The sequence below is a fragment of the Heterodontus francisci genome, chromosome 23 (genome assembly GCF_036365525.1).
Source record: "Heterodontus francisci isolate sHetFra1 chromosome 23, sHetFra1.hap1, whole genome shotgun sequence".
NCBI classification, from domain to species: domain Eukaryota; kingdom Metazoa; phylum Chordata; class Chondrichthyes; order Heterodontiformes; family Heterodontidae; genus Heterodontus; species Heterodontus francisci.
Window position 1 is genome coordinate 82,040,600 of NC_090393.1, and position 68,014 is coordinate 82,108,613.

Genomic DNA, 68,014 nt, shown 5'->3' on the forward strand with positions numbered 1-68,014 from the left:
TCAGAGAGTGATATAGAGTGTCAGAGAGTGTCAGAGAGTGATACGGAGTGTGATTGAGAGTGTCTGAGAGTGTCAGAGTATGTCAGAGAGTGTCAGAGTGTGATGGAGAGTGATAGAGAGTGTCATTGAGTGATAGAGAGTGTCAGAGAGTGTCAGAGAGTGTCAGAGAGTGATAGAGAGTGATAGAGAGTGTCAGAGTGTGTCAGAGAGTGATAGAGAGTGATTGAGTGTGTCAGAGAGTGATAGAGAGTGATGGAGAGTGATAGAGAGTGTAAGAGAGTGATAGAGAGTGATAGAGAGTGTCAGAGATTGATAGAGAGTGTCAGAGAGAGATAGAGAGTGATGGAGAGTGTCAGAGAGTGATAGAGAGTGTTAGAGAGTGATAGAGAGTGTCAGAGAGTGATCGTGAGTGATAGAGAGCTTCAGAGAGTGTCAGAGAGTGATAGAGAGTGATATGGAGTGTCAGAGAGTGTCAGAGAGTGATAGAGAGTGGTAGAGAGTGTCAGGGAGTGTCAGAGAGTGATAGAGAGTGATACAGAGTGTCAGAGAGTGATAGAGAGTGTCAGAGAGTGTCAGATAGCGATAAAGAGTGATAGAGCGTGTCTGAGAGTGTCAGAGAGTGTCAGAGAGTGTCAGAGAGTGATAGAGAGTGATAGATAGCGTCAGAGAGTGTCATCGAGTGATAGAGAGGGATAGAGAGTGTCACAGAGTGTCATTGAGTAATAGAGAGTGTCAGAAAGTGTCAGAGAGTGATAGAGAGTGTCAGAGAGTGTCAGAGAGTGTCAGAGAGTGATACGGAGTGTAATTGAGAGTGTCTGAGAGTGTCAGAGAGTGTCAGAGTGTGTCAGAGAGTGATAGAGAGTGATAGAGAGTGTCAGAGAGTGTCAGAGAGTGATAGAGAGTGTCAGAGTGTGTCAGAGAGAGATTGAGAGTGATTGAGTGTGTCAGAGAGTGTCAGAGAGTGTCAGAGAGTGATTGAGACTGTCAGAGAGAGATGGACAGTGTCAGAGAGTGATAGAGAGTGTCTGATTGTGTCTGAGAGTGTCTGAGAGTGACAGAGAGTGAAAGAGTGTGTCTGAGAGTGTCAGTGAGTGTCAGAGAGTGATAGAGAGTGTCTGAGAGTGTCAGTGAGTGATTGAGAGTGATAGAGAGCCTCTGAGAGTGTCAGAGAGTGTCAGAGAGTGATAGAGAGTGTCAGAGAGTGGTAGAGAGTGACAGAGAGTGTCTGAGAGTGATAGAGAGTGTCAGAGAGTGATAGAGAATGTCAGAGAGTGATAGAGAGTGACAGAGAGGGTCTGAGAGTGTCAGAGAGTGTCAGAGTGTGTCAGAGAGTGACAGAGAGTGATAGAGAGTGTCAGAGAGTGTCATAGAGTGATAGAGAGAGTCAGAGTGTGTCAGAGAGTGATAGAGTGTGATTGAATGTGTCAGAGAGTGTCAGAGAGCTATAGACAGTTTCAGAGAGTGATAGAGTGTGTCTGAGATTGTCTGAGAGTGACAGGGAGTGAAAGAGAGTGTCTGAGAGTGTCAGTGAGTGTCAGAGAGTGATAGAGAGTGTCTGAGAATGTCAGTGAGTGTCAGAGAGTGATAGAGAGTGTCAGAGAGTGTAAGAGAGTGATAGAGATTGTCAGAGAGTGATAGAGAGTGATAGAGAGTGTCAGAGAGTGTCATAGAGTGATGGAGAGTGTCAGAGAGTATCAGAGAGTGATAGAGAGTGATAGGGAGCGTCAGAGTGTGTCAGAGAGTTTCAGAGAGTCATAGAGAGTGTCACAGAGTGTCATTGATTAATAGAGAGTGTCAGAGAGTGTCAGAGAGTGATAGAGAGTGTCAGAGATTGATAGAGAGTGACAGAGAGTGACAGAGAGTGTCTGAGAGTGTCAGAGAGTGTCAGAGTGTGTCAGAGAGTGATAGAGAGTGATAGAGAGTGTCAGAGAGTGTCATAGAGTGATAGAGAGTGTCAGAGTGTTTCAGAGAGTGACAGAGAGTGATTGAGTGTGTCAGAGAGGGATAGAGAGTGTCAGAGAGTGATAGAGCGTGTCAGAGAGTGATAGTGAGTGTCTGAGAGTGTCTGAGAGTGTCAGAGATTGATATAGAGTGTCTGAGAGTGTCTGAGAGTGTCAGAGTGTGTCAGAGAGTGTCAGAGAGTGATGGAGAGTGATAGAGAGTGTCATTGAGTGATAGAGAGTGTCAGAGAGTGTCAGAGAGTGATAGAGAGTGATGGAGAGTGTCAGAGAGTGTCAGAGAGTGATAGAGAGTGTCAGAGAGTGATAGAGAGTGTCAGAGAGTGATCGAGAGTGATAGAGAGCTTCAGAGAGTGTCAGAGAGTGATAGAGAGTGATAGGGAGTGTCAGAGAGTGATATAGAGTGGTAGAGAGTGTCAGGGAGTGTCAGAGAGTGATAGAGAGTGATACAGAGTGTCAGAGAGTGATAGAGAGTGTCAGAGAGTGTCAGATAGCGATAAAGAGTGATAGAGCGTGTCTGAGAGTGTCAGAGAGTGTCTGAGAGTGTCTGAGAGTGTCTGAGTGTGTCTGAGTGTGTCAGAGAGTGTCAGAGAGTGTCAGAGAGTGATGGAGAGTGTCAGAGAGTGATACCGAGTGTCTGAGCGTGTCTGAGAGTGACAGAGAGTGACAGAGAGTGACAGAGAGTGTCTCAGAGTGTCAGTGAGTGTCAGAGAGTGATAGAGAGTGTCTGAGAGTGTCAGAGAGTGATAGAGAGTGATAGAGAGTGCCTGAGAGTGCCTGAGAGTGTCAGAGAGTGTCAGAGAGTGATAGAGAGTGATAGAGAGTGTGAGAGAGTGTCAGAGAGTGTCAGAGAGTGTCAGTGAGTGGAAGAGAGTGATAGAGCGTGTCAGAGAGTGTCATAGAGTGATAGAGAGTGACAGAGAGTGTCAGAGTGTGTCAGTGAGTGCCATAGAGTGATAGAGAGTGTCAGAGTGTGTCACAGAAAGTCTGAATGTGTCAGAGAGTGTCAGAGAGTGTCACAGAGTGATCGAGAGTGTCAGAGAGTGATAGAGAGAGATAGAGAGTGTCACAGAGTGATTAAGAGTGTCAGAGAGTGTTGGAGAGTGATACAGAGTGATAGAGAGTATCTGAGAGTGTCTGTGAGTGTCAGAGAGCGTCAGAGAGCGTCAGAGAGTGTCCGAGAGTGTCAGAGAGCGATAGAGAGTGTCAGAGAGAGATAGACAGTGTCAGAGAGTGATCGAGAGTTTCTGAGAGTGACAGAGAGTGAAAGAGAGTGTCTGAGAGTGTCAGTGAGTGTCAGAGAGTGATAGAGAGTGTCTGAGAGTGTCAGTGAGTGATTGAGAGTGATAGAGAGCCTCTGGGAGTGTCAGAGAGTGTCAGAGAGTGATAGAGAGTGTCAGAGAGTGGTAGAGAGTGGTAGAGAGTGACAGAGAGTGTCTGAGAGTGATAGAGAGTGTCAGAGTGTTTCAGAGAGTGATAGAGAGTGATTGAGTGTGTCAGAGAGTGCCAGAGAGCGATAGAGAGTGTCTGAGTGTGTCTGAGAGTGACAGAGAGTGAAATAGAGTGTCTGAGAGTAATAGAGAGTGTCAGAGTGTGTCAGAGAGTTTCAGAGAGTGATAGAGAGTGTCACAGAGTGTCATTGATTAATAGAGAGTGTCAGAGAGTGATAGAGAGTGACAGAGAGTGATAGAGAGTGATAGAGAGTGTCAGAGTGTGTCAGAGAGTTTCAGAGAGTGATAGAGAGTGTCACAGAGTGTCATTGATTAATAGAGAGTGTCAGAGAGTGTCAGAGATTGATAGAGAGTGATAGAGAGTGTCAGAGTGTGTCAGAGAGTGAAAGAGAGTGATAGAGAGTGTCAGAGTGTGTCAGAGAGTGATAGAGAGTGATAGAGAGTGTCAGAGAGTGATAGAGAGTTACAGAGAGGGACAGAGAGTGATAGAGAGTGTCAGAGAGTGTCAGAGAGTGATACGGAGTGTGATAGAGAGTGTCTGAGAGTGTCAGAGTGTGTCAGAGAGTGTCGGAGAGTGATGGAAAGTGATAGAGAGTGTCACAGAGGGTCATCGAGTGATAGAAGGTGTCAGAGAGTGTCAGAGAGTGATAGAGAGTTTCAGAGAGTGTCAGAGAGTGATAGGGCGTGTCAGAGAGTGACAGAGCGAGTCTGAGAATGTCAGAGAGTGAGAGAGAATGTCAGAGAGTGATAGAGAGTCTCTGAGAGTGTCAGAGAGTGTCAGAGAGTGAAAGAGAGTGTCAGTGAGTGACAGAGTGTGTCAGAGAGTGATAGAGATTGTCAGAGAGTGTCAGAGAGTGTCTGAGAGTGTCAGAGAGTGTCAGAGTGTGTCAGAGAGTGATAGAGAGTGATAGAGAGTGATAGAGAGTGTCAGAGAGTGTCAGAGAGTGATAGAGAGTGTCACAGTGTGTCAAAGAGTGATTGAGAGTGATTGAGTGTGTCAGAGAGTGTCAGAGAGTGATAGAGAGTGTCAGAGAGAGATAGACAGTGTCAGAGAGTGATAGAGAGTGTCTGATTGTGTCTGAGAGTGTCTGAGAGTGACAGAGAGTGAAAGAGAGTGTCTGAGAGTGTCAGTGAGTGTCAGAGAGTGATAGAGAGTGTCTGAGAGTGTCAGTGAGTGATTGAGAGTGATAGAGAGCCTCTGAGAGTGTCAGAGAGTGTCAGAGAGTGATAGAGAGTGTCAGAGAGTGGTAGAGAGTGACAGAGAGTGTCTGAGAGTGATAGAGAGTGTCAGAGAGTGATAGAGAATGTCAGAGAGTGATAGAGAGTGACAGAGAGGGTCTGAGAGTGTCAGAGTGTGTCAGAGAGTGACAGAGAGTGATAGAGCGTGTCAGAGAGTGTCATAGAGTGATAGAGAGAGTCAGAGTGTGTCAGAGAGTGATAGAGTGTGATTGAATGTGTCAGAGAGTGTCAGAGAGCTATAGACAGTTTCAGAGAGTGATAGAGTGTGTCTGAGATTGTCTGAGAGTGACAGGGAGTGAAAGAGAGTGTCTGAGAGTATCAGTGAGTGTCAGAGAGTGATAGAGAGTGTCTGAGAGTGTCAGTGAGAGATAGAGAGTGATAGAGAGCCTCTGAGAGTGTCAGAGAGATTCAGAGAGTGATAGAGAGAGTCAGAGAGTGATAGTGAGTGGCATAGAGTGTCTGAGAGTGTCAGTGAGTGTCAGAGAGTGATAGAGAGTGTCAGAGAGTGTAAGAGAGTGATAGAGATTGTCAGAGAGTGATAGAGAGTGATAGAGAGTGTCAGAGAGTGTCATAGAGTGATGGAGAGTGTCAGAGAGTGATAGAGAGTGTCACAGTGTGTCAAAGAGTGATTGAGAGTGATTGAGTGTGTCAGAGAGTGTCAGAGAGTGATAGAGAGTGTCAGAGAGAGATAGAAGGTGTCAGAGAGTGATAGAGAGTGTCTGATTGTGTCTGAGAGTGTCTGAGAGTGACAGAGAGTGACAGAGAGTGAAAGAGAGTGTCTGAGAGTGTCAGTGAGTGTCAGAGAGTGATAGAGAGTGTCTGAGAGTGTCAGTGAGTGATTGAGAGTGATAGAGAGCCTCTGAGAGTGTCAGAGAGTGTCAGAGAGTGATAGAGAGTGTCAGAGAGTGGTAGAGAGTGACAGAGAGTGTCTGAGAGTGATAGAGAGTGTCAGAGAGTGATAGAGAATGTCAGAGAGTGATAGAGAGTGACAGAGAGGGTCTGAGAGTGTCAGAGAGTGTCAGAGTGTGTCAGAGAGTGACAGAGAGTGATAGAGAGTGTCAGAGAGTGTCATAGAGTGATAGAGAGAGTCAGAGTGTGTCAGAGAGTGATAGAGTGTGATTGAATGTGTCAGAGAGTGTCCGAGAGCTATAGACAGTTTCAGAGAGTGATAGAGTGTGTCTGAGATTGTCTGAGAGTGACAGGGAGTGAAAGAGAGTGTCTGAGAGTGTCAGTGAGTGTCAGAGAGTGATAGAGAGTGTCTGAGAATGTCAGTGAGAGATAGAGAGTGATAGAGAGCCTCTGAGAGTGTCAGAGAGATTCAGAGAGTGATAGAGAGAGTCAGAGAGTGATAGTGAGTGGCAGAGAGTGTCTGAGAGTGTCAGTGAGTGTCAGAGAGTGATAGAGAGTGTCAGAGAGTGTAAGAGAGTGATAGAGATTGTCAGAGAGTGATAGAGAGTGATAGAGAGTGTCAGAGAGTGTCAGAGAGTGATGGAGAGTGTCAGAGAGTGTCAGAGAGTGTCAGAGAGTGATAGAGAGTGATAGAGAGCATCAGAGTGTGTCAGAGAGTTTCAGAGAGTCATAGAGAGTGTCACAGAGTGTCATTGATTAATAGAGAGTGTCAGAGAGTGTCAGAGATTGATAGAGAGTGATAGAGAGTGTCAGAGAGTGAAAGAGAGTGATCGAGAGTGTCAGAGTGTGTCAGAGAGTGATAGAGAGTGATAGAGAGTGTCAGAGAGTGATAGAGAGTTACAGAGAGTGTCAGAGACTGATAGAGAGTGTCAGAGAGTGTCAGAGAGTGATACGGAGTATGATAGAGAGTGTCTGAGAGTGTCAGAGTGTGTCAGAGAGTTTCAGAGAGTGATGGAGAGTGACAGAGAGTGTCACAGAGGGTCATTGAGTGATAGAGAGTGTCAAGAGTGTCAGAGAGTGATAGAGAGTGTCAGAGAGTGATAGAGAGTGATAGAGAGTCTCTGAGAGTGTCAGAGAGTTTCAGAGAGTGAGAGAGAGATTCTGAGAGTGTCAGAGTGTGTCAGAGAGTGATAGAGAGTCTCTGAGAGTCTCTGAGTGTGTCAGAGAGTGTCAGAGAGCGAAAGAGAGTGTCAGTGAGTGACAGAGAGTGTCAGAGAGTGTAAGAGCGTGATAGAGATTGTCAGAGAGTGATAGAGAGTGATAGAGAGTGTCAGAGAGTGTCATAGAGTGATGGAGAGTCTCAGAGAGTGTCAGAGAGTGATACGGAGTGTGATTGAGAGTGTCTGAGAGTGTCTGAGAGTGTCAGAGAGTGTCAGAGAGTGTCAGAGAGTGATGTAAAGTGTCAGACCGTGTCAGAGTGTGATAGAGAGTGTCTGAGAGTGTCAGAGAGTGTCAGAGAGTGTCAGAGTGTGTCAGAGAGTGATAGAGAGTGATAGAGAGTGATAGAGAGAGTCAGAGAGTGTCAGAGAGTGATAGAGAGTGTCTGAGAGTGTCAGTGAGTGATTGAGAGTGATATAGAGCCTCTGAGAGTGTCAGAGAGTGTCAGAGAGTGTCAGAGAGTGGTAGAGAGTGACAGAGAGTGTCTGAGAGTGATAGAGAGTGTCAGAGAGTGATAGAGAAAGTCAGAGAGTGATAGAGAGTGACAGAGAGGGTCTGAGAGTGTCAGAGAGTGTCAGAGTGTGTCAGAGAGTGACAGAGAGTGATAGAGAGTGTCAGAGAGTGTCATAGAGTGTCATAGAGTCATAGAGTGATAGAGAGAGTCAAAGTGTGTCAGAGAGTGATAGAGTGTGATTGAATGTGTCTGAGATTGTCTGAGAGTGACAGGGAGTGAAAGAGAGTGTCTGAGAGTGTCAGTGAGTGTCAGAGAGTGATAGAGAGTGTCTGAGAGTGTCAGTGAGTGATAGAGAGTGATAGAGAGCCTCTGAGAGTGTCAGAGAGATTCAGAGAGTGATAGAGAGAGTCAGAGATTGATAGTGAGTGGCAGAGAGTGTCTGAGAGTGTCTGAGAGTGTCAGTGAGTGATAGAGATTGTCAGAGAGTGTAAGAGCGTGATAGAGATTGTCAGAGAGTGATAGAGAGTGATAGAGAGTGTCAGAGAGTGTCATAGAGTGATGGAGAGTCTCAGAGAGTGACAGAGAGTGTCATTGATTAATAGAGAGTGTCAGAGAGTGTCAGAGATTGATAGAGAGTGATAGAGAGTGTCAGAGAGTGTCAGAGAGAGAAAGAGAGTGATAGAGAGTGATAGAGAGTGTCAGAGAGTGATAGAGAGTTACAGAGAGTGTCATAGAGTGATAGAGGGTGTCAGAGAGTGTCAGAGAGTGATACGGAGTATGATAGAGAGTGTCTGAGAGTGTCAGAGTGTGTCAGAGAGTGTCAGAGAGTGATGGAGAGTGGTAGAGAGTGTCACAGAGGGTCATTGAGTGATAGAGAGTGTCAGAGAGTGTCAGAGAGTGATAGAGAGTGTCAGAGAGTGTCAGAGAGTGATAGGGAGTGTCAGAGAGTGACAGAGAGAGTCTGAGAATGTCAGAGAGTGATAGAGAATGTCAGAGAGTGATAGAGAGTCTCTGAGAGAGTCAGAGAGTTTCAGAGAGTGAGAGAGAGATTCTGAGAGTGTCAGAGTGTGTCAGAGAGTGACAGAGAGTGATAGAGAGTCTCTGAGAGTGTCAGAGAGTGTCAGAGTGCGAAAGAGAGTGCCAGTGAGTGACAGAGAGTGTCAGAGAGTGATAGAGAGTGTCAGAGAGTGTCAGAGAGTGTCAGAGAGTGTCTGAGAGTGATAGAGAGTGTCAGAGAGTGTCAGAGAGTGATAGGGAGTGTCAGAGAGTGACAGAGAGTGATAGGGAGTGTCAGAGAGTGTCATTGAGTGATAGAGAGTGTCAGAGAGTGTCAGAGTGTGATAGAGAGTCTCTGAGAGTGTCAGAGAGTGTCAGAGAGTGATAGAGAGTGTCAGAGAGAGATAGACAGTGTCAGAGAGTGATAGAGAGTGTCTGATTGTGTCTGAGAGTGTCTGAGAGTGACAGAGAGTGACAGAGAGTGAAAGAGAGTGTCTGAGAGTGTCAGTGAGTGTCAGAGAGTGATAGAGAGTGTCTGAGAGTGTCAGTGAGTGATTGAGAGTGATAGAGAGCCTCTGAGAGTGTCAGAGAGTGTCAGAGAGTGATAGAGAGTGTCAGAGAGTGGTAGAGAGTGACAGAGAGTGTCTGAGAGTGGTAGAGAGTGTCAGAGAGTGATAGAGAATGTCAGAGAGTGATAGAGAGTGACAGAGAGGGTCTGAGAGTGTCAGAGAGTGTCAGAGTGTGTCAGAGAGTGACAGAGAGTGATAGAGAGTGTCAGAGAGTGTCATAGAGTGATAGAGAGAGTCAGAGTGTGTCAGAGAGTGATAGAGTGTGGTTGAATGTGTCAGAGAGTGTCAGAGAGCTATAGACAGTTTCAGAGAGTGATAGAGTGTGTCTGAGATTGTCTGAGAGTGACAGGGAGTGAAAGAGAGTGTCTGAGAGTGTCAGTGAGTGTCAGAGAGTGATAGAGAGTGTCTGAGAATGTCAGTGAGAGATAGAGAGTGATAGAGAGCCTCTGAGAGTGTCAGAGAGATTCAGAGAGTGATAGAGAGAGTCAGAGAGTGATAGTGAGTGGCAGAGAGTGTCTGAGAGTGTCAGTGAGTGTCAGAGAGTGATAGAGAGTGTCAGAGAGTGTAAGAGAGTGATAGAGATTGTCAGAGAGTGATAGAGAGTGATAGAGAGTGTCAGAGAGTGTCAGAGAGTGATGGAGAGTGTCAGAGAGTGTCAGAGAGTGTCAGAGAGTGATAGAGAGTGATAGAGAGCATCAGAGTGTGTCAGAGAGTTTCAGAGAGTCATAGAGAGTGTCACAGAGTGTCATTGATTAATAGAGAGTGTCAGAGAGTGTCAGAGATTGATAGAGAGTGATAGAGAGTGTCAGAGAGTGAAAGAGAGTGATCGAGAGTGTCAGAGTGTGTCAGAGAGTGATAGAGAGTGATAGAGAGTGTCAGAGAGTGATAGAGAGTTACAGAGAGTGTCAGAGAGTGATAGAGAGTGTCAGAGAGTGTCAGAGAGTGATACGGAGTATGATAGAGAGTGTCTGAGAGTGTCAGAGTGTGTCAGAGAGTTTCAGAGAGTGATGGAGAGTGATAGAGAGTGTCACAGAGGGTCATTGAGTGATAGAGAGTGTCAAGAGTGTCAGAGAGTGATAGAGAGTGTCAGAGAGTGTTAGGGAGTGTCAGAGAGTGACAGAGAGAGTCTGAGAATGTCAGAGAGTGATAGAGAGTGTCAGAGAGTGATAGAGAGTGATAGAGAGTCTCTGAGAGTGTCAGAGAGTTTCAGAGAGTGAGAGAGAGATTCTGAGAGTGTCAGAGTGTGTCAGAGAGTGATAGAGATTCTCTGAGAGTCTCTGAGTGTGTCAGAGAGTGTCAGAGAGCGAAAGAGAGTGTCAGTGAGTGACAGAGATTGTCAGAGAGTGATAGAGAGTGATAGAGAGTGTCAGAGAGTGTCATAGAGTGATGGAGAGTCTCAGAGAGTGTCAGAGAGTGATACGGAGTGTGATTGAGAGTGTCTGAGAGTGTCTGAGAGTGTCAGAGAGTGTCAGAGAGTGTCAGAGAGTGATGGAAAGTGTCAGACCGTGTCAGAGTGTGATAGAGAGTGTCTGAGAGTGTCAGAGAGTGTCAGAGTGTGTCAGAGAGTGATAGAGAGTGATAGAGAGTGATAGAGAGAGTCAGAGAGTGTCAGAGAGTGATAGAGAGTGTCTGAGAGTGTCAGTGAGTGATTGAGAGTGATAGAGAGCCTCTGAGAGTGTCAGAGAGTGTCAGAGAGTGATAGAGAGTGTCAGAGAGTGGTAGAGAGTGACAGAGAGTGTCTGAGAGTGATAGAGAGTGTCAGAGAGTGATAGAGAATGTCAGAGAGTGATAGAGAGTGACAGAGAGGGTCTGAGAGTGTCAGAGAGTGTCAGAGTGTGTCAGAGAGTGACAGAGAGTGATAGAGAGTGTCAGAGAGTGTCATAGAGTGTCATAGAGTGATAGAGAGAGTCAGAGTGTGTCAGAGAGTGATAGAGTGTGATTGAATGTGTCAGAGAGTGTCAGAGAGTGATAGAGTGTGTCTGAGATTGTCTGAGAGTGACAGGGAGTGAAAGAGAGTGTCTGAGAGTGTCAGTGAGTGTCAGAGAGTGATAGAGAGTGTCTGAGAGTGTCAGTGAGTGATAGAGAGTGATAGAGAGCCTCTGAGAGTGTCAGAGAGATTCAGAGAGTGATAGAGAGAGTCAGAGAGTGATAGTGAGTGGCAGAGAGTGTCTGAGAGTGTCTGAGAGTGTCAGTGAGTGATAGAGATTGTCAGAGAGTGTAAGAGCGTGATAGAGATTGTCAGAGAGTGATAGAGAGTGATAGAGAGTGTCAGAGAGTGTCATAGAGTGATGGAGAGTCTCAGAGAGTGACAGAGAGTGTCATTGATTAATAGAGAGTGTCAGAGAGTGTCAGAGATTGATAGAGAGTGATAGAGAGTGTCAGAGAGTGTCAGAGAGAGAAAGAGAGTGATAGAGAGTGATAGAGAGTGTCAGAGAGTGATAGAGAGTTACAGAGAGTGTCATAGAGTGATAGAGAGTGTCAGAGAGTGTCAGAGAGTGATACGGAGTATGATAGAGAGTGTCTGAGAGTGTCAGAGAGTGTCAGAGAGTGTCAGAGAGTGATGGAGAGTGGTAGAGAGTGTCACAGAGGGTCATTGAGTGATAGAGAGTGTCAGAGAGTGTCAGAGAGTGATAGAGAGTGTCAGAGAGTGTCAGAGAGTGATAGGGAGTGTCAGAGAGTGACAGAGAGAGTCTGAGAATGTCAGAGAGTGATAGAGAATGTCAGAGAGTGATAGAGAGTCTCTGAGAGTGTCAGAGAGTTTCAGAGAGTGAGAGAGAGATTCTGAGAGTGTCAGAGTGTGTCAGAGAGTGACAGAGAGTGATAGAGAGTCTCTGAGAGTGTCAGAGAGTGTCAGAGATCGAAAGAGAGTGTCAGTGAGTGACAGAGAGTGTCAGAGAGTGATAGAGAGTGTCAGAGAGTGTCAGAGAGTGTCAGAGATTGTCTGAGAGTGACAGCGAGTGTCTGAGAGTGTCAGTGAGTGTCAGAGAGCGATAGAGAGTGATAGGGAGTGATAGACAGTTTCAGAGTGTGTCATTGAGTGATAGAGAGTGTCAGAGAGAGTCAGAGTGTGATAGAGAGTGTCAGAGAGTGTCAGAGAGTGTCAGAGAGTGATAGAGAGTGTAAGAGAGTGATAGAGAGTGTCAGAGAGTGATAGAGAGTGTCTGAGAGTGTCTGAGAGTGACAGAGGGTGAAATAGAGTGTCTGAGAGTGTCAATGAGTGTCAGAGACTGATAGAGAGTGTCTGAGAGTGTCAGTGAGTGATAGAGAGTGATAGAGACTCTCTGAGAGTGTCAGAGAGTAATAGAGAGTGTCAGAGAGTGTCAGAGAGTGTCAGAGAGTGATAGAGAGTGACAGAGAGTGATGGAGAGTGACAGAGAGCCTATGAGAGTGTCAGAGAGTGTCAGAGAGTGATAGAGAGTGATAGAGAGTTTCAGAGAGTGTCAGAGAGTGATGGAGAGTGTCAGAGAGTGTCACAGGGTGCCAGAGAGTGATAGAGAGTGATAGAGAGTGTCAGAGTGTGTCAGAGAGTGTCAGAGAGTGATAGAGAGTGATAGATAGCGTCAGAGAGTGTCATCGAGTGATAGAGAGGGATAGAGAGTGTCACAGAGTGTCATTGAGTAATAGAGAGTGTCAGAAAGTGTCAGAGAGTGATAGAGAGTGTCAGAGAGTGTCAGAGAGTGTCAGAGAGTGATACGGAGTGTGATTGAGAGTGTCTGAGAGTGTCAGAGTGTGTCAGAGAGTGTCAGAGAGTGATGGAGAGTGATAGAGAGTGTCATTGAGTGATAGAGAGTGTCAGAGAGTGTCAGAGAGTGTCAGAGAGTGATAGAGAGTGATAGAGAGTGTCAGAGAGTGTCAGAGAGTGAGAGAGAGTGTCAGAGAGTGATAGAGAGTGTCAGAGAGTGATCGAGAGTGATAGAGAGCTTCAGAGAGTGTCAGAGAGTGATAGAGAGTGATAGGGAGTGTCAGAGAGTGTCAGAGAGTGATAGAGAGTGGTAGAGAGTGTCAGGGAGTGTCAGAGAGCGATAGAGAGTGATACAGAGTTTCAGAGAGTGATAGAGAGTTTCAGAGAGTGTCAGAGAGCGATAAAGAGTGATAGAGCGTGTCTGAGAGTGTCAGAGAGTGTCTGAGAGTGATACGGAGTGTGATTGAGAGTGTCTGAGAGTGTCTGAGAGTGTCAGAGAGTGTCAGAGTGTGTCAGAGAGTGATAGAGAGTGATAGAGAGTGATAGAGAGTGTCAGAGAGTGTCAGAGAGTGATAGAGAGTGTGACAGTGTGTCAAAGAGTGATTGAGAGTGATTGAGTGTGTCAGAGAGTGTCAGAGAGTGATAGAGAGTGTCAGAGAGAGATAGACAGTGTCAGAGAGTGATAGAGAGTGTCTGATAGTGTCTGAGAGTGACAGAGAGTGAAAGAGAGTGTCTGAGAGTGTCAGTGAGTGTCAGAGAGTGATAGAGAGTGTCTGAGAGTGTCAGTGAGTGATTGAGCGTGATAGAGAGCCTCTGAGAGTGTCAGAGAGTGTCAGAGAGTGATAGAGAGTGTCAGAGAGTGGTAGAGAGTGACAGAGAGTGTCTGAGAGTGATAGAGAGTGTCAGAGAGTGATAGAGAATGTCAGAGAGTGATAGAGAGTGACAGAGAGGGTCTGAGAGTGTCAGAGAGTGTCAGAGTGTGTCAGAGAGTGACAGAGAGTGATAGAGAGCGTCAGAGAGTGTCATAGAGTGATGGAGAGTGTCAGAGAGTGTCAGAGAGTGTCAGAGAGTGATAGAGAGTGATAGAGAGCATCAGAGTGTGTCAGAGAGTTTCAGAGAGTCATAGAGAGTGTCACAGAGTGTCATTGAATAATAGAGAGTGTCAGAGAGTGTCAGAGATTGATAGAGAGTGATAGAGAGTGTCAGAGACTGAAAGAGAGTGATCGAGAGTGTCAGAGTGTGTCAGAGAGTGATAGAGAGTGATAGAGAGTGTCAGAGAGTGATAGAGAGTTACAGAGAGTGTCAGAGAGTGATAGAGAGTGTCAGAGAGTGTCAGAGAGTGATACGGAGTATGATAGAGAGTGTCTGAGAGTGTCAGAGTGTGTCAGAGAGTGTCAGAGAGTGATGGAGAGTGATAGAGAGTGTCACAGAGGGTCATTGAGTGATAGAGAGTGTCAGAGAGTGTCAGAGAGTGATAGAGAGTGTCAGAGAGTGTCAGAGAGTGATAGGGAGTGTCAGAGAGTGTCAGAGAGAGTCTGAGAATGTCAGAAAGTGATAGAGTGTCAGAGAGTGATGGAGAGTGATAGAGAGTCTCTGAGATTGTCAGAGTGTTTCAGAGAGTGAGAGAGAGATTCTGAGAGTGTCAGAGTGTGTCAGAGAGTGATAGAGAGTCTCTGAGATTCTCTGAGAGTGTCAGAGAGTGTCAGAGAGCGAAAGAGAGTGTCAGTGAGTGACAGAGAGTGTCAGAGTGTGATAGAGAGTGTCAGAGAGTGTCACAGAGGGTCATTGAGTGATAGACAGTTTCAGAGTGTGACATTGAGTGATCGAGAGTGTCAGAGTGTGATAGAGAGTGTCAGAGAGTGTCAGAGAGTGTCAGAGAGTGATAGAGAGTGATAGAGAGTGTAAGAGAGTGATAGAGAGTGATAGAGAGTGTATGAGAGTGTCAGAGAGTGTCAGAGTGTGTCAGAGAGTGATAGAGAGTGATAGAGAGTGTCACAGAGGGTCATTGAGTGATAGAGAGTGTCAGAGAGTGTCAGAGAGTGATAGAGAGTGTCAGAGAGTGTCAGAGAGTGTCAGAGAGTGATAGGGAGTGTCAGAGAGTGACAGAGAGTGTCTGAGAATGTCAGAGAGTGATAGAGAGTGTCAGAGATTGATAGAGAGTGATAGAGAGTCTCTGAGAGTGTCAGAGAGTTTCAGAGAGTGAGAGAGAGATTCTGAGAGTGTCAGAGTGTGTCAGAGAGTGATAGAGAGTGATAGAGAGTCTCTGAGAGTGTCAGAGAGTGTCAGAGAGCGAAAGAGAGTGTCGGTGAGTGACAGAGAGTGTCAGAGAGTGATAGAGAGTGTCAGAGAGTGTCACAGAGGGTCATTGAGTGATAGACAGTTTCAGAGTGTGTCATTGAGTGATCGAGAGTGTCAGAGAGTGTCAGAGTGTGATAGAGAGTGTCAGAGAGTGTCAGAGAGTGATAGAGAGTGTTAGAGATTGATAGAGAGTGACAGAGAGTGATAGAGAGTGTCTGAGAGTGTCAGAGAGTGTCAGAGTGTGTCAGAGAGTGATAGAGAGTGTCAGAGTGTGTCAGAGAGTGATAGAGAGTGATTGAGTGTGTCAGAGAGTGATAGTGAGTGTCTGAGAGTGTCTGAGAGTGTCAGAGAGTGATATAGAGTGTCAGAGAGTGATAGTGAGCGTCTGAGAGTGTCTGAGAGTGTCAGAGAGTGATATAGAGTGTCAGAGAGTGATACGGAGTGTGATTGAGAGTGTCTGAGAGTGTCAGAGAGTGTCAGAGAGTGTCAGAGAGTGATAGAGAGTGATAGAGAATGTCAGAGTGTGTCAGAGAGTGATAGAGAGTGATTGAGTGTGTCAGAGAGTGATAGAGAGTGATGGAGAGTGATAGAGAGTGTAAGAGAGTGATAGAGAGTGATAGAGAGTGTCAGAGATTGATAGAGAGTGTCAGAGAGAGATAGAGAGTGATGGAGAGTGTCAGAGAGTGATAGAGAGTGTCAGAGAGTGATAGAGAGTGTCAGAGAGTGATCGTGAGTGATAGAGAGCTTCAGAGAGTGTCAGAGAGTGATAGAGAGTGATATGGAGTGTCAGAGAGTGTCAGAGAGTGATAGAGAGTGGTAGAGAGTGTCAGGGAGTGTCAGAGAGTGATAGAGAGTGATACAGAGTGTCAGAGAGTGATGGAGAGTGATAGAGAGTGTCAGAGAGTGTCAGATAGCGATAAAGAGTGATATAGCGTGTCTGAGAGTGTCAGAGAGTGTCAGAGAGTGTCAGAGAGTGATAGAGAGTGATAGATAGCGTCAGAGAGTGTCATCGAGTGATAGAGAGGGATAGAGAGTGTCACAGAGTGTCATTGAGTAATAGAGAGTGTCAGAAAGTGTCAGAGAGTGATAGAGAGTGTCAGAGAGTATCAGAGAGTGTCAGAGAGTGATACGGAGTGTGATTGAGAGTGTCTGAGAGTGTCAGAGTGTGTCAGAGAGTGTCAGAGAGTGATGGAGAGTGATAGAGAGCTTCATTGAGTGATAGAGAGATTCAGAGAGTGTCAGAGAGTGTCAGAGAGTGATAGAGAGTGATAGAGAGTGTCAGAGAGTGTCAGAGAGTGATAGAGAGTGTCAGAGAGTGATCGAGAGTGATAGAGAGCTTCAGAGAGTGTCAGAGAGTGATAGAGAGTGATAGGGAGTGTCAGAGAGTGTCAGAGAGTGCTAGAGAGTGGTAGAGAGTGTCAGGGAGTGTCAGAGAGCGATAGAGAGTGATACAGAGTGTCAGAGAGTGATAGAGAGTGTCAGAGAGTGTCAGAGAGCGATAAAGAGTGATAGCGCGTGTCTGAGAGTGTCTGAGAGAGTCTGAGAGTGATACGGAGTGTGATTGAGAGTGTCTGAGAGTGTCAGAGAGTGACAGAGAGTGTCTGAGAGTGTCAGAGAGTGTCAGAGTGTGTCAGAGAGTGATAGAGAGTGTCAGAGTGTGTCAGAGAGTGATAGAGAGTGATTGAGTGTGTCAGAGAGTGATAGTGAGTGTCTGAGAGTGTCTGAGAGTGTCAGAGAGTGATATAGAGTGTCAGAGAGTGATAGTGAGCGTCTGAGAGTGTCTGAGAGTGTCAGAGAGTGATATAGAGTGTCAGAGAGTGTCAGAGAGTGTCAGAGAGTGATACGGAGTGTGATTGAGAGTGTCTGAGAGTGTCAGAGTATGTCAGAGAGTGTCAGAGTGTGATGGAGAGTGATAGAGAGTGTCATTGAGTGATAGAGAGTGTCAGAGAGTGTCAGAGAGTGTCAGAGAGTGATAGAGAGTGATAGAGAGTGTCAGAGTGTGTCAGAGAGTGATAGAGAGTGATTGAGTGTGTCAGAGAGTGATAGAGAGTGATGGAGAGTGATGGAGAGTGTAAGAGAGTGATAGAGAGTGATAGAGAGTGTCAGAGATTGATAGAGAGTGTCAGAGAGAGATAGAGAGTGATGGAGAGTGTCAGAGAGTGATGGAGAGTGTCAGAGAGTGATAGAGAGTGTCAGAGAGTGATAGAGAGCGTCAGAGAGTGATCGTGAGTGATAGAGAGCTTCAGAGAGTGTCAGAGAGTGATAGAGAGTGATATGGATTGTCAGAGAGTGTCAGAGAGTGATAGAGAGTGGTAGAGAGTGTCAGGGAGTGTCAGAGAGTGATAGAGAGTGATACAGAGTGTCAGAGAGTGATACAGAGTGTCAGAGAGTGTCAGATAGCGATAAAGAGTGATAGAGCGTGTCTGAGAGTGTCAGAGAGTGTCAGAGAGTGATAGAGAGTCTCTGAGAGTCTCTGAGTGTGTCAGAGAGTGTCAGAGAGCGAAAGAGAGTGTCAGTGAGTGACAGAGAGTGTCAGAGAGTGTAAGAGCGTGATAGAGATTGTCAGAGAGTGATAGAGAGTGATAGAGAGTGTCAGAGAGTGTCATAGAGTGATGGAGAGTCTCAGAGAGTGTCAGAGAGTGATACGGAGTGTGATTGAGAGTGTCTGAGAGTGTCTGAGAGTGTCAGAGAGTGTCAGAGAGTGTCAGAGAGTGATGGAAAGTGTAAGACCGTGTCAGAGAGTGTCAGAGAGTGTCAGAGTGTGTCAGAGAGTGATAGAGAGTGATAGAGAGTGATAGAGAGAGTCAGAGAGTGTCAGAGAGTGATAGAGAGTGTCTGAGAGTGTCAGTGAGTGATTGAGAGTGATAGAGAGCCTCTGAGAGTGTCAGAGAGTGTCAGAGAGTGATAGAGAGTGTCAGAGAGTGGTAGAGAGTGACAGAGAGTGTCTGAGAGTGATAGAGAGTGTCAGAGAGTGATAGAGAATGTCAGAGAGTGATAGAGAGTGACAGAGAGGGTCTGAGAGTGTCAGAGAGTGTCAGAGTGTGTCAGAGAGTGACAGAGAGTGATAGAGAGTGTCAGAGAGTGTCATAGAGTGTCATAGAGTCATAGAGTGATAGAGAGAGTCAGAGAGTGATAGTGAGTGGCAGAGAGTGTCTGAGAGTGTCTGAGAGTGTCAGTGAGTGATAGAGATTGTCAGAGAGTGTAAGAGCGTGATAGAGATTGTCAGAGAGTGATAGAGAGTGATAGAGAGTGTCAGAGAGTGTCATAGAGTGATGGAGAGTCTCAGAGAGTGACAGAGAGTGTCATTGATTAATAGAGAGTGTCAGAGAGTGTCAGAGATTGATAGAGAGTGATAGAGAGTGTCAGAGAGTGTCAGAGAGAGAAAGAGAGTGATAGAGAGTGATAGAGAGTGTCAGAGAGTGATAGAGAGTTACAGAGAGTGTCATAGAGTGATAGAGAGTGTCAGAGAGTGTCAGAGAGTGATACGGAGTATGATAGAGAGTGTCAGAGAGTGTCAGAGAGTGATAGAGAGTGACAGAGAGTGATGGAGAGTGACAGAGAGCCTATGAGAGTGTCAGAGAGTGTCAGAGAGTGATAGAGAGTGATAGAGAGTTTCAGAGAGTGTCAGAGAGTGATGGAGAGTGTCAGAGAGTGTCACAGGGTGCCAGAGAGTGATAGAGAGTGATAGAGAGTGTCAGAGTGTGTCAGAGAGTGTCAGAGAGTGATAGAGAGTGATAGATAGCGTCAGAGAGTGTCATCGAGTGATAGAGAGGGATAGAGAGTGTCACAGAGTGTCATTGAGTAATAGAGAGTGTCAGAAAGTGTCAGAGAGTGATAGAGAGTGTCAGAGAGTGTCAGAGAGTGTCAGAGAGTGATACGGAGTGTGATTGAGAGTGTCTGAGAGTGTCAGAGTGTGTCAGAGTGTGTCAGAGAGTGTCAGAGAGTGATGGAGAGTGATAGAGAGTGTCATTGAGTGATAGAGAGTGTCAGAGAGTGTCAGAGAGTGTCAGAGAGTGATAGAGAGTGATAGAGAGTGTCAGAGAGTGTCAGAGAGTGAGAGAGAGTGTCAGAGAGTGATAGAGAGTGTCAGAGAGTGATCGAGAGTGATAGAGAGCTTCAGAGAGTGTCAGAGAGTGATAGAGAGTGATAGGGAGTGTCAGAGAGTGTCAGAGAGTGATAGAGAGTGGTAGAGAGTGTCAGGGAGTGTCAGAGAGCGATAGAGAGTGATACAGAGTGTCAGAGAGTGATAGAGAGTTTCAGAGAGTGTCAGAGAGCGATAAAGAGTGATAGAGCGTGTCTGAGAGTGTCAGAGAGTGTCTGAGAGTGATACGGAGTGTGATTGAGAGTGTCTGAGAGTGTCTGAGAGTGTCAGAGAGTGTCAGAGTGTGTCAGAGAGTGATAGAGAGTGATAGAGAGTGATAGAGAGTGTCAGAGAGTGTCAGAGAGTGATAGAGAGTGTGACAGTGTGTCAAAGAGTGATTGAGAGTGATTGAGTGTGTCAGAGAGTGTCAGAGAGTGATAGAGAGTGTCAGAGAGAGATAGACAGTGTCAGAGAGTGATAGAGAGTGTCTGATAGTGTCTGAGAGTGACAGAGAGTGAAAGAGAGTGTCTGAGAGTGTCAGTGAGTGTCAGAGAGTGATAGAGAGTGTCTGAGAGTGTCAGTGAGTGATTGAGCGTGATAGAGAGCCTCTGAGAGTGTCAGAGAGTGTCAGAGAGTGATAGAGAGTGTCAGAGAGTGGTAGAGAGTGACAGAGAGTGTCTGAGAGTGATAGAGAGTGTCAGAGAGTGATAGAGAATGTCAGAGAGTGATAGAGAGTGACAGAGAGGGTCTGAGAGTGTCAGAGAGTGTCAGAGTGTGTCAGAGAGTGACAGAGAGTGATAGAGAGCGTCAGAGAGTGTCATAGAGTGATGGAGAGTGTCAGAGAGTGTCAGAGAGTGTCAGAGAGTGATAGAGAGTGATAGAGAGCATCAGAGTGTGTCAGAGAGTTTCAGAGAGTCATAGAGAGTGTCACAGAGTGTCATTGAATAATAGAGAGTGTCAGAGAGTGTCAGAGATTGATAGAGAGTGATAGAGAGTGTCAGAGACTGAAAGAGAGTGATCGAGAGTGTCAGAGTGTGTCAGAGAGTGATAGAGAGTGATAGAGAGTGTCAGAGAGTGATAGAGAGTTACAGAGAGTGTCAGAGAGTGATAGAGAGTGTCAGAGAGTGTCAGAGAGTGATACGGAGTATGATAGAGAGTGTCTGAGAGTGTCAGAGTGTGTCAGAGAGTGTCAGAGAGTGATGGAGAGTGATAGAGAGTGTCACAGAGGGTCATTGAGTGATAGAGAGTGTCAGAGAGTGTCAGAGAGTGATAGAGAGTGTCAGAGAGTGTCAGAGAGTGATAGGGAGTGTCAGAGAGTGTCAGAGAGAGTCTGAGAATGTCAGAAAGTGATAGAGTGTCAGAGAGTGATGGAGAGTGATAGAGAGTCTCTGAGATTGTCAGAGAGTTTCAGAGAGTGAGAGAGAGATTCTGAGAGTGTCAGAGTGTGTCAGAGAGTGATAGAGAGTCTCTGAGATTCTCTGAGAGTGTCAGAGAGTGTCAGAGAGCGAAAGAGAGTGTCAGTGAGTGACAGAGAGTGTCAGAGTGTGATAGAGAGTGTCAGAGAGTGTCACAGAGGGTCATTGAGTGATAGACAGTTTCAGAGTGTGACATTGAGTGATCGAGAGTGTCAGAGTGTGATAGAGAGTGTCAGAGAGTGTCAGAGAGTGTCAGAGAGTGATAGAGAGTGATAGAGAGTGTAAGAGAGTGATAGAGAGTGATAGAGAGTGTATGAGAGTGTCAGAGAGTGTCAGAGTGTGTCAGAGAGTGATAGAGAGTGATAGAGAGTGTCACAGAGGGTCATTGAGTGATAGAGAGTGTCAGAGAGTGTCAGAGAGTGATAGGGAGTGTCAGAGAGTGACAGAGAGTGTCTGAGAATGTCAGAGAGTGATAGAGAGTGTCAGAGATTGATAGAGAGTGATAGAGAGTCTCTGAGAGTGTCAGAGAGTTTCAGAGAGTGAGAGAGAGATTCTGAGAGTGTCAGAGTGTGTCAGAGAGTGATAGAGAGTGATAGAGAGTCTCTGAGAGTGTCAGAGAGTGTCAGAGAGCGAAAGAGAGTGTCGGTGAGTGACAGAGAGTGTCAGAGAGTGATAGAGAGTGTCAGAGAGTGTCACAGAGGGTCATTGAGTGATAGACAGTTTCAGAGTGTGTCATTGAGTGATCGAGAGTGTCAGAGAGTGTCAGAGTGTGATAGAGAGTGTCAGAGAGTGTCAGAGAGTGATAGAGAGTGTTAGAGATTGATAGAGAGTGACAGAGAGTGATAGAGAGTGTCTGAGAGTGTCAGAGAGTGTCAGAGTGTGTCAGAGAGTGATAGAGAGTGTCAGAGTGTGTCAGAGAGTGATAGAGAGTGATTGAGTGTGTCAGAGAGTGATAGTGAGTGTCTGAGAGTGTCTGAGAGTGTCAGAGAGTGATATAGAGTGTCAGAGAGTGATAGTGAGCGTCTGAGAGTGTCTGAGAGTGTCAGAGAGTGATATAGAGTGTCAGAGAGTGATACGGAGTGTGATTGAGAGTGTCTGAGAGTGTCAGAGAGTGTCAGAGAGTGTCAGAGAGTGATAGAGAGTGATAGAGAATGTCAGAGTGTGTCAGAGAGTGATAGAGAGTGATTGAGTGTGTCAGAGAGTGATAGAGAGTGATGGAGAGTGATAGAGAGTGTAAGAGAGTGATAGAGAGTGATAGAGAGTGTCAGAGATTGATAGAGAGTGTCAGAGAGAGATAGAGAGTGATGGAGAGTGTCAGAGAGTGATAGAGAGTGTCAGAGAGTGATAGAGAGTGTCAGAGAGTGATCGTGAGTGATAGAGAGCTTCAGAGAGTGTCAGAGAGTGATAGAGAGTGATATGGAGTGTCAGAGAGTGTCAGAGAGTGATAGAGAGTGGTAGAGAGTGTCAGGGAGTGTCAGAGAGTGATAGAGAGTGATACAGAGTGTCAGAGAGTGATGGAGAGTGATAGAGAGTGTCAGAGAGTGTCAGATAGCGATAAAGAGTGATAGAGCGTGTCTGAGAGTGTCAGAGAGTGTCAGAGAGTGTCAGAGAGTGATAGAGAGTGATAGATAGCGTCAGAGAGTGTCATCGAGTGATAGAGAGGGATAGAGAGTGTCACAGAGTGTCATTGAGTAATAGAGAGTGTCAGAAAGTGTCAGAGAGTGATAGAGAGTGTCAGAGAGTATCAGAGAGTGTCAGAGAGTGATACGGAGTGTGATTGAGAGTGTCTGAGAGTGTCAGAGTGTGTCAGAGAGTGTCAGAGAGTGATGGAGAGTGATAGAGAGCTTCATTGAGTGATAGAGAGATTCAGAGAGTGTCAGAGAGTGTCAGAGAGTGATAGAGAGTGATAGAGAGTGTCAGAGAGTGTCAGAGAGTGATAGAGAGTGTCAGAGAGTGATAGAGAGTGTCAGAGAGTGATCGAGAGTGATAGAGAGCTTCAGAGAGTGTCAGAGAGTGATAGAGAGTGATAGGGAGTGTCAGAGAGTGTCAGAGAGTGCTAGAGAGTGGTAGAGAGTGTCAGGGAGTGTCAGAGAGCGATAGAGAGTGATACAGAGTGTCAGAGAGTGATAGAGAGTGTCAGAGAGTGTCAGAGAGCGATAAAGAGTGATAGCGCGTGTCTGAGAGTGTCTGAGAGAGTCTGAGAGTGATACGGAGTGTGATTGAGAGTGTCTGAGAGTGTCAGAGAGTGACAGAGAGTGTCTGAGAGTGTCAGAGAGTGTCAGAGTGTGTCAGAGAGTGATAGAGAGTGTCAGAGTGTGTCAGAGAGTGATAGAGAGTGATTGAGTGTGTCAGAGAGTGATAGTGAGTGTCTGAGAGTGTCTGAGAGTGTCAGAGAGTGATATAGAGTGTCAGAGAGTGATAGTGAGCGTCTGAGAGTGTCTGAGAGTGTCAGAGAGTGATATAGAGTGTCAGAGAGTGTCAGAGAGTGTCAGAGAGTGATACGGAGTGTGATTGAGAGTGTCTGAGAGTGTCAGAGTATGTCAGAGAGTGTCAGAGTGTGATGGAGAGTGATAGAGAGTGTCATTGAGTGATAGAGAGTGTCAGAGAGTGTCAGAGAGTGTCAGAGAGTGATAGAGAGTGATAGAGAGTGTCAGAGTGTGTCAGAGAGTGATAGAGAGTGATTGAGTGTGTCAGAGAGTGATAGAGAGTGATGGAGAGTGATGGAGAGTGTAAGAGAGTGATAGAGAGTGATAGAGAGTGTCAGAGATTGATAGAGAGTGTCAGAGAGAGATAGAGAGTGATGGAGAGTGTCAGAGAGTGATGGAGAGTGTCAGAGAGTGATAGAGAGTGTCAGAGAGTGATAGAGAGTGTCAGAGAGTGATCGTGAGTGATAGAGAGCTTCAGAGAGTGTCAGAGAGTGATAGAGAGTGATATGGATTGTCAGAGAGTGTCAGAGAGTGATAGAGAGTGGTAGAGAGTGTCAGGGAGTGTCAGAGAGTGATAGAGAGTGATACAGAGTGTCAGAGAGTGATACAGAGTGTCAGAGAGTGTCAGATAGCGATAAAGAGTGATAGAGCGTGTCTGAGAGTGTCAGAGAGTGTCAGAGAGTGATAGAGAGTCTCTGAGAGTCTCTGAGTGTGTCAGAGAGTGTCAGAGAGCGAAAGAGAGTGTCAGTGAGTGACAGAGAGTGTCAGAGAGTGTAAGAGCGTGATAGAGATTGTCAGAGAGTGATAGAGAGTGATAGAGAGTGTCAGAGAGTGTCATAGAGTGATGGAGAGTCTCAGAGAGTGTCAGAGAGTGATACGGAGTGTGATTGAGAGTGTCTGAGAGTGTCTGAGAGTGTCAGAGAGTGTCAGAGAGTGTCAGAGAGTGATGGAAAGTGTAAGACCGTGTCAGAGAGTGTCAGAGAGTGTCAGAGTGTGTCAGAGAGTGATAGAGAGTGATAGAGAGTGATAGAGAGAGTCAGAGAGTGTCAGAGAGTGATAGAGAGTGTCTGAGAGTGTCAGTGAGTGATTGAGAGTGATAGAGAGCCTCTGAGAGTGTCAGAGAGTGTCAGAGAGTGATAGAGAGTGTCAGAGAGTGGTAGAGAGTGACAGAGAGTGTCTGAGAGTGATAGAGAGTGTCAGAGAGTGATAGAGAATGTCAGAGAGTGATAGAGAGTGACAGAGAGGGTCTGAGAGTGTCAGAGAGTGTCAGAGTGTGTCAGAGAGTGACAGAGAGTGATAGAGAGTGTCAGAGAGTGTCATAGAGTGTCATAGAGTCATAGAGTGATAGAGAGAGTCAGAGTGTGTCAGAGTGTGATAGAGTGTGATTGAATGTGTCTGAGAGTGTCAGAGAGTGATAGAGTGTGTCTGAGATTGTCTGAGAGTGACAGGGAGTGAAAGAGAGTGTCTGAGAGTGTCAGTGAGTGTCAGAGAGTGATAGAGAGTGTCTGAGAGTGTCAGTGAGTGATAGAGAGTGATAGAGAGCCTCTGAGAGTGTCAGAGAGATTCAGAGAGTGATAGAGAGAGTCAGAGAGTGATAGTGAGTGGCAGAGAGTGTCTGAGAGTGTCTGAGAGTGTCAGTGAGTGATAGAGAGTGTCAGAGAGTGTAAGAGCGTGATAGAGATTGTCAGAGAGTGATAGAGAGTGACAGAGAGTGTCAGAGAGTGTCATAGAGTGATGGAGAGTCTCAGAGAGTGACAGAGAGTGTCATTGATTAATAGAGAGTGTCAGAGAGTGTCAGAGATTGATAGAGAGTGATAGAGAGTGTCAGAGAGTGTCAGAGAGAGAAAGAGAGTGATAGAGAGTGATAGAGAGTGTCAGAGAGTGATAGAGAGTTACAGAGAGTGTCATAGAGTGATAGAGAGTGTCAGAGAGTGTCAGAGAGTGATACAGAGTATGATAGAGAGTGTCTGAGAGTGTCAGAGTGTGTCAGAGAGTGTCAGAGAGTGATGGAGAGTGGTAGAGAGTGTCACAGAGGGTCATTGAGTGATAGAGAGTGTCAGAGAGTGTCAGAGAGTGATAGAGAGTGTCAGAGAGTGTCAGAGAGTGATAGGGAGTGTCAGAGAGTGACAGAGAGAGTCTGAGAATGTCAGAGACTGATAGAGAATGTCAGAGAGTGATAGAGAGTCTCTGAGAGAGTCAGAGAGTTTCAGAGAGTGAGAGAGAGATTCTGAGAGTGTCAGAGTGTGTCAGAGAGTGACAGAGAGTGATAGAGTGTCTCTGAGAGTGTCAGAGAGTGTCAGAGAGCGAAAGAGAGTGTCAGTGAGTGACAGAGAGTGTCAGAGAGTGATAGAGAGTGTCAGAGAGTGTCAGAGAGTGTCAGAGAGTGTCTGAGAGTGACAGCGAGTGTCTGAGAGTGTCAGTGAGTGTCAGAGAGCGATAGAGAGTGATAGGGAGTGATAGACAGTTTCAGAGTGTGTCATTGAGTGATAGAGAGTGTCAGAGAGTGTCAGAGTGTGATAGAGAGTCTCTGAGAGTGTCAGAGAGTGTCAGAGAGTGATAGAGAGTGTCAGAGAGAGATAGACAGTGTCAGAGAGTGATAGAGAGTGTCTGATTGTGTCTGAGAGTGTCTGAGAGTGACAGAGAGTGACAGAGAGTGAAAGAGAGTGTCTGAGAGTGTCAGTGAGTGTCAGAGAGTGATAGAGAGTGTCTGAGAGTGTCAGTGAGTGATTGAGAGTGATAGAGAGCCTCTGAGAGTGTCAGAGAGTGTCAGAGAGTGATAGAGAGTGTCAGAGAGTGGCAGAGAGTGACAGATAGTGTCTGAGAGTGATAGAGAGTGTCAGAGAGTGATAGAGAATGTCAGAGAGTGATAGAGAGTGACAGAGAGGGTCTGAGAGTGTCAGAGTGTGTCAGAGAGTGACAGAGAGTGATAGAGAGTGTCATAGAGTGATAGAGAGAGTCAGAGTGTGTCAGAGAGTGATAGAGTGTGATTGAATGTGTCAGAGAGTGTCAGAGAGCTATAGACAGTTTCAGAGAGTGATAGAGTGTGTCTGAGATTGTCTGAGAGTGACAGCGAGTGAAAGAGAGTGTCTGAGAGTATCAGTGAGTGTCAGAGAGTGATAGAGAGTGTCTGAGAGTGTCAGTGAGAGATAGAGAGTGATAGAGAGCCTCTGAGAGTGTCAGAGAGATTCAGAGAGTGATAGAGAGAGTCAGAGAGTGATAGTGAGTGGCAGAGAGTGTCTGAGAGTGTCAGTGAGTGTCAGAGAGTGATAGAGAGTGTCAGAGAGTGTAAGAGAGTGATAGAGATTGTCAGAGAGTGATAGAGAGTGATAGAGAGTGTCAGAGAGTGTCATAGATTGATGGAGAGTGTCAGAGAGTGATAGAGAGTGTCACAGTGTGTCAAAGAGTGATTGAGAGTGATTGAGTGTGTCAGAGAGTGTCAGAGAGTGATAGAGAGTGTCGGAGAGAGATAGAAGGTGTCAGAGAGTGATAGAGAGTGTCTGATTGTGTCTGAGAGTGTCTGAGAGTGACAGAGAGTGACAGAGAGTGAAAGAGAGTGTCTGAGAGTGTCAGTGAGTGTCAGAGAGTGATAGAGAGTGTCTGAGAGTGTCAGTGAGTGATTGAGAGTGATAGAGAGCCTCTGAGAGTGTCAGAGAGTGTCAGAGAGTGGTAGAGAGTGACAGAGAGTGTCTGAGAGTGATAGAGAGTGTCAGAGAGTGATAGAGAATGTCAGAGAGTGATAGAGAGTGATAGAGAGTGACAGAGAGGGTCTGAGAGTGTCAGAGAGTGTCAGAGTGTGTCAGAGAGTGACAGAGAGTGATAGAGAGTGTCAGAGAGTGTCATAGAGTGATAGAGAGAGTCAGAGTGTGTCAGAGAGTGATAGAGTGTGATTGAATGTGTCAGAGAGTGTCAGAGAGCTATAGACAGTTTCAGAGAGTGATAGAGTGTGTCTGAGATTGTCTGAGAGTGACAGGGAGTGAAAGAGAGTGTCTGAGAGTGTCAGTGAGTGTCAGAGAGTGATAGAGAGTGTCTGAGAATGTCAGTGAGAGATAGAGAGTGATAGAGAGCCTCTGAGAGTGTCAGAGAGATTCAGAGAGTGATAGAGAGAGTCAGAGAGTGATAGTGAGTGGCAGAGAGTGTCTGAGAGTGTCAGTGAGTGTCAGAGAGTGATAGAGAGTGTCAGAGAGTGTAAGAGAGTGATAGAGATTGTCAGAGAGTGATAGAGAGTGATAGAGAGTGTCAGAGAGTGTCAGAGAGTGATGGAGAGTGTCAGAGAGTGTCAGAGAGTGTCAGAGAGTGATAGAGAGTGATAGAGAGCATCAGAGTGTGTCAGAGAGTTTCAGAGAGTCATAGAGAGTGTCACAGAGTGTCATTGATTAATAGAGAGTGTCAGAGAGTGTCAGAGATTGATAGAGAGTGATAGAGAGTGTCAGAGAGTGAAAGAGAGTGATCGAGAGTGTCAGAGTGTGTCAGAGAGTGATAGAGAGTGATAGAGAGTGTCAGAGAGTGATAGAGAGTTACAGAGAGTGTCAGAGAGTGATAGAGAGTGTCAGAGAGTGTCAGAGAGTGATACGGAGTATGATAGAGAGTGTCTGAGAGTGTCAGAGTGTGTCAGAGAGTTTCAGAGAGTGATGGAGAGTGATAGAGAGTGTCACAGAGGGTCATTGAGTGATAGAGAGTGTCAAGAGTGTCAGAGAGTGATAGAGAGTGTCAGAGAGTGTCAGAGAGTGATAGGGAGTGTCAGAGAGTGACAGAGAGAGTCTGAGAATGTCAGAGAGTGATAGAGAGTGTCAGAGAGTGATAGAGAGTGATAGAGAGTCTCTGAGAGTGTCAGAGAGTTTCAGAGAGTGAGAGAGATTCTGAGAGTGTCAGAGTGTGTCAGAGAGTGATAGAGATTCTCTGAGAGTCTCTGAGTGTGTCAGAGAGTGTCAGAGAGCGAAAGAGAGTGTCAGTGAGTGACAGTGATTGTCAGAGAGTGATAGAGAGTGATAGAGAGTGTCAGAGAGTGTCATAGAGTGATGGAGAGTCTCAGAGAGTGTCAGAGAGTGATACGGAGTGTGATTGAGAGTGTCTGAGAGTGTCTGAGAGTGTCAGAGAAAATCAGAGAGTGTCAGAGAGTGATGGAAAGTGTCAGACCGTGTCAGAGTGTGATAGAGAGTGTCTGAGAGTGTCAGAGAGTATCAGAGAGTGTCAGAGTGTGTCAGAGAGTGATAGAGAGTGATAGAGAGTGATAGAGAGAGTCAGAGAGTGTCAGAGAGTGATAGAGAGTGTCTGAGAGTGTCAGTGAGTGATTGAGAGTGATAGAGAGCCTCTGAGAGTGTCAGAGAGTGTCAGAGAGTGATAGAGAGTGTCAGAGAGTGGTAGAGAGTGACAGAGAGTGTCTGAGAGTGATAGAGAGTGTCAGAGAGTGATAGAGAATGTCAGAGAGTGATAGAGAGTGACAGAGAGGGTCTGAGAGTGTCAGAGAGTGTCAGAGTGTGTCAGAGAGTGACAGAGAGTGATAGAGAGTGTCAGAGAGTGTCATAGAGTGTCATAGAGTGATAGAGAGAGTCAGAGTGTGTCAGAGAGTGATAGAGTGTGATTGAATGTGTCAGAGAGTGTCAGAGAGTGATAGAGTGTGTCTGAGATTGACTGAGAGTGACAGGGAGTGAAAGAGAGTGTCTGAGAGTGTCAGTGAGTGTCAGAGAGTGATAGAGAGTGTCTGAGAGTGTCAGTGAGTGATAGAGAGTGATAGAGAGCCTCTGTGAGTGTCAGAGAGATTCAGAGAGTGATAGAGAGAGTCAGAGAGTGATAGTGAGTGGCAGAGAGTGTCTGAGAGTGTCTGAGAGTGTCAGTGAGTGATAGAGATTGTCAGAGAGTGTAAGAGCGTGATAGAGATTGTCAGAGAGTGATAGAGAGTGATAGAGAGTGTCAGAGAGTGTCAGAGAGTGTCATAGAGTGATGGAGAGTCTCAGAGAGTGACAGAGAGTGTCATTGATTAATAGAGAGTGTCAGAGAGTGTCAGAGATTGATAGAGAGTGATAGAGAGTGTCAGAGAGTGTCAGAGAGAGAAAGAGAGTGATAGAGAGTGATAGAGAGTGTCAGAGAGTGATAGAGAGTTACAGAGAGTGTCATAGAGTGATAGAGAGTGTCAGAGAGTGTCAGAGAGTGATACGGAGTATGATAGAGAGTGTCTGAGAGTGTCACAGTGTGTCAGAGAGTGTCAGAGAGTGATGGAGAGTGGTAGAGAGTGTCACAGAGGGTCATTGAGTGATAGAGAGTGTCAGAGAGTGTCAGAGAGTGATAGAGAGTGTCAGAGAGTGTCAGAGAGTGATAGGGAGTGTCAGAGAGTGACAGAGAGAGTCTGAGAATGTCAGAGAGTGATAGAGAATGTCAGAGAGTGATAGAGAGTCTCTGAGAGAGTCAGAGAGTTTCAGAGAGTGAGAGAGAGATTCTGAGAGTGTCAGAGTGTGTCAGAGAGTGACAGAGAGTGATAGAGAGTCTCTGAGAGTGTCAGAGAGTGTCAGAGAGCGAAAGAGAGTGTCAGTGAGTGACAGAGAGTGTCAGAGAGTGATAGAGAGTGTCAGAGAGTGTCAGAGAGTGTCTGAGAGTGACAGCGAGTGTCTGAGAGTGTCAGTGAGTGTCAGAGAGCGATAGAGAGTGATAGGGAGTGATAGACAGTTTCAGAGTGTGTCATTGAGTGATAGAGAGTGTCAGAGAGTGTCAGAGTGTGATAGAGAGTGTCAGAGAGTGTCAGAGAGTGTCAGAGAGTGATAGAGAGTGTAAGAGAGTGATAGAGAGTGTCAGAGAGTGATAGAGAGTGTCTGAGAGTGTCTGAGAGTGACAGAGGGTGAAATAGAGTGTCTGAGAGTGTCAATGAGTGTCAGAGACTGATAGAGAGTGTCTGAGAGTGTCAGTGAGTGATAGAGAGTGATAGAGACCCTCTGAGAGTGTCAGAGAGTAATAGAGAGTGTCAGAGAGTGTCAGAGAGTGTCAGAGAGTGTCAGAGAGTGACAGAGAGTGACAGAGAGTGATGGAGAGTGATAGAGAGCCTATGAGAGTGTCAGAGAGTGTCAGAGTGTGTCAGAGGGTGTCAGAGAGTGTCAGAGAGTGATAGAGAGTGATAGAGAGTTTCAGAGAGTGTCAGAGAGTGATGGAGAGTGTCAGAGAGTGTCACAGGGTGCCAGAGAGTGATAGAGAGTGATAGAGAGTGTCAGAGTGTGTCAGAGAGTGTCAGAGAGTGATAGAGAGTGATAGATAGCGTCAGAGAGTGTCATCGAGTGATAGAGAGGGATAGAGAGTGTCACAGAGTGTCATTGAGTAATAGAGAGTGTCAGAAAGTGTCAGAGAGTGATAGAGAGTGTCAGAGAGTGTCAGAGAGTGTCAGAGAGTGATACGGAGTGTGATTGAGAGTGTCTGAGAGTGTCAGAGTGTGTCAGAGAGTGATGGAGAGTGATAGAGAGTGTCATTGAGTGATAGAGAGTGTCAGAGAGTGTCAGAGAGTGTCAGAGAGTGATAGAGAGTGATAGAGAGTGTCAGAGAGTGTCAGAGAGTGAGAGAGAGTGTCAGAGAGTGATAGAGAGTGTCAGAGAGTGATCGAGAGTGATAGAGAGCTTCAGAGAGTGTCAGAGAGTGATAGAGAGTGATAGAGAGTGATAGGGAGTGTCAGAGAGTGTCAGAGAGTGATAGAGAGTGGTAGAGAGTGTCAGGGAGTGTCAGAGAGCGATAGAGAGTGATACAGAGTGTCAGAGAGTGATAGAGAGTTTCAGAGAGTGTCAGAGAGCGATAAAGAGTGATAGAGCGTGTCTGAGAGTGTCAGAGAGTGTCTGAGAGTGATACGGAGTGTGATTGAGAGTGTCTGAGAGTGTCAGAGAGTGTCAGAGTGTGTCAGAGAGTGATAGAGAGTGATAGAGAGTGACAGAGAGTGTCAGAGAGTGTCAGAGAGTGATAGAGAGTGTGACAGTGTGTCAAAGAGTGATTGAGAGTGATTGAGTGTGTCAGAGAGTGTCAGAGAGTGATAGAGAGTGTCAGAGAGAGATAGACAGTGTCAGAGAGTGATAGAGAGTGTCTGATAGTGTCTGAGAGTGACAGAGAGTGAAAGAGAGTGTCTGAGAGTGTCAGTGAGTGTCAGAGAGTGATAGAGAGTGTCTGAGAGTGTCAGTGAGTGATTGAGCGTGATAGAGAGCCTCTGAGAGTGTCAGAGAGTGTCAGAGAGTGATAGAGAGTGTCAGAGAGTGGTAGAGAGTGACAGAGAGTGTCTGAGAGTGATAGAGAGTGTCAGAGAGTGATAGAGAATGTCAGAGAGTGATAGAGAGTGACAGAGAGGGTCTGAGAGTGTCAGAGAGTGTCAGAGTGTGTCAGAGAGTGACAGAGAGTGATAGAGAGCGTCAGAGAGTGTCATAGAGTGATGGAGAGTGTCAGAGAGTGTCAGAGAGTGTCAGAGAGTGATAGAGCGTGATAGAGAGCATCAGAGTGTGTCAGAGAGTTTCAGAGAGTCATAGAGAGTGTCACAGAGTGTCATTGATTAATAGAAAGTGTCAGAGAGTGTCAGAGATTGATAGAGAGTGATAGAGAGTGTCAGAGACTGAAAGAGAGTGATCGAGAGTGTCAGAGTGTGTCAGAGAGTGATAGAGAGTGATAGAGAGTGTCAGAGAGTGATAGAGAGTTACAGAGAGTGTCAGAGAGTGATAGAGAGTGTCAGAGAGTGTCAGAGAGTGATACGGAGTATGATAGAGAGTGTCTGAGAGTGTCAGAGTGTGTCAGAGAGTGTCAGAGAGTGATGGAGAGTGATAGAGAGTGTCACAGAGGGTCATTGAGTGATAGAGAGTGTCAGAGAGTGTCAGAGAGTGATAGAGAGTGTCAGAGAGTGTCAGAGAGTGATAGGGAGTGTCAGAGAGTGACAGAGAGAGTCTGAGAATGTCAGAAAGTGATAGAGAGTGTCAGAGAGTGATAGAGAGTGAAAGAGAGTCTCTGAGAGTGTCAGAGAGTTTCAGAGAGTGAGAGAGAGATTCTGAGAGTGTCAGAGAGTGATAGAGAGTCTCTGAGAGTCTCTGAGAGTGTCAGAGAGTGTCAGAGAGCGAAAGAGAGTGTCAGTGAGTGACAGAGAGTGTCAGAGAGTGATAGAGAGTGTCAGAGAGTGTCACAGAGGGTCATTGAGTGATAGACAGTTTCAGAGTGTGACATTGAGTGATCGAGAGTGTCAGAGAGTGTCAGAGTGTGATAGAGAGTGTCAGAGAGTGTCAGAGAGTGTCAGAGAGTGATAGAGAGTGATAGAGAGTGTAAGAGAGTGATAGAGAGTGATAGAGAGTGTCTGAGAGTGTCAGAGAGTGTCAGAGTGTGTCAGAGAGTGATAGAGAGTGATAGAGAGTGTCACAGAGGGTCATTGAGTGATAGAGAGTGTCAGAGAGTGTCAGAGAGTGATAGAGAGTGTCAGAGAGTGTCAGAGAATGATAGGGAGTGTCAGAGAGTGACAGAGAGAGTCTGAGAATGTCAGAGAGTGATAGAGAGTGTCAGAGATTGATAGAGAGTGATAGAGAGTCACTGAGAGTGTCAGAGAGTTTCAGAGAGTGAGAGAGAGATTCTGAGAGTGTCAGAGTGTGTCAGAGAGTGATAGAGAGTGATAGAGAGTCTCTGAGATTGTCAGAGAGTGTCAGAGAGCGAAAGAGAGTGTCGGTGAGTGACAGAGAGTGTCAGAGAGTGATAGAGAGTGTCAGAGAGTGTCACAGAGGGTCATTGAGTGATCGAGAGTGTCAGAGAGTGTCAGAGTGTGATAGAGAGTGTCAGAGAGTGTCAGAGAGTGATAGAGAGTGTTAGAGATTGATAGAGAGTGACAGAGAGTGATAGAGAGTGTCTGAGAGTGTCAGAGAGTGTCAGAGTGTGTCAGAGAGTGATAGAGAGTGTCAGAGTGTGTCAGAGAGTGATAGAGAGTGATTGAGTGTGTCAGAGAGTGATAGTGAGTGTCTGAGAGTGTCTGAGAGTGTCAGAGAGTGATATAGAGTGTCAGAGAGTGATAGTGAGCGTCTGAGAGTGTCTGAGAGTGTCAGAGAGTGATATAGAGTGTCAGAGAGTGATACGGAGTGTGATTGAGAGTGTCTGAGAGTGTCAGAGTATGTCAGAGAGTGTCAGAGTGTGATGGAGAGTGATAGAGAGTGTCATTGAGTGATAGAGAGTGTCAGAGAGTGTCAGAGAGTGTCAGAGAGTGATAGAGAGTGATAGAGAATGTCAGAGTGTGTCAGAGAGTGATAGAGAGTGATTGAGTGTGTCAGAGAGTGATAGAGAGTGATGGAGAGTGATAGAGAGTGTAAGAGAGTGATAGAGAGTGATAGAGAGTGTCAGAGATTGATAGAGAGTGTCAGAGAGAGATAGAGAGTGATGGAGAGTGTCAGAGAGTGATAGAGAGTGTCAGAGAGTGATAGAGAGTGTCAGAGAGTGATCGTGAGTGATAGAGAGCTTCAGAGAGTGTCAGAGAGTGATAGAGAGTGATATGGAGTGTCAGAGAGTGTCAGAGAGTGATAGAGAGAGGTAGAGAGTGTCAGGGAGTGTCAGAGAGTGATAGAGAGTGATACAGAGTGTCAGAGAGTGATAGAGAGTGTCAGAGAGTGTCAGATAGCGATAAAGAGTGATAGAGCGTGTCTGAGAGTGTCAGAGAGTGTCAGAGAGTGTCAGAGAGTGATAGAGAGTGATAGATAGCGTCAGAGAGTGTCATCGAGTGATAGAGAGGGATAGAGAGTGTCACAGAGTGTCATTGAGTAATAGAGAGTGTCAGAAAGTGTCAGAGAGTGATAGAGAGTGTCAGAGAGTGTCAGAGAGTGTCAGAGAGTGATACGGAGTGTGATTGAGAGTGTCTGAGAGTGTCAGAGTGTGTCAGAGAGTGTCAGAGAGTGATGGAGAGTGATAGAGAGCTTCATTGAGTGATAGAGAGATTCAGAGAGTGTCAGAGAGTGTCAGAGAGTGATAGAGAGTGATAGAGAGTGTCAGAGAGTGTCAGAGAGTGATAGAGAGTGTCAGAGAGTGATAGAGAGTGTCAGAGAGTGATAGAGAGTGATAGAGAGTGTCAGAGAGTGTCAGAGAGTGATAGAGAGTGTCAGAGAGCGATAGAGAGTGTCAGAGAGTGATCGAGAGTGATAGAGAGCTTCAGAGAGTGTCAGAGAGTGATAGAGAGTGATAGGGAGTGTCAGAGAGTGTCAGAGAGTGCTAGAGAGTGGTAGAGAGTGTCAGGGAGTGTCAGAGAGCGATAGAGAGTGATACAGAGTGTCAGAGAGTGATAGAGAGTGTCAGAGAGTGTCAGAGAGCGATAAAGAGTGATAGAGCGTGTCTGAGAGTGTCTGAGAGTGTCTGAGAGTGATACGGAGTGTGATTGAGAGTATCTGAGAGTGTCAGAGAGTGACAGAGAGTGTCTGAGAGTGTCAGAGAGTGTCAGAGTGTGTCAGAGAGTGATAGAGAGTGTCAGAGTGTGTCAGAGAGTGATAGAGAGTGATTGAGTGTGTCAGAGAGTGATAGTGAGTGTCTGAGAGTGTCTGAGAGTGTCAGAGAGTGATATAGAGTGTCAGAGAGTGATAGTGAGCGTCTGAGAGTGTCTGAGAGTGTCAGAGAGTGATATAGAGTGTCAGAGAGTGTCAGAGAGTGTCAGAGAGTGATACGGAGTGTGATTGAGAGTGTCTGAGAGTGTCAGAGTATGTCAGAGAGTGTCAGAGTGTGATGGAGAGTGATAGAGAGTGTCATTGAGTGATAGAGAGTGTCAGAGAGTGTCAGAGAGTGTCAGAGAGTGATAGAGAGTGATAGAGAGTGTCAGAGTGTGTCAGAGAGTGATAGAGAGTGATTGAGTGTGTCAGAGAGTGTTAGAGAGTGATGGAGAGTGATGGAGAGTGTAAGAGAGTGATAGAGAGTGATAGAGAGTGTCAGAGATTGATAGAGAGTGTCAGAGAGAAATAGAGAGTGATGGAGAGTGTCAGAGAGTGATAGAGAGTTTCAGAGAGTGATAGAGAGTGTCAGAGAGTGATCGTGAGTGATAGAGAGCTTCAGAGAGTGTCAGAGAGTGATAGAGAGTGATATGGAGTGTCAGAGAGTGTCAGAGAGTGATAGAGAGTGGTAGAGAGTGTCAGGGAGTGTCAGAGAGTGATAGAGAGTGATACAGAGTGTCAGAGAGTGATACAGAGTGTCAGAGAGTGTCAGATAGCGATAAAGAGTGATAGAGCGTGTCTGAGAGTGTCAGAGAGTGTCAGAGAGTGTCAGAGAGTGATAGAGAGTGATAGATAGCGTCAGAGAGTGTCATCGAGTGATAGAGAGGGATAGAGAGTGTCACAGAGTGTCATTGAGTAATAGAGAGTGTCAGAAAGTGTCAGAGAGTGATAGAGAGTGTCAGAGAGTGTCAGAGAGTGATACGGAGTGTGATTGAGAGTGTCTGAGAGTGTCAGAGTGTGTCAGAGAGTGTCAGAGAGTGATGGAGAGTGATAGAGAGCTTCATTGAGTGATAGAGAGATTCAGAGAGTGTCAGAGAGTGTCAGAGAGTGATAGAGAGTGATAGAGAGTGTCAGAGAGTGTCAGAGAGTGATAGAGAGTGATAGAGAGTGTCAGAGAGTGATCGAGAGTGCTAGAGAGCTTCAGAGAGTGTCAGAAAGTGATAGAGAGTGATAGGGAGTGTCAGAGAGTGTCAGAGAGTGCTAGAGAGTGGTAGAGAGTGTCAGGGAGTGTCAGAGAGCGATAGAGAGTGATACAGAGTGTCAGAGAGTGATAGAGAGTGTCAGAGAGTGTCAGAGAGCGATAAAGAGTGATAGAGCGTGTCTGAGAGTGTCTGAGAGTGTCTGAGAGTGATACGGAGTGTAATTGAGAGTGTCTGAGAGTGTCAGAGAGTGTCAGAGTGTGTCAGAGAGTGATAGAGAGTGATAGAGAGTGATAGAGAGTGTCAGAGAGTGTCAGAGAGTGATAGAGAGTGTCAGAGTGTGTCAGAGAGAGATTGAGAGTGATTGAGTGTGTCAGAGAGTGTCAGAGAGTGTCAGAGAGTGATTGAGACTGTCAGAGAGAGATGGACAGTGTCAGAGAGTGATAGAGAGTGTCTGATTGTGTCTGAGAGTGTCTGAGAGTGACAGAGAGTGAAAGAGTGTGTCTGAGAGTGTCAGTGAGTGTCAGAGAGTGATAGAGAGTGTCTGAGAGTGTCAGTGAGTGATTGAGAGTGATAGAGAGCCTCTGAGAGTGTCAGAGAGTGGCAGAGAGTGATAGAGAGTGTCAGAGAGTGGTAGAGAGTGACAGAGAGTGTCTGAGAGTGATAGAGAGTGTCAGAGAGTGATAGAGAATGTCAGAGAGTGATAGAGAGTGACAGAGAGGGTCTGAGAGGGTCTGAGAGTGTCAGAGAGTGTCAGAGTGTGTCAGAGAGTGACAGAGAGTGATAGAGAGTGTCAGAGAGTGTCATAGAGTGATAGAGAGAGTCAGAGTGTGTCAGAGAGTGATAGAGTGTGATTGAATGTGTCAGAGAGTGTCAGAGAGCTATAGACAGTTTCAGAGAGTGATAGAGTGTGTCTGAGATTGTCTGAGAGTGACAGGGAGTGAAAGAGAGTGTCTGAGAGTGTCAGTGAGTGTCAGAGAGTGATAGAGAGTGTCTGAGAGTGTCAGTGAGAGATAGAGAGTGATAGAGAGCCTCTGAGAGTGTCAGAGAGATTCAGAGAGTGATAGAGAGAGTCAGAGAGTGATAGTGAGTGGTAGGGAGTGTCTGAGAGTGTCAGTGAGTGTCAGAGAGTGATAGAGAGTGTCAGAGAGTGTAAGAGAGTGATAGAGATTGTCAGAGAGTGATAGAGAGTGATAGAGAGTGTCAGAGAGTGTCATAGAGTGATGGAGAGTGTCAGAGAGTATCAGAGAGTGATAGAGAGTGTCACAGAGTGTCATTGATTAATAGAGAGTGTCAGAGAGTGTCAGAGAGTGATAGAGAGTGTCAGAGATTGATAGAGAGTGACAGAGAGTGACAGAGAGTGTCTGAGAGTGTCAGAGAGTGTCAGAGTGTGTCAGAGAGTGATAGAGAGTGATAGAGAGTGTCAGAGTGTGTCATAGAGTGATAGAGAGTGTCAGAGTGTTTCAGAGAGTGACAGAGAGTGATTGAGTGTGTCAGAGAGGGATAGAGAGTGTCAGAGAGTGATAGAGCGTGTCAGAGAGTGATAGTGAGTGTCTGAGAGTGTCTGAGAGTGTCAGAGAGTGATATAGAGTGTCTGAGAGAGTCTGAGAGTGTCAGAGTGTGTCAGAGAGTGTCAGAGAGTGATGGAGAGTGATAGAGAGTGTCATTGAGTGATAGAGAGTGTCAGAGAGTGTCAGAGAGTGATAGAGAGTGATGGAGAGTGTCAGAGAGTGTCAGAGAGTGATAGAGAGTGTCAGAGAGTGATAGAGAGTGTCAGAGAGTGATCGAGAGTGATAGAGAGCTTCAGAGAGTGTCAGAGAGTGATAGAGAGTGATAGGGAGTGTCAGAGAGTGATAGAGAGTGGTAGAGAGTGTCAGGGAGTGTCAGAGAGTGATAGAGAGTGATACAGAGTGTCAGAGAGTGAAAGAGAGTGTCAGAGAGTGTCAGATAGCGATAAAGAGTGATAGAGCGTGTCTGAGAGTGTCAGAGAGTGTCTGAGAGTGTCTGAGAGTGTCTGAGTGTGTCTGAGTGTGTCAGAGAGTGTCAGAGAGTGATGGAGAGTGTCAGAGAGTGATACCGAGTGTCTGAGCGTGTCTGAGAGTGACAGAGAGTGACAGAGAGTGTCAGTGAGTGTCAGAGAGTGATAGAGAGTGTCTGAGAGTGTCAGAGAGTGACAGAGTGTGATAGAGAGTGCCTGAGAGTGCCTGAGAGTGTCAGAGAGTGTCAGAGAGTGATAGAGAGTGATAGAGAGTGTGAGAGAGTGTCAGAGAGTGTCAGTGAGTGGAAGAGAGTGATAGAGCGTGTCAGAGAGTGTCATAGAGTGATAGAGAGTGACAGAGAGTGTCAGAGTGTGTCAGTGAGTGCCATAGAGTGATAGAGAGTGTCAGAGGGTGTCACAGAAAGTCTGAAAGTGTCAGAGAGTGTCAGAGAGTGTCACAGAGTGATCGAGAGTGTCAGAGAGTGATAGAGAGAGATAGAGAGTGTCACAGAGTGATTAAGAGTGTCAGAGAGTGATACAGAGTGATAGAGAGTATCTGAGAGTGTCTGTGAGGGTCAGAGAGCGTCAGAGAGCGATAGAGAGTGTCCGAGAGAGATAGACAGTGTCAGAGAGTGATCGAGAGTTTCTGAGAGTGACAGAGAGTGAAAGAGAGTGTCTGAGAGTGTCAGTGAGTGTCAGAGAGTGATAGAGAGTGTCTGAGAGTGTCAGTGAGTGATTGAGAGTTATAGAGAGCCTCTGAGAGTGTCAGAGAGTGTCAGAGAGTGATAGAGAGTGTCAGAGAGTGGTAGAGAGTGGCAGAGAGTGACAGAGAATGTCTGAGAGTGATAGAGAGTGTCAGAGTGTTTCAGAGAGTGATAGAGAGTGATTGAGTGTGTCAGAGAGTGCCAGAGAGCGATAGAGAGTGTCAGAGAGTGATAGAGAGTGTCAGAGTGTGATAGAGAGTGTCTGAGTGTGTCTGAGAGTGACAGAGATTGAAATAGAGTGTCTGAGAGTAATAGAGAGTGTCAGAGTGTGTCAGAGAGTTTCAGAGAGTGATAGAGAGTGTCACAGAGTGTCATTGATTAATAGAGAGTGTCAGAGAGTGATAGAGAGTGACAGAGAGTGATAGAGAGTGATAGAGAGTGTCAGAGTGTGTCAGAGAGTGATAGAGAGTGTCACAGATTGTCATTGATTAATAGAGAGTGTCAGAGAGTGTCAGAGATTGATAGAGAGTGATAGAGAGTGTCAGAGTGTGTCAGAGAGTGAAAGAGAGTGATAGAGAGTGTCAGAGTGTGTCAGAGAGTGATAGAGAGTGATAGAGAGTGTCAGAGAGTGATAGAGAGTTACAGAGAGGGACAGAGAGTGATAGAGAGTGTCAGAGAGTGTCAGAGAGTGATACGGAGTGTGATAGAGAGTGTCTGAGAGTGTCAGAGTGTGTCAGAGAGTGTCGGAGAGTGATGGAGAGTGATAGAGAGTGTCACAGAGGGTCATTGAGTGATAGAAGGTGTCAGAGAGTGTCAGAGAGTGATAGAGAGTTTCAGAGAGTGTCAGAGAGTGATAGGGCGTGTCAGAGAGTGACAGAGCGAGTCTGAGAATGTCAGAGAGTGAGAGAGAATGTCAGAGAGTGATAGAGAGTCTCTGAGAGTGTCAGAGAGTGTCAGAGAGCGAAAGAGAGTGTCAGTGAGTGACAGAGTGTGTCAGAGAGTGATAGAGATTGTCAGAGAGTGTCAGAGAGTGTCAGAGTGTGTCAGAGAGTGACAGAGAGTGATAGAGAGTGTCAGAGAGTGACATAGAGTGATAGAGAGAGTCAGAGTGTGTCAGAGAGTGATAGAGTGTGATTGAATGTGTCAGAGAGTGTCAGAGAGCTATAGACAGTTTCAGAGAGTGATAGAGTGTGTCTGAGATTGTCTGAGAGTGACAGGGAGTGAAAGAGAGTGTCTGAGAGTGTCTGAGAGTGTCAGTGAGTGTCAGAGAGTGATAGAGAGTGTCTGAGAGTGTCAGTGAGAGATAGAGAGTGATAGAGAGCCTCTGAGAGTGTCAGAGAGATTCAGAGAGTGATAGAGAGAGTCAGAGAGTGATAGTGAGTGGCAGAGAGTGTCTGAGAGTGTCAGTGAGTGTCAGAGAGTGATAGAGAGTGTCAGAGAGTGTAAGAGAGTGATAGAGATTGTCAGAGAGTGATAGAGAGTGATAGAGAGTGTCAGAGAGTGTCATAGAGTGATGGAGAGTGTCAGAGAGTGTCAGAGAGTGTCAGAGAGTGATAGAGAGTGATAGAGAGCGTCAGAGTGTGTCAGAGAGTTTCAGAGAGTCATAGAGAGTGTCACAGAGTGTCATTGATTAATAGAGAGTGTCAGAGAGTGTCAGAGATTGATAGAGAGTGATAGAGAGTGTCAGAGAGTGTCAGAGAGTGATAGAGAGTGTCAGAGATTGATAGAGAGTGACAGAGAGTGACAGAGAGTGTCTGAGAGTGTCAGAGAGTGTCAGAGTGTGTCAGAGAGTGATAGAGAGTGATAGAGAGTGTCAGAGAGTGTCATAGAGTGATAGAGAGTGTCAGAGTGTTTCAGAGAGTGATAGAGAGTGATTGAGTGTGTCAGAGAGGGATAGAGAGTGTCAGAGAGTGATAGAGCGTGTCAGAGAGTGATCGAGAGTTTCTGAGAGTGACAGAGAGTGAAAGAGAGTGTCTGAGAGTGTCAGTGAGTGTCAGAGAGTGATAGAGAGTGTCTGAGAGTGTCAGTGAGTGATTGAGAGTTATAGAGAGCCTCTGAGAGTGTCAGAGAGTGTCAGAGAGTGATAGAGAGTGTCAGAGAGTGGTAGAGAGTGGCAGAGAGTGACAGAGAATGTCTGAGAGTGATAGAGAGTGTCAGAGTGTTTCAGAGAGTGATAGAGAGTGATTGAGTGTGTCAGAGAGTGCCAGAGAGCGATAGAGAGTGTCAGAGAGTGATAGAGAGTGTCAGAGTGTGATAGAGAGTGTCTGAGTGTGTCTGAGAGTGACAGAGATTGAAATAGAGTGTCTGAGAGTAATAGAGAGTGTCAGAGTGTGTCAGAGAGTTTCAGAGAGTGATAGAGAGTGTCACAGAGTGTCATTGATTAATAGAGAGTGTCAGAGAGTGATAGAGAGTGACAGAGAGTGATAGAGAGTGATAGAGAGTGTCAGAGTGTGTCAGAGAGTGATAGAGAGTGTCACAGATTGTCATTGATTAATAGAGAGTGTCAGAGAGTGTCAGAGATTGATAGAGAGTGATAGAGAGTGTCAGAGTGTGTCAGAGAGTGAAAGAGAGTGATAGAGAGTGTCAGAGTGTGTCAGAGAGTGATAGAGAGTGATAGAGAGTGTCAGAGAGTGATAGAGAGTTACAGAGAGGGACAGAGAGTGATAGAGAGTGTCAGAGAGTGTCAGAGAGTGATACGGAGTGTGATAGAGAGTGTCTGAGAGTGTCAGAGTGTGTCAGAGAGTGTCGGAGAGTGATGGAGAGTGATAGAGAGTGTCACAGAGGGTCATTGAGTGATAGAAGGTGTCAGAGAGTGTCAGAGAGTGATAGAGAGTTTCAGAGAGTGTCAGAGAGTGATAGGGCGTGTCAGAGAGTGACAGAGCGAGTCTGAGAATGTCAGAGAGTGAGAGAGAATGTCAGAGAGTGATAGAGAGTCTCTGAGAGTGTCAGAGAGTGTCAGAGAGCGAAAGAGAGTGTCAGTGAGTGACAGAGTGTGTCAGAGAGTGATAGAGATTGTCAGAGAGTGTCAGAGAGTGTCAGAGTGTGTCAGAGAGTGACAGAGAGTGATAGAGAGTGTCAGAGAGTGACATAGAGTGATAGAGAGAGTCAGAGTGTGTCAGAGAGTGATAGAGTGTGATTGAATGTGTCAGAGAGTGTCAGAGAGCTATAGACAGTTTCAGAGAGTGATAGAGTGTGTCTGAGATTGTCTGAGAGTGACAGGGAGTGAAAGAGAGTGTCTGAGAGTGTCTGAGAGTGTCAGTGAGTGTCAGAGAGTGATAGAGAGTGTCTGAGAGTGTCAGTGAGAGATAGAGAGTGATAGAGAGCCTCTGAGAGTGTCAGAGAGATTCAGAGAGTGATAGAGAGAGTCAGAGAGTGATAGTGAGTGGCAGAGAGTGTCTGAGAGTGTCAGTGAGTGTCAGAGAGTGATAGAGAGTGTCAGAGAGTGTAAGAGAGTGATAGAGATTGTCAGAGAGTGATAGAGAGTGATAGAGAGTGTCAGAGAGTGTCATAGAGTGATGGAGAGTGTCAGAGAGTGTCAGAGAGTGTCAGAGAGTGATAGAGAGTGATAGAGAGCGTCAGAGTGTGTCAGAGAGTTTCAGAGAGTCATAGAGAGTGTCACAGAGTGTCATTGATTAATAGAGAGTGTCAGAGAGTGTCAGAGATTGATAGAGAGTGATAGAGAGTGTCAGAGAGTGTCAGAGAGTGATAGAGAGTGTCAGAGATTGATAGAGAGTGACAGAGAGTGACAGAGAGTGTCTGAGAGTGTCAGAGAGTGTCAGAGTGTGTCAGAGAGTGATAGAGAGTGATAGAGAGTGTCAGAGAGTGTCATAGAGTGATAGAGAGTGTCAGAGTGTTTCAGAGAGTGATAGAGAGTGATTGAGTGTGTCAGAGAGGGATAGAGAGTGTCAGAGAGTGATAGAGCGTGTCAGAGAGTGATAGTGAGTGTCTGAGAGTGTCTGAGAGTGTCAGAGAGTATATAGAGTGTCTGAGAGTGTCAGAGTGTGTCAGAGAGTGTCAGAGAGTGATGGAGAGTGATAGAGAGTGTCATTGAGTGATAGAGAGTGTCAGAGAGGGTCATTGAGTGATAGAAGGTGTCAGAGAGTGTCAGAGAGTGATAGAGAGTTTCAGAGAGTGTCAGAGAGTGATAGGGCGTGTCAGAGAGTGACAGAGCGAGTCTGAGAATGTCAGAGAGTGAGAGAGAATGTCAGAGAGTGATAGAGAGTCTCTGAGAGTGTCAGAGAGTGTCAGAGAGCGAAAGAGAGTGTCAGTGAGTGACAGAGAGTGATAGAGATTGTCAGAGAGTGTCAGAGAGTGTCAGAGTGTGTCAGAGAGTGACAGAGAGTGATAGAGAGTGTCAGAGAGTGACATAGAGTGATAGAGAGAGTCAGAGTGTGTCAGAGAGTGATAGAGTGTGATTGAATGTGTCAGAGAGTGTCAGAGAGCTATAGACAGTTTCAGAGAGTGATAGAGTGTGTCTGAGATTGTCTGAGAGTGACAGGGAGTGAAAGAGAGTGTCTGAGAGTGTCTGAGAGTGTCAGTGAGTGTCAGAGAGTGATAGAGAGTGTCTGAGAGTGTCAGTGAGAGATAGAGAGTGATAGAGAGCCTCTGAGAGTGTCAGAGAGATTCAGAGAGTGATAGAGAGAGTCAGAGAGTGATAGTGAGTGGCAGAGAGTGTCTGAGAGTGTCAGTGAGTGTCAGAGAGTGATAGAGAGTGTCAGAGAGTGTAAGAGAGTGATAGAGATTGTCAGAGAGTGATAGAGAGTGATAGAGAGTGTCAGAGAGTGTCATAGAGTGATGGAGAGTGTCAGAGAGTGTCAGAGAGTGTCAGAGAGTGATAGAGAGTGATAGAGAGCGTCAGAGTGTGTCAGAGAGTTTCAGAGAGTCATAGAGAGTGTCACAGAGTGTCATTGATTAATAGAGAGTGTCAGAGAGTGTCAGAGATTGATAGAGAGTGATAGAGAGTGTCAGAGAGTGTCAGAGAGTGATAGAGAGTGTCAGAGATTGATAGAGAGTGACAGAGAGTGACAGAGAGTGTCTGAGAGTGTCAGAGAGTGTCAGAGTGTGTCAGAGAGTGATAGAGAGTGATAGAGAGTGTCAGAGAGTGTCATAGAGTGATAGAGAGTGTCAGAGTGTTTCAGAGAGTGATAGAGAGTGATTGAGTGTGTCAGAGAGGGATAGAGAGTGTCAGAGAGTGATAGAGCGTGTCAGAGAGTGATAGTGAGTGTCTGAGAGTGTCTGAGAGTGTCAGAGAGTATATAGAGTGTCTGAGAGTGTCAGAGTGTGTCAGAGAGTGTCAGAGAGTGATGGAGAGTGATAGAGAGTGTCATTGAGTGATAGAGAGTGTCAGAGAGTGTCAGAGAGTGTCAGAGAGTGATAGAGAGTGATGGAGAGTTTCAGAGAGTGTCAGAGAGTGATAGAGAGTGTCAGAGAGTGATAGAGAGTGTCAGAGAGTGATCGAGAGTGATAGAGAGCTTCAGAGAGTGTCAGAGAGTGATAGAGAGTGATAGGGAGTGTCAGAGAGTGTCAGAGAGTGATAGAGAGTGGTAGAGAGTGTCAGGGAGTGTCAGAGTGTGATAGAGAGTGATACGGAGTGTCAGAGAGTGATAGAGAGTGTCAGAGAGTGTCAGATAGCGATAAGGAGTGATGGAGAGTGTCAGAGAGTGATACCGAGTGTCTGAGCGTGTCTGAGAGTGACAGAGAGTGACAGAGAGTGACAGAGAGTGTCTCAGAGTGTCAGTGAGTGTCAGAGAGTGACAGAGAGTGACAGAGAGTGACAGAGAGTGTCTCAGAGTGTCAGTGAGTGTCAGAGAGTGATAGAGAGTGTCTGAGAGTGTCAGAGAGTGATAGAGAGTGATAGAGAGTGCCTGAGAGTGTCAGAGAGTGATAGAGAGTGATAGAGAGTGTGAGAGAGTGTCAGAGAGTGTCAGTGAGTGGAAGAGACTGATAGAGCGTGTCAGAGAGTGTCATAGAGTGATAGAGAGTGACAGAGAGTGTCAGAGTGTGTCAGTGAGTGCCATAGAGTGATAGAGAGTGTCAGAGTGTGTCACAGAAAGTCTGAGAGTGTCAGAGAGTGTCAGAGAGTGTCACAGAGTGATCGAGAGTGTCAGAGAGTGATAGAGAGAGATAGAGAGTGTCACAGAGTGATTAAGAGTGTCAGAGAGTGTTGGAGAGTGATACAGAGTGATAGAGAGTATCTGAGAGTGTCTGTGAGTGTCAGAGAGCGTCAGAGAGCGTCAGAGAGTGTCAGAGAGTGTCAGAGAGCGATAGAGAGTGTCAGAGAGAGATAGACAGTGTCAGAGAGTGATCGAGAGTGTCTGAGAGTGACAGAGAGTGAAAGAGAGTGTCTGAGAGTGTCAGTGAGTGTCAGAGAGTGATAGAGAGTGGTAGAGAGTGGTAGAGAGTGACAGAGAGTGTCTGAGAGTGATAGAGAGTGTCAGAGTGTTTCAGAGAGTGATAGAGAGTGATTGAGTGTGTCAGAGAGTGCCAGAGAGCGATAGAGAGTGTCAGAGAGTGATAGAGAGTGTCAGAGAGTGATAGAGAGTGTCTGAGTGTGTCTGAGAGTGACAGAGAGTGAAATAGAGTGTCTGAGAGTGATAGAGAGTGTCAGAGTGTGTCAGAGAGTTTCAGAGAGTGATAGAGAGTGTCACAGAGTGTCATTGATTAATAGAGAGTGTCAGAGAGTGATAGAGAGTGACAGAGAGTGATAGAGAGTGATAGAGAGTGATAGAGAGTGTCAGAGTGTGTCAGAGAGTTTCAGAAAGTGATAGAGAGTGTCACAGAGTGTCATTGATTAATAGAGAGTGTCAGAGAGTGTCAGAGAGTGATAGAGAGTGTAAGAGTGTTTCAGAGAGTGAAAGAGAGTGATAGAGAGTGTCAGAGTGTGTCAGAGAGTGATAGAGAGTGATAGAGAGTGTCAGAGAGTGATAGAGAGTTACAGAGAGGGACAGAGAGTGATAGAGAGTGTCAGAGCGTGTCAGAGAGTGATACGGAGTGTGATAGAGAGTGTCTGAGAGTGTCAGAGTGTGTCAGAGAGTGTCGGAGAGTGATGGAGAGAGATAGAGAGTGTCACAGAGGGTCATTGAGTGATAGAGAGTGTCAGAGAGTGTCAGAGAGTGATAGAGAGTTTCAGAGAGTGTCAGAGAGTGATAGGGCGTGTCAGAGAGTGACAGAGCGAGTCTGAGAATGTCAGATTTTGAGAGAGAATGTCAGAGAGTGATAGAGAGTCTCTGAGAGTGTCAGAGAGTGTCAGAGAGCGAAAGAGAGTGTCAGTGAGTGACAGAGTGTGTCAGAGAGTGATAGAGATTGTCAGAGAGTGTCAGAGAGTGTCAGAGAGTGACAGCGAGTGTCTGAGAGTGTCAGAGAGTGATAGAGAGTGTTAGAGAGTGATAGAGAGTGTCAGAGTGTGATAGAGAGTGTCAGAGAGTGTCAGAGAGTGATAGAGAGTGTAAGACAGTGACAGAGAGTGATAGAGAGTGTCAGAGATTGAAAGAGAGTGACAGAGAGTGACAGAGAGTGTCTGAGAGTGTCAGAGAGTGTCTGAGAGTGTCAGAGTGTGTCAGAGTGTGTCAGAGAGTGATAGAGAGTGATAGAGAGTGATAGAGCGTGTCAGAGTGTTTCAGAGAGTGATAGAGAGTGTCAGAGAGTGATAGTGTGTCAGAGAGTGATAGAGAGTGTCTGAGAGTGTCTGAGAGTGTCTGAGAGTGACAGAGAGTGAAAGAGAGTTTCAGTGTGTGTCAGAGACTGATACAGAGTGTCTGAGAGTGTCAGTGAGTGATAGAGAGTGATAGAGACCCTCTGAGAGTGTCAGAGAGTGTCAGAGAGTGATAGAGAGTGTCAGAGAGTATCAGAGAGTGTCAGTGAGTGTCAGAGAGCGATAGAGAGTGATAGGGAGTGATAGACAGTTTCAGAGTGTGTCATTGAGTGATAGAGAGTGTCAGAGAGTGTCAGAGTGTGATAGAGAGTGTCAGAGAGTGTCAGAGAGTGTCAGAGAGTGATAGAGAGTGTAAGAGAGTGATAGAGAGTGTCTGAGAGTGTCTGAGAGTGACAGAGGGTGAAATAGAGTGTCTGAGAGTGTCAATGAGTGTCAGAGACTGATAGAGAGTGTCTGAGAGTGTCAGTGAGTGATAGAGAGTGATAGAGACCCTCTGAGAGTGTCAGAGAGTAATAGAGAGTGTCAGAGAGTGTCAGAGAGTGTCAGAGAGTGATAGAGAGTGACAGAGAGTGATGGAGAGTGATAGAGAGCCTATGAGAGTGTCAGAGAGTGTCAGAGTGTGTCAGAGGGTGTCAGAGAGTGTCAGAGAGTGATAGAGAGTGATAGTGAGTTTCAGAGAGTGTCAGAGAGTGATGGAGAGTGTCAGAGAGTGTCACAGAGTGTCAGAGAGTGATAGAGAGTGATAGAGAGTGATAGAGAGTGTCAGAGTGTGTCAGAGTGTGTCAGAGGGTGTCAGAGAGTGTCAGAGAGTGATAGAGAGTGATAGAGCGTGTCAGAGTGTTTCAGAGAGTGATAGAGAGTGTCAGAGAGTGATAGTGTGTCAGAGATTGATAGAGAGGGATAGATAGCGTCAGAGAGTATCATAGAGTGATAGAGAGGGATAGAGAGTGTCACAGAGTGTCATTGAGTAATAGAGAGTGTCAGAAAGTGTCAGAGAGTGATAGAGAGTGTCAGAGAGTGTCAGAGAGTGATACGGAGTGTGATTGAGAGTGTCTGAGAGTGTCAGAGTGTGATAGAGAGTGATAGAGAGCGTCAGAGAGTGTCAGAGAGTGATAGAGAGTGTCAGAGAGTGTCTGAGAGTGTCAGAGAGTGATAGAGAGTGTCAGAGAGTGATCGAGAGTGATAGAGAGCTTCAGAGTGTGTCAGAGAGTTATAGAGAGTGATAGAGAGTGATATGGAGTGTCAGAGACTGTCAGAGAGTGATAGAGAGTGATAGAGAGTGTCAGAGAGTGATCGAGAGTGATAGAGAGCTTCAGAGAGTGATAGAGAGTGATAGGGAGTGTCAGAGAGTGTCAGAGAGTGATAGAGAGTGATACAGAGTGTCAGAGAGTGATAGAGAGTGTCAGAGAGTGTCAGAGAGTGATAGAGAGTGATAGAGAGTGTCAGAGTGTCAGAGAGTGATAGAGAGTGTCAGAGAGTGATAGAGAGTGTCAGAGAGTGATCGAGAGTGATAGAGAGCTTCAGAGAGTGATAGAGAGTGATAGGGAGTGTCAGAGAGTGTCAGAGAGTGATAGAGAGTGGTCGAGAGTGTCAGGGAGTGTCAGAGAGTGATAGAGAGTGATACAGAGTGTCAGAGAGTGATAGAGAGTGTCAGAGAGTGTCAGAGAGCGATAAAGAGTGATAGAGCGTCTCTGAGAGTGTCAGAGAGTATCTGAGAGTGTCTGAGTGTGTCAGAGAGTGTCAGAGATTGTCAGTGAGTGATAGACAGTGATAGAGAGTGTCAGAGTGTGTCAGAGAGTGATAGAGAGTGATAGATAGCGTCAGAGAGTGTCATAGAGTGATAGAGAGGGATATAGAGTGTCACAGAGTGTCATTGAGCAATAGAGAGTGTCAGAAAGTGTCAGAGAGTAATAGAGAGTGTCAGAGAGTGTCAAAGAGTGTCAGAGAGTGATACGGAGTGTGATTGTGAGTGTCTGAGAGTGCCAGAGTGTGTCAGAGAGTGTCAGAGAGTGATGGAGAGTGATAGAGAGTGTCATTGAGTGATAGAGGGTGTCAGAGAGTGTCAGAGAGTGATAGAGAGTGATAGAGAGTGTCAGAGAGTGTCAGAGAGTGATAGAGAGTGGCAGAGAGTGATCGAGAGTGTCAGAGAGTGATAGAGAGCTTCAGAGAGTGATAGAGAGTGATAGAACATAGAACATAGAACATAGAACATAGAACATACAGCACAGAACAGGCCCTTCGGCCCACAATGTTGTGCCGATCCTTTGTCCTCTGTCAAGGACAATTTAATCTATACCCCATCATTCTCCTTTATCCATATACCTATCCAAAAGCCTTTTGAAAGTCCCTAAAGTTTCTGACTCAACAACTTCCCCGGGCAAGGCATTCCATGCCTCGACCACTCTCTGGGTAAAGAACCTTCCCCTGACATTCCCCTTATATCTCCCACCCTTCACCTTAAATTTATGACCCCTTGTAACGCTTTGCTCCACCCGGGGAAAAAGTTTCTGACTGTCTACCCTATCTATTCCCCTGATCATCTTATAAACCTCTATCATGTCACCCCTCATCCTTCTCCTTTCTAATGAGAAGAGGCCTAGAATGTTCAGCCTTTCCTCGTAAGACTTATTCTCCATTCCAGGCAACATCCTGGTAAATCTCCTCTGCACCCTCTCCAAGGCTTCCACATCCTTCCTAAAATGAGGCGACCAGAACTGCACACAGTACTCCAAATGAGGCCTTACCAAGGTCCTGTACAGCTGCATCATCACCTCACGGCTCTTAAATTCAATCCCTCTGCTAATGAACGCTAACACCCCATATGCCTTCTTCACAGCCCTATCCACTTGAGTTGCAACTTTCAATGATCTATGCACATAGACCCCAAGGTCTCTCTGCTCCTCCACATGCCCAAGAACCCTACCGTTAACCCAGTATTTTGCATTCATGTTTGTCCTTCCAAAATGGACGACCTCACACTTTTCAGGGTTAAACTCCATCTGCCACTTTTCAGCCCAGCACTGCAACCTATCCAAGTCCCTTTGCAGACGACAATAGCCCTCCTCGGTATCCACAACTCCACCAACCTTTGTATCATCTGCAAATTTACTGACCCACCCTTCGACTTCCTCATCCAAGTCGTTAATAAAAATCACAAACAGGAGAGGACCCAGAACTGATCCCTGCGGCACGCCACTGGTAACTGGGCTCCAGGCTGAGTATTTACCATCTAAGACCACTCTCTGCCTTCTATCAGTTAGCCAATTCTTAATCCAACTGGCCACATTCCCCACTATCCCATGCCTCCTGACTTTCTCCATAAGTCTACCATGGGGGACCTTATCAAATGCCTTACTAAAATCCATGTACACCACATCCACTGGTTTACCCTCATCCACTTGCTTGGTCACCTGCTCAAAGAATTCAATCAGGCTTGTGAGGCAAGACCTACCCCTCACAAAACCGTGCTGACTGTCCCGAATCAAGCAGTGTCTTTCCAGATGCTCAGAAATCCTATCCCTCAGCACCTTTTCCATCAACTTGCCTACCACCGAAGTAAGACTAACTGGCCTGTAATTCCCAGGGTTGTTCCTATTCCCTTTCTTGAACAGGGGCACAACATTTGCCACCCTCCAATCACCTGGTACCACCCCCGTCAGCAGAGAAGATGAAAAGATCATTGCCAGCGGCTCTGCAATTTCATCCCTTGCTTCCCATAACATCCTTGGATATACCCCGTCAGGCCCGGGAGACTTGTCTATCTTCAAGTTATTCAAAAACCCCAACACATCTTCCCTCCTAACGAGCACTTCCTCGAGCTTACCAGTCTGCTTCCCACCGTCCTCTTCAGTAATACACCCCTTCTCATTCGAGAGTGATAGGGAGTGTCAGAGAGTGTCAGAGAGTGATAGAGAGTGGTAGAGAGTGTCAGGGAGTGTCAGAGAGTGATAGAGAGTGATACAGAGTGTCAGAGAGTGATAGAGAGTGTCAGAGAGTGTCAGATAGCGATAAAGAGTGATAGAGCGTGTCTGAGAGTGTCAGAGAGTGTCTGAGAGTGTCTGAGTGTGTCAGAGAGTGTCAGAGAGTGTCAGAGAGTGATAGACAGTGATAGAGATTTTCAGAGAGTGTCATTGAGTGATAGAGAGTGTCAGAGAGTGATATAGAGTGATAGAGAGTTTCTGAGAGTGTCAAAGAGTGTCAGAGTGTGTCAGAGAGTGATGAAGAATGTTAGAGCGTTTCAGAGAGTGTCTGAGAGCGTCAGAGAGTGTCAGAGTGTGATAGAGAGTGTCTGAGAGTGATAGAGAGAGTCTGAGAGAGTCTGAGAGCGTCAGAGAGTGTCAGAGAGTGTCTGAGAGCGGCAGAGAGTGTCACAGAGTGTCTGAGTGCGTCAGAGAGTGTCTGAGAGTGTCAAAGAGCGTTAGAGTGTGATAGAGATTGTCAGATAGTGCCAGAGAGTGATGGAGAGTGTCAGAGAGTGATATAGAGTGTCTGAGCATGTCTGAGAGTGACAGAGAGTGACAGAGAGTGACAGAGAGTGACAGAGAGTGACAGAGAGTGTCTCAGAGTGTCAGTGAGTGTCAGAGAGTGATAGAGAGTGTCTGAGAGTGGTAGAGAGTGATAGAGAGTGTGAGAGAGTGTCAGTGAGTGTCAGAGAGTGATAGGGAGTGTCTGAGAGTGTTAGAGAGTGATAGAGAGTGTCAGAGAGTGTCAGAGAGTGTCAGAGAGTGATAGAGAGTGATAGAGCGTGTCAGAGAGTGTCATAGAGTGATAGAGAACGTCAGAGAGTGTCAGAGAGTGTCAGAGAGTGATAGAGAGTGACAGAGAGTGTCAGAGTGTGTCAGTGAGTGTCATAGAGTGATAGAGAGTGTCAGAGAGTGTCAGAGAGTGATAGAGAGTGACAGAGAGTGATAGAGAGTGATAGAGAGCCTATGAGAGTGTCAGAGAGTGTCAGAGTGTGTCAGAGGGTGTCAGAGAGTGATAGAGAGTGATAGAGAGTTTCAGAGAGTGTCAGGGATTGTCACAAAAAGTCAGAGAGTGATAGAGAGTGATAGAGAGTGTCAGAGTGTGTCAGAGAGTGTCAGAGAGTGATAGAGAGTGATAGATAGCGTCAGAGAGTGTCATAGAGTGATAGAGAGGGATAGAGAGTGTCACAGAGTGTCATTGAGTAATAGAGAGTGTCAGAAAGTGTCAGAGAGTGATAGAGAGTGTCAGAGAGTGTCAGAGAGTGATACGGAGTGTGATTGAGAGTGTCTGAGAGTGTCGGAGAGTGTCAGAGAGTGTCAGAGAGTGATGGAGAGTGTCAGACCGTGTCAGAGTGTGATAGAGAGTGTCTGAGAGTGTCAGAGAGTGTCAGAGTGTGTCAGAGAGTGATAGAGAGTGATAGAGAGTGATAGGGAGTGTCAGAGTGTGTCAGAGAGTGATAGAGAGTGATTGAGTGTGTCAGAGAATGTCAGAGAGCGATAGAGAGTGTCAGAGAGAGATAGACAGTGTCAGACAGTGATAGAGAGTGTCTGAGAGTGACAGAGAGTGAAAGAGTGTGTCTGAGAGTGTCAGTGAGTGATTGAGAGTGATAGAGAGCCTCTGAGAGTGTCAGAGAGTGTCAGAGAGTGATAGAGAGTGTCAGAGAGTGGTAGAGAGTGACAGAGAGTGTCTGAGAGTGATAGAGAGTGTCAGAGAGTGATAGAGAATGTCAGAGAGTGATAGAGAGTGACAGAGAGGGTCTGAGAGTGTCAGAGAGTGTCAGAGTGTGTCAGAGAGTGACAGAGAGTGATAGAGAGTGTCAGGGAGTGTCATCGAGTGATAGAGAGAGTCAGAGTGTGTCAGAGAGTGATAGAGTGTGAGTGAGTGTGTCAGAGAGTGTCAGAGAGCGATAGACAGTTTCAGAGAGTGATAGAGAGTGTCTGAGATTGTCTGAGAGTGACAGAGAGTGAAATAGAGTGTCTGAGAGTGTCAGTGAGTGTCAGAGAGTGATAGAGAGTGTCTGAGAGTGTCAGTGAGTGATAGAGAGTGATAGAGAGCCTCTGAGAGTGTCAGAGAGGTTCAGAGAGTGATAGAGAGAGTCAGAGAGTGATAGTGAATGGCAGAGAGTGTCTGAGAGTGTCAGTGAGTGTCAGAGAGTGATAGAGAGTGTCAGAGAGTGTCGTAGAGAGATGGAGAGTCTCAGAGAGTGTCAGAGAGTGATAGAGAGTGATAGAGAGTGTCAGAGTGTGTCAGAGAGTTTCAGCGAATCATAGAGAGTGTCACAGAGTGCCATTGATTAATAGAGTGTGTCAGAGAGTGTCAGAGATTGATCGAGAGTGATAGAGAGCGTCAGAGAGTGTCAGAGAGTGAAAGAGAGTCATCGAGAGTGTCAGAGTGTGTCAGAGAGTGATAGAGAGTGATAGAGAGTGTCAGAGAGTGATAGAGAGTTACAGGGAGTGTCAGAGAGTGATAGAGAGTTGCAGAGAGTGTCAGAGAGTGATAGAGAGTGTCAGAGAGTGTCAGAGTGTGTCAGAGAGTGTCAGAGAGTGATGGAGAGTGATAGAGAGTGTCACAGAGGGTCATTGAGTGATAGAGAGTGTCAGAGAGTGATAGAGAGTGTCAGAGAGTGTCAGAGAGTGATAGGGAGTGTCAGAGAGTGACAGAGAGTGTCTGAGAATGTCAGAGAATGATAGAGAATGTCAGAGAGTGATAGAGAGTGATAGAGAGTCTCTGAGAGTGTCAGAGAGTTTCAGAGAGTGAGAGAGAGAGATTCTGAGAGTCTCTGAGAGTGTCAGAGAGTGTCAGAGAGCGAAAGAGAGTGTCAGTGAGTGACAGAGAGTGTCAGAGAGTGATAGAGAGTATCAGAGAGTGTCAGAGAGTGTCAAAGAATGACAGAGAGTGTCTGAGAGTGACAGCGAGTGTCTGAGAGTGTCAGTGAGTGTCAGAGAGTGATAGAGAGTGATAGGGAGTGATAGACAGTTTCAGAGTGTGTCATTGAGTGATAGAGAGTGTCAGAGAGTGTCAGAGAGTGTCAGAGAGCGACAGTGAGTGTCAGAGAGTGATAGAGACTGTCAGAGAGTGTAAGTGAGTGTAAGAGAGTGATAGAGAGTGTCAGAGAGTGATAGAGAGTGATACAGCGTGTTAGAGAGTGTCAGAGAGTGTCATAGAGAGATGGAGAGTCTCAGAGAGTGTCAGAGAGTGATAGAGAGTGATAGAGAGTGTCAGAGAGTGATAGAGAGTGTCAGAGAGTGTCAGAGTGTGTCAGAGAGTGATAGAGAGTGATAGAGAGTGTCAGAGAGTGTCATAGAATGATAGAGAGTGTCAGAGAGTGTCACAGAGTGTCAGAGAGTGATAGAGAGTGATAGAGAGTGACAGAGAGTGTCAGAGTGTGTCAGAGAGTGTCAGAGAGTGATAGAGAGAGATAGATAGCGTCAGAGAGTGTCATAGAGTGTTAGAGAGGGATAGAGAGTGTCACAGAGTGTCATTGAGTAATAGAGAGTGTCAGAAAGTGTCAGAGAGTGATAGAGAGTGTCAGAGAGTGTCAGAGAGTGATACGGAGTGTGATTGAGAGTGTCTGAGAGTGTCTGAGAGTGTCAGAGTGTGTCAGAGAGTGTCAGAGAGTGATGGAGAGTGATAGAGAGTGTCATTGAGTGATAGAGAGTGTCAGAGAGTGTCAGAGAGTGATAGAGAGTGTCAGAGATTGATAGAGAGTGTCAGAGAGTGATTGAGAGTGATAGAGAGCTTCAAAGAGTGTCAGAGAGTGATAGAGAGTGATAGAGAGTGATAGGGAGTGTCAGAGAGTGTCAGAGAGTGAAAGAGAGTGGTAGAGCGTGTCAGGGAGTGTCAGAGAGTGATAGAGAATGATACAGAGTGTCAGAGAGTGATAGAGAGTGTCAGAGAGTGTCAGAGAGCAATAAAGAGTGATAGAGCGTGTCAGAGAGTGTCAGAGAGTGTCTGAGAGTGTGTGAGTGTTTCAGAGAGTGTCAGAGAGTGTCAGAGAGTGATAGACAGTGATAGAGATTTTCAGAGAGTGTCATTGAGTGATAGAGAGTGTCAGAGAGTGATAGAGAGTGATAGAGAGTTTCTGAGAGTGTCAAAGAGTGTCAGAGTGTGTCAGAGAGTGATGAAGAATGCTAGAGCGTTTCAGAGAGTGTCTGAGAGCGTCAGAGAGTGTCAGAGTGTGATAGAGAGTGTCTGAGAGTGATAGAGAGTGTCAGAGAGTGTCTGAGAGCGTCAGAGAGTGTCACAGAGTGTCTGAGTGCATCAGAGAGTGTCTGAGAGCGTCAAAGTGCGTTAGAGTGTGACAGAGAGTGTCTGAGAGTGTCAGAGTGTGATAGAGAGTGTCAGATAGTGCCAGAGTGTGTGAGAGTGTCAGAGAGCAACAGAGAGTGTCAGAGAGTGTCTGAGACCGTCAGAGAGTGTCACAGAGTGTCTGAGTGCGTCAGAGAGTGTCTGAGAGCGTCAAAGAGCGTTAGAGTGTGACAGAGAGTGTCTGAGAATGTCAGAGTGTGACAGAGAGTGTCAGATAGTGCCAGAGTGTGTGAGAGTGTCAGAGAGCGACAGAGAGTGTCAGAGAGTGTCAGAGAGTGATGGAGAGTGTCAGAGAGTGATATAGAGTGTCTGAGTATGTCTGAGAGTGACAGAGAGTGACAGAGAGTGACAGAGAGTGACAGAGAGTGACAGAGAGTGTCTCAGCGTGTCAGTGAGTGTCAGAGAGTGATAGAGAGTGTCTGAGAGTGTCAGAGAGTGTCTGAGAGTGATAGAGAGAGTCTGAGCGTGTCAGAGAGCATCAGAGAGTGTCAGAGAGTGTCTGAGAGCGTCAGAGAGTGTCACAGAGTGTCTGAGTGCGTCAGAGAGTGTCTGAGAGCGTCAAAGAGCGTTAGAGTGTGACAGAGAGTGTCTGAGAGTGTCAGAGTGCGATAGAGAGTGTCAGATAGTGCCAGAGTGTGTGAGAGTGTCAGAGAGCGACAGAGAGTGTCAGAGAGTGTCAGAGAGTGTCAGAGAGTGATGGAGAGTGTCAGAGAGTGATATAGAGTGTCTGAGCATGTCTGAGAGTGACAGAGAGTGACAGAGAGTGACAGAGAGTGACAGAGAGTGACAGAGAGTGACAGAGAGTGACAGAGAGTGTCTCAGCGTGTCAGTGAGTGTCAGAGAGTGATAGAGAGTGTCTGAGAGTGTCAGAGAGTGTCTGAGAGTGATAGAGAGAGTCTGAGCGTGTCAGAGAGCATCAGAGAGTGTCAGAGAGTGTCTGAGAGCGTCAGAGAGTGTCACAGAGTGTCTGAGTGCGTCAGAGAGTGTCTGAGAGCGTCAAAGAGCGTTAGAGTGTGACAGAGAGTGTCTGAGAGTGTCAGAGTGCGATAGAGAGTGTCAGATAGTGCCAGAGTGTGTGAGAGTGTCAGAGAGCGACAGAGAGTGTCAGAGAGTGTCAGAGAGTGTCAGAGAGTGATGGAGAGTGTCAGAGAGTGATATAGAGTGTCTGAGCATGTCTGAGAGTGACAGAGAGTGACAGAGAGTGACAGAGAGTGACAGAGAGTGTCTCAGAGTGTCAGTGAGTGTCAGAGAGTGATAGAGAGTGTCTGAGAGTGTCAGAGAGTGATAGAGAGTGATAGAGAGTGATAGAGAGTGTCTGAGAGTGTCAGAGAGTGTCAGAGAGTGATAGAGAGTGATAGAGAGTGTGAGAGAGTGTCAGAGAGTGTCAGAGAGTGATAGAGTGTGATAGAGAGTGACAGAGAGTGTCAGAGTGTGTCAGTGAGTGTCATAGAGTGATAGAGAGTGTCAGAGTGTGTCACAGAAAGTCTGAGAGTGTCAGAGAGTGTCACAGAGTGATCGAGAGTGTCAGAGAGTGATAGAGTGTGTCAGAGAGTGATAGAGAGTGTCAGAGAGTGATAGAGAGAGATAGAGAGTGTCACAGAGTGATTAAGAGTGTCAGAGAGTGTTAGAGAGCGATACAGAGTGATGGAGAGTATCTGAGAGTATCTGTGAGTGTCAGAGAGCGTCAGAGAGTGTCAGAGATCGATAGAGAGTGTCAGAGAGAGATAGACAGTGTCAGAGAGTGATAGAGAGCCTCTGAGAGTGTCAGAGAGTGATAGAGAGTGTCAGAGAGTGGTAGAGAGTGACAGAGAGTGTCTGAGCGTGATAGAGAGTGTCAGAGTGTTTCAGAGAGTGATAGAGAGTGATTGAGTGTGTCAGAGAGTGCCAGAGAGCGATAGAGTGTGATAGAGAGTGACAGAGAGTGTCAGAGTGTGTCAGTGAGTGTCATAGAGTGATAGAGAGTGTCAGAGTGTGTCACAGAAAGTCTGAGAGTGTCAGAGAGTGTCACAGAGTGATCGAGAGTGTCAGAGAGTGATAGAGTGTGTCAGAGAGTGATAGAGAGTGTCAGAGAGTGATAGAGAGAGATAGAGAGTGTCACAGAGTGATTAAGAGTGTCAGAGAGTGTTAGAGAGCGATACAGAGTGATGGAGAGTATCTGAGAGTATCTGTGAGTGTCAGAGAGCGTCAGAGAGTGTCAGAGATCGATAGAGAGTGTCAGAGAGAGATAGACAGTGTCAGAGAGTGATAGAGAGCCTCTGAGAGTGTCAGAGAGTGATAGAGAGTGTCAGAGAGTGGTAGAGAGTGACAGAGAGTGTCTGAGCGTGATAGAGAGTGTCAGAGTGTTTCAGAGAGTGATAGAGAGTGATTGAGTGTGTCAGAGAGTGCCAGAGAGCGATAGAGAGTGTCAGAGAGTGATAGAGAGTGTCAGAGAGTGATAGAGAGTGTCTCAGAGAGTCAGTGAGTGATTGAGAGTGATAGAGAGCCTCTGAGAGTGTCAGAGAGTGTCAGAGAGTGATAGAGAGTGTCAGAGAGTGGTAGAGAGTGACAGAGTTCGTCTGTGAGTGATAGAGAGTGTCAGAGTGTTTCAGAGAGTGATATAGAGTGATTGAGTGTGTCAGAGAGTGGCAGAGAGCGATAGAGAGTGTCAGAGAGTGATAGAGAGTGTCTGAGAGTGACAGAGCGTGAAAGAGAGTGTCTGAGAGTGTCAGTGAGTGTCAGAGACTGATAGAGAGTGTCTGAGAGTGTCAGTGAGTGATAGAGAGTGATAGAGACCCTCTGAGAGTGTCAGAGAGTGTCAGAGAGTGATAGAGAGTGTCAGAGAGTGTCAGAGAGTGATAGAGAGTGACAGAGAGTGATAGAGAGTGATAGAGAGCCTATGAGAGTGTCAGAGAGTGTCAGAGTATGTCAGAGGGTGTCAGAGAGTGTCAGAGAGTGATAGAGAGTGATAGAGAGTTTCAGAGAGTGTCAGAGAGTGATGGAGAGTGTCAGAGATTGTCACAAATTGTCAGAGAGTGATAGAGAGTGATAGAGAGTGTCAGAGTGTGTCAGAGAGTGTCAGAGAGTGATAGAGAGTGATAGATAGCGTCAGAGAGTGTCATAGAGTGATAGAGAGGGATAGAGAGTGTCACAGAGTGTCATTGAGTAATAGAGAGTGTCAGAAAGTGTCAGAGAGTGATAGAGAGTGTCAGAGAGTGTCAGAGAGTGTCAGAGAGTGATACGGAGTGTGATTGAGAGTGTCTGAGACTGTCAGAGAGTGTCAGAGAGTGATGGAGAGTGTCAGACCGTGTCAGAGTGTGATAGAGAGTGTCAGAGTGTGTCAGAGAGTGATAGAGAGTGATAGAGAGTGATAGAGAGTGATAGAGAGTGAAAGAGAGTGATAGAGCGTGTCAGAGAGTGTCAGAGAGTGTCAGAGTGTGTCAGAGAGTGATAGAGAGTGATTGAGTGTGTCAGAGCGTGTCAGAGAGCGATAGAGAGTGTCAGAGAGAGATAGACAGTGTCAGAGAGTGATGGAGAGTGTCTGAGAGTGACAGAGAGTGAAAGAGTGCGTCTGAGAGTGTCAATGAGTGTCAGAGAGTTATAGAGAGTGTCTGAGAGTGTCAGTGAGTGATTGAGAGTGACAGAGAGCCTCTGAGAGTGTCAGAGAGTGTCAGAGAGTGATAGAGAGTGTCAGAGAGTGATAGAGAGTTTCAGAGAGTGTCAGAGAGTGTCTGAGAGTGTCAGAGAGTGTCAGAGAGTGATAGTGAGTGAATGAGAGTGTCAGATAGTGATATAGAGTGTCAGAGAGTGTCAGAGAGTGTCAGAGACTGATAGAGAGTGTCAGAGAGTGTCAGAGATTGATCGAGAGTGATAGAGAGTGTCAGAGAGTGTCAGAGAGTGAAAGAGAGTGATAGAGAGTGTCAGAGTGTGTCAGAGAGTGACAGAGAGTGTCTGAGAGTGACAGCGAGTGTATGAGAGTGTCAGAGAGTGATAGAGAGCGATAGGGAGTGATAGACAGTTTCAGAGTGTGTCATTGAGTGATAGAGAGTGTCAGAGAGTGATAGAGAGTGATAGAGAGCCTCTGAGAGTGTCAGAGAGTGTCAGAGAGTGATAGAGAGTGTCAGAGAGTGGTAGAGAGAGACAGAGAGTGTCTGTGAGTGATAGAGAGTGTCAGAGTGTTTCAGAGAGTGATAGAGAGTGGTTGAGTGTGTCAGAGAGTGCCAGAGAGCGATAGAGAGTGTCAGAGAGTGATAGAGAGTGTCAGAGAGTGATAGAGAGTGTCTGAGTGTCAGTGAGTGATTGAGAGTGATAGAGAGCCTCTGAGAGTGTCAGAGAGTGTCAGAGAGTGATAGAGAGTGTCAGAGAGTGATAGAGAGTGATTGAGTGTGTCAGAGAGTGCCAGAGAGCGATAGAGAGTGTCAGAGAGTGATAGAGAGTGTCAGAGAGTGATAGAGAGTGTTTGAGAGTGTCTGAGAGTGACAGAGCGTGAAAGAGAGTGTCTGAGAGTGTCAGTGAGTGTCAGAGACTGATAGAGAGTGTCAGAGAGTGTCAGAGATTGATCGAGAGTGATAGAGAGTGTCAGAGAGTGTCAGAGAGTGAAAGAGAGTGATAGAGAGTGTCAGAGTGTGTCAGAGAGTGATAGATAGTGATAGAGAGTGTCAGAGAGTGATAGAGAGTTACAGAGAGTGTCAGAGAGTGATAGAGAGTTACAGAGAGTGTCAGAGAGTGATAGAGAGTGTCAGAGAGTGTCAGAGAGTGATGGAGAGTGATAGAGAGTGTCACAGAGGGTCATTGAGTGATAGAGAGTGTCAGAGAGTGTCAGAGAGTGTCAGAGAGTGTCAGAGAGTGTCAGAGAGTGATAGGGAGTGTCAGAGAGTTACAGAGAGAGTCTGAGAATGTCAGAGAGTGATAGAGAATGTCAGAGAGTGATAGAGAGTGATAGAGAGTCTCTGAGAGTGTCAGAGAGTTTCAGAGAGTGAGAGAGAGATTCTGAGAGTCTCTGAGAGTGTCAGAGAGTGTCAGAGAGCGAAAGAGAGTGTCTGTGAGTGACAGAGAGTGTCAGAGAGTGATAGAGAGTATCAGAGAGTGTCAGAGAGTGTCAGAGAGTGACAGAGAGTGTCTGAGAGTGACAGCGAGTGTCTGAGAGTGTCAAAGAGTGATAGAGAGTGATAGGGAGTGATAGACAGTTTCAGAGTGTGTCATTGAGTGATAGAGAGTGTCAGAGTGTGTCAGAGAGTGATAGAGAGTGATAGAGAGTGTACGAGAGTGATAGAGAGTGATAGAGAGTGTCAGAGATTGATAGAGAGTGACAGAGAGTGACAGAGAGTGTCTGAGAGTGTCAGAGAGTGTCAGAGTGTGTCAGAGAGTGATAGAGAGTGATAGAGAGTGGTTGAGTGTGTCAGAGAGTGCCAGAGAGCGATAGAGAGTGTCAGAGAGTGATAGAGAGTGTCAGAGAGTGATAGAGAGTGTCTGAGTGTCAGTGAGTGATTGAGAGTGATAGAGAGCCTCTGAGAGTGTCAGAGAGTGTCAGAGAGTGATAGAGAGTGTCAGAGAGTGATAGAGAGTGATTGAGTGTGTCAGAGAGTGCCAGAGAGCGATAGAGAGTGTCAGAGAGTGATAGAGAGTGTCAGAGAGTGATAGAGAGTGTTTGAGAGTGTCTGAGAGTGACAGAGCGTGAAAGAGAGTGTCTGAGAGTGTCAGTGAGTGTCAGAGACTGATAGAGAGTGTCAGAGAGTGTCAGAGATTGATCGAGAGTGATAGAGAGTGTCAGAGAGTGTCAGAGAGTGAAAGAGAGTGATAGAGAGTGTCAGAGTGTGTCAGAGAGTGATAGATAGTGATAGAGAGTGTCAGAGAGTGATAGAGAGTTACAGAGAGTGTCAGAGAGTGATAGAGAGTTACAGAGAGTGTCAGAGAGTGATAGAGAGTGTCAGAGAGTGTCAGAGAGTGATGGAGAGTGATAGAGAGTGTCACAGAGGGTCATTGAGTGATAGAGAGTGTCAGAGAGTGTCAGAGAGTGTCAGAGAGTGTCAGAGAGTGTCAGAGAGTGATAGGGAGTGTCAGAGAGTTACAGAGAGAGTCTGAGAATGTCAGAGAGTGATAGAGAATGTCAGAGAGTGATAGAGAGTGATAGAGAGTCTCTGAGAGTGTCAGAGAGTTTCAGAGAGTGAGAGAGAGATTCTGAGAGTCTCTGAGAGTGTCAGAGAGTGTCAGAGAGCGAAAGAGAGTGTCTGTGAGTGACAGAGAGTGTCAGAGAGTGATAGAGAGTATCAGAGAGTGTCAGAGAGTGTCAGAGAGTGACAGAGAGTGTCTGAGAGTGACAGCGAGTGTCTGAGAGTGTCAAAGAGTGATAGAGAGTGATAGGGAGTGATAGACAGTTTCAGAGTGTGTCATTGAGTGATAGAGAGTGTCAGAGTGTGTCAGAGAGTGATAGAGAGTGATAGAGAGTGTACGAGAGTGATAGAGAGTGTCAGAGATTGATAGAGAGTGACAGAGAGTGACAGAGAGTGTCTGAGAGTGTCAGAGAGTGTCAGAGTGTGTCAGAGAGTGATAGAGAGTGATAGAGAGTGTCAGAGAGTGTCATAGAATGATAGAGTGTCAGAGAGTGTCACAGAGTGTCAGAGAGTGATAAAGAGTGATAGAGAGTGACAGAGAGTGTCAGAGTGTGTCAGAGAGTGTCAGAGAGTGATAGAGAGAGATAGATAGCGTCAGAGAGTGTCATAGAGTGTTAGAGAGGGATAGAGAGTGTCACAGAGTGTCATTGAGTAATAGAGAGTGTCAGAAACTGTCAGAGAGTGATAGAGAGTGTCAGAGAGTGTCAGAGAGTGATACGGAGTGTGATTGAGAGTGTCTGAGAGTGTCTGAGAGTGTCAGAGTGTGTCAGAGAGTGTCAGAGAGTGATGGAGAGTGATAGAGAGTGTCATTGAGTGATAGAGAGTGTCAGAGAGTGTCAGAGAGTGATAGAGAGTGTCAGAGATTGATAGAGAGTGTCAGAGAGTGATTGAGAGTGATAGAGAGCTTCAAAGAGTGTCAGAGAGTGATAGAGAGTGATAGAGAGTGATAGGGAGTGTCAGAGAGTGTCAGAGAGTGAAAGAGAGTGGTAGAGCGTGTCAGGGAGTGTCAGAGAGTGATAGAGAATGATACAGAGTGTCAGAGAGTGATAGAGAGTGTCAGAGAGTGTCAGAGAGCAATAAAGAGTGATAGAGCGTGTCAGAGAGTGTCAGAGAGTGCCTGAGAGTGTGTGAGTGTTTCAGAGAGTGTCAGAGAGTGTCAGAGAGTGATAGACAGTGATAGAGATTTTCAGAGAGTGTCATTGAGTGATAGAGAGTGTCAGAGAGTGATAGAGAGTGATAGAGAGTTTCTGAGAGTGTCAAAGAGTGTCAGAGTGTGTCAGAGAGTGATGAAGAATGCTAGAGCGTTTCAGAGAGTGTCTGAGAGCGTCAGAGAGTGTCAGAGTGTGATAGAGAGTGTCTGAGAGTGATAGAGAGTGTCAGAGAGTGTCTGAGAGCGTCAGAGAGTGTCACAGAGTGTCTGAGTGCGTCAGAGAGTGTCTGAGAGCGTCAAAGAGCGTTAGAGTGTGACAGAGAGTGTCTGAGAGTGTCAGAGTGTGATAGAGAGTGTCAGATAGTGCCAGAGTGTGTGAGAGTGTCAGAGAGCGACAGAGAGTGTCAGAGAGTGTCTGAGACCGTCAGAGAGTGTCACAGAGTGTCTGAGTGCGTCAGAGAGTGTCTGAGAGCGTCAAAGAGCGTTAGAGTGTGACAGAGAGTGTCTGAGAATGTCAGAGTGTGATAGAGAGTGTCAGATAGTGCCAGAGTGTGTGAGAGTGTCAGAGAGCGACAGCGAGTGTCAGAGAGTGTCAGAGAGTGATGGAGAGTGTCAGAGAGTGATATAGAGTGTCTGAGCGTGTCTGAGAGTGACAGAGAGTGACAGAGAGTGACAGAGAGTGTCAGAGAGTGTCTGAGACCGTCAGAGAGTGTCACAGAGTGTCTGAGTGCGTCAGAGAGTGTCTGAGAGCGTCAAAGAGCGTTAGAGTGTGACAGAGAGTGTCTGAGAATGTCAGAGTGTGATAGAGAGTGTCAGATAGTGCCAGAGTGTGTGACAGTGTCAGAGAGCGACAGAGAGTGTCAGAGAGTGTCAGAGAGTGATGGAGAGTGTCAGAGAGTGATATAGAGTGTCTGAGTATGTCTGAGAGTGACAGAGAGTGACAGAGAGTGACAGAGAGTGACAGAGAGTGACAGAGAGTGTCTCAGCGTGTCAGTGAGTGTCAGAGAGTGATAGAGAGTGTCAGAGAGTGTCAGAGAGTGTCTGAGAGTGATAGAGAGAGTCTGAGCGTGTCAGAGAGCATCAGAGAGTGTCAGAGAGTGTCTGAGAGCGTCAGAGAGTGTCACAGAGTGTCTGAGTGCGTCAGAGAGTGTCTGAGAGCGTCAAAGAGCGTTAGAGTGTGACAGAGAGTGTCTGAGAGTGTCAGAGTGCGATAGAGAGTGTCAGATAGTGCCAGAGTGTGTGAGAGTGTCAGAGAGCGACAGAGAGTGTCAGAGAGTGTCAGAGAGTGATGGAGAGTGTCAGAGAGTGATATAGAGTGTCTGAGCATGTCTGAGAGTGACAGAGAGTGACAGAGAGTGACAGAGAGTGACAGAGAGTGTCTCAGAGTGTCAGTGAGTGTCAGAGAGTGATAGAGAGTGTCTGAGAGTGTCAGAGAGTGATAGAGAGTGATAGAGAGTGATAGAGAGTGATAGAGAGTGTCTGAGAGTGTCAGAGAGTGTCAGAGAGTGATAGAGAGTGATAGAGAGTGACAGAGAGTGTCAGAGTGTGTCAGTGAGTGTCATAGAGTGATAGAGAGTGTCAGAGTGTGTCACAGAAAGTCTGAGAGTGTCAGAGAGTGTCACAGAGTGATCGAGAGTGTCAGAGAGTGATAGAGTGTGTCAGAGAGTGATAGAGAGTGTCAGAGAGTGATAGAGAGAGATAGAGAGTGTCACAGAGTGATTAAGAGTGTCAGAGAGTGTTAGAGAGCGATACAGAGTGATGGAGAGTATCTGAGAGTATCTGTGAGTGTCAGAGAGCGTCAGAGAGTGTCAGAGATCGATAGAGAGTGTCAGAGAGAGATAGACAGTGTCAGAGAGTGATAGAGAGTGTCTGAGAGTGACAGGGAGTGAAAGAGAGCGTCTGAGAGTGTCAGTGAGTGATTGAGAGTGATAGAGAGCCTCTGAGAGTGTCAGAGAGTGATAGAGAGTGTCAGAGAGTGGTAGAGAGTGACAGAGAGTGTCTGAGCGTGATAGAGAGTGTCAGAGTGTTTCAGAGAGTGATAGAGAGTGATTGAGTGTGTCAGAGAGTGCCAGAGAGCGATAGAGAGTGTCAGAGAGTGATAGAGAGTGTCAGAGAGTGATAGAGAGTGTCTCAGAGTGTCAGTGAGTGATTGAGAGTGATAGAGAGTGTCTGAGAGTGTCAGTGAGTGATAGAGAGTGATAGAGACCCTCTGAGAGTGTCAGAGAGTGTCAGAGAGTGATAGAGAGTGTCAGAGAGTGTCAGAGAGTGATAGAGAGTGACAGTGAGTGATAGAGAGTGATAGAGAGCCTATGAGAGTGTCAGAGAGTGTCAGAGTATGTCAGAGGGTGTCAGAGAGTGTCAGAGAGTGATAGAGAGTGATAGAGAGTTTCAGAGAGTGTCAGAGAGTGATGGAGAGTGTCAGAGATTGTCACAAATTGTCAGAGAGTGATAGAGAGTGATAGAGAGTGTCAGAGTGTGTCAGAGAGTGTCAGAGAGTGATAGAGAGTGATAGATAGCGTCAGAGAGTGTCATAGAGTGATAGAGAGGGATAGAGAGTGTCACAGAGTGTCATTGAGTAATAGAGAGTGTCAGAAAGTGTCAGAGAGTGATAGAGAGTGTCAGAGAGAGTCAGAGAGTGTCAGAGAGTGATACGGAGTGTGATTGAGAGTGTCTGAGACTGTCAGAGAGTGTCAGAGAGTGATGGAGAGTGTCAGACCGTGTCAGAGTGTGATAGAGAGTGTCAGAGTGTGTCAGAGAGTGATAGAGAGTGATAGAGAGTGATAGAGAGTGAAAGAGAGTGATAGAGCGTGTCAGAGAGTGTCAGAGAGTGTCAGAGTGTGTCAGAGAGTGATAGAGAGTGATTGAGTGTGTCAGAGCGTGTCAGAGAGCGATAGAGAGTGTCAGAGAGAGATAGACAGTGTCAGAGAGTGATGGAGAGTGTCTGAGAGTGACAGAGAGTGACAGAGAGCCTCTGAGAGTGTCAGAGAGTGTCAGAGAGTGATAGAGAGTGTCAGAGAGTGATAGAGAGTTTCAGAGAGTGTCAGAGAGTGTCTGAGAGTGTCAGAGAGTGTCAGAGAGTGATAGTGAGTGAATGAGAGTGTCAGATAGTGATATAGAGTGTCAGAGAGTGTCAGAGAGTGTCAGATAGTGATAATGAGTGTCAGAGAGTGTCAGAGAGTGTCTGAGAGTGTCAGAGAGTGATAGAGAGTGTCAGAGAGTGATAGAGAGTGTCAGAGAGTGTCAGAGAGTGTCAGAGAGTGATGGAGAGTGTCAGAGATAGTCAGAAATTGTCAGAGAGTGATAGAGAGTGATAGAGAGTGATAGAGAGTGTCAGAGTGTGTCAGAGAGTGTCAGAGAGTGATGGAGAGTGATAGATAGCGTCAGAGAGTGTCATAGAGTGATAGAGAGTGATAGAGAGTGTCACAGAGTGTCATTGAGTAATAGAGAGTGTGAGAAAGTGTCAGAGAGTGATAGAGAGTGTCAGAGAGTGTCAGAGAGTGATACGGAGTGTGATTGAGAGTGTCTGAGACTGTCAGAGAGTGTCAGAGAGTGTCAGAGAGTGATGGAGAGTGTCAGACCGTGTCAGAGTGTGATAGAGAGTGTCAGAGTGTGTCAGAGAGTGATAGAGAGTGATAGAGAGTGATAGAGAGTGATAGAGCGTGTCAGAGAGTGTCAGAGTGTGTCAGAGAGTGATAGAGAGTGATTGAGTGTGTCAGAGCGTGTCAGAGAGCGATATAGAGAGTCAGAGAGAGATAGACAGTGTCAGAGAGTGATAGAGAGTGTCTGAGAGTGACAGAGAGTGAAAGAGTGCGTCTGAGAGTGTCAGTGAGTGTCAGAGAGTGATAGAGAGTGTCTGAGAGTGTCAGTGAGTGATTGAGAGTGACAGAGAGCCTCTGAGAGTGTCAGAGAGTGTCAGAGAGTGATAGAGAGTGTCAGAGAGTGATAGAGAGTTTCAGAGAGTGTCTGAGAGTGTCAGAGAGTGTCATAGAGTGATAGTGAGTGAATGAGAGTGTAAGATAGTGATAATGAGTGTCAGAGAGTGTCAGAGAGTGTCTGAGAGTGTCAGAGTGTGATAGAGAGTGTCAGTGAGTGATAGAGAGTGTCAGAGAGTGTCAGAGAGTGTCAGAGAGTGATAGAGAGTGTCAGAGAGTGTCAGAGAGTGATAGAGAGTGATAGAGAGTGTCAGAGAGTGATAGAGAGTGATAGAGAGTGTCAGAGAGTGTCAGAGAGTGTCTGAGAGTGTCAGAGAGTGTCAGAGAGTGTCAGAGAGTGATAGAGAGTGATAGAGAGTGTCAGAGTGTGTCAGAGAGTGTCAGAGCGTGTCAGAGAGTGTCAGATAGTGTTAGAGAGTGTCAGAGAGTGTCAGAGAGTGTCAGAGAGTGATAGTGAGTGTCTGAGAGTGTCAGAGAGTGTCTGAGAGTGTCAGAGAGTGTCAGAGAGTGATAGAGAGTGATAGAGAGTGTCAGAGTGTATCAGAGAGTGTCAGAGAGTGTCAGAGAGTGTCAGATAGTGATATAGAGTGTCAGAGAGTGTCAGAGAGTGATAGAGAGTGATAGAGAGTGTCAGAGTGTGTCAGAGAGTGTCAGAGAGTGTCAGAGAGTGTCATATAGTGATAGAGAGTGTCAGAGAGTGTCAGAGAGTGTCAGATAGTGATAGTGAGTGTCTGAGAGTGTCAGAGAGTGATAGAGAGTTTCAGAGAGTGTCAGAGAGTTTCAGAGAGTGATAGAGAGCGTCAGAGAGTGATCGAGAGTGACAGAGAGTTTCAGAGAGTGTCTGAGAGTGTCAGAGAGTGATAGAGAGTGATAGAGAGTGTCAGAGAGTGTCAGAGAGTGTCAGAGAGTGATAGTGAGTGTCTGAGAGTGTCAGAGAGTGTCAGAGATTGATAGTGAGTGAATGAGAGTGTCAGATAGTGATAGAGAGTGTCAGAGAGTGTCAGAGAGTGTCAGAGAGTGTCAGATAGTGATAATGAGTGTCTGAGAGTGTCAGAGAGTGTCAGAGAGTGTCTGAGAGTGTCAGAGAGTGATAGAGAGTGTCAGAGAGTGATAGAGAGTGTCAGAGACTGTCAGAGAGTGTCAGAGAGTGATAGAGAGTGATAGAGAGTTTCAGAGTGTGTCAGAGAGTGTCTGAGAGTGTCAGAGAGTGATAGAGAGTGATAGTTTCAGAGAGTGTCAGGGAGTGTCTGAGAGTGTCAGAGAGTGTTAGAGAGTGTCAGAGAGTGTCAGAGGGTGTCAGAGTGGGTCAGAGAATGTCTGAGAGTGTCAGAGAGTGATAGAGAGTGTAAGAGAGTGTCAGAGAGAGTCAGAGAGTGTCAGAGAGTGATAGAGAGTTTCAGAGAGTGTCAGTGAGTGTCTGAGAGTGTCAGAGAGTGATAGAGAGTGATAGAGAGTTTCAGAGAGTGTCAGAGAGTGTCAGAGAGTGATAGAGAGTGTCAGAGAGTGATAGAGAGTGTCAGAGAGTGTCAGAGAGTGTCTGAGAGTGTCAGAGAGTGATAGAGAGTGTCAGAGAGTGTCAGAGAGTGTCAGAGAGTGTCTGAGAGTGTCAGAGAGTGATAGTGAGTTTCAGAGTGTGTCAGAGAGTGATAGAGAGTGTCAGAGTGTGTCAGAGAGTGATAGTGAGTTTCAGAGTGTGTCAGAGAGTGTCTGAGAGTGTCAGAGAGTGATAGAGAATGATAGAGAGTTTCAGAGAGTGTCAGAGAGTGTCTGAGAGTGATAGAGAGTGATAGAGAGTGTCAGAGAGTGTCAGAGAGTGCAGAGAGTGATAGTGGGAGTCTGAGAGTGTCAGAGAGTGATAGAGAGTGATAGAGAGTGTCAGAGTGTGTCAGAGTGTGTCTGAGAGTGTCAGTGAGTGTCAGAGAGTGATAGAGAGTGTCAGAGAGTGTCAGAGAGTGATAGAGAGTGATCGAGAGTTTCAGAGAGTGTCAGAGAGTGTCTGAGAGTGTCAGAGAGTGATAGACAGTGATAGAGAGAGTCAGAGAGTGTCAGAGTGTGTCAGAGAGTGATAGTGAGTGTCTGAGTGTGATAGAGAGTGATAGAGAGTTTCAGAGTGTGTCAGAGAGTGTCTGAGAGTGTCAGAGAGTGTCAGAGAGTGATAGTGAGTGTCTGAGAGTGTCAGAGAGTGTCAGAGAGTGTCAGAGAGTGATAGAGAGTGTCAGAGAGTGTCAGAGTGTGTCAGAGAGTGATAGTGAGTGTCTGAGTGTGATAGAGAGTGATAGAGAGTTTCAGAGAGTGTCAGAGTGTGTCTGAGAGTGTCAGAGAGTGATAGAGAGTGTCAGAGAGTGTCTGAAAGTGTCAGAGAGTGATAGTGAGTGTCTGAGAGTGTCTGAGAGTGTCAGAGAGTGTCAGAGAGTGATAGAGAGTGTCAGAGAGTGTCAGAGAGTGATAGTGAGTGACTGAGAGTGATAGCGAGTGATAGAGAGTGTCAGAGAGTGTCAGAGAGTGTCAGAGAGTGATAGAGAGTGATAGAGAGTGTCAGAGAGTGTCAGAGAGTGATAGTGGTTGTCTGAGAGTGTCAGAGAGTGTCAGAGAGTGATAGAGAGTGTCAGAGAGTGTCAGAGAGTGATAGTGAGTGTCTGAGAGTGATAGAGAGTGATAGAGAGTGTCAGAGAGTGTCAGAGAGTGATAGAGAGTGTCAGAGAGTGATCGAGAGTGGTAGAGAGTTTCAGAGAGTGTCAGAGAGTGTCTGAGACTGTCAGAGAGTGATAGAGAGTAATAGAGAGTGTCAGAGAGTGTCAGAGAGTGTCAGAGAGTGATAGTGAGTGTCTGAGAGTGATAGAGAGTGTCAACGAGTGTCAGAGAGCGATAGAGAGTTTCAGAGAGTGTCAGAGAGTGTCTGAGAGTGTCAGAGAGTGTCAGAGATTGATAGAGAGTGTCAGAGAGTGTCTGAGAGTGTCAGAGAGTGTCAGAGAGTGATAGAGAGTGTCAGAGAGTGTCAGAGAGTATCAGAGAGTTTCAGAGAGTGTCAGAGA